This window comes from Durio zibethinus, chromosome 24 (genome assembly GCF_047325235.1).
Source record: "Durio zibethinus cultivar Kanyao isolate XHJ-2024 chromosome 24, ASM4732523v1, whole genome shotgun sequence".
Classification (NCBI taxonomy): Eukaryota; Viridiplantae; Streptophyta; class Magnoliopsida; order Malvales; family Malvaceae; genus Durio; species Durio zibethinus.
Window position 1 is genome coordinate 10,006,784 of NC_143185.1, and position 72,089 is coordinate 10,078,872.

Consider the following 72,089-nt stretch of genomic DNA (forward strand, 5'->3'; position numbering starts at 1 on the left):
TATAAGTTAAATAAGGTGATGGGGATCAAACGATAGGTAGAATGGGGTGATTGCTAATCTAAGCTTATGTACTAGCTAATCTATGCTTCATGCCAGCCAAATTGAGCTTAAATTTGGGTGCCAACTAAACTTAGCTTAAGACTTCTCAATGCTAGCTAAATTAGGTTTAAAATTTCATTGGATGCCAATTAAATTGGGCTTAAAATTTCATTAGATGCTAGCTAAACTGGGCTTAAATTTTTATCGATATTAGATAAATTAGGCTTAAATTTCATTAGGCACCAACTAAACTAGACTTAAAACTTCCTCATGAGTGCCAACTAAACTATGCTTAAAATTTTTTTATGAGTGCCAACTAAACTATGCTTAAAATTTTTTCATGAGTGCCAACTAAACTAGGTTAAATTTTCATTCTACCAGCTAAACCGAGCTTAAACTTTTCTTGGTGCTAGCTAAACTGGATTTAAATTTTCATAGGATGCCAGCTAAATTAGGTTTAAAATTGGGTTTCAAACCTAGGTGCCAAAAAAACTAGACTTTAGTTTTCATTGGGAAGTGGCAATTTATATTGGAAATGAAAGAGAAAAAAATTTTCTTTCCCAATGGATTAGATGATTCAACATTCGAAGGTTTCTGTTGATTCAAACAAACTTCACCACTTAAAGGGGATAAAAAGGTATACTTTTTCAGCTAATCTAGGTTTACATGCAACTAATCTTGGCTTACGTGCCAGCTAAATTGGGCTTATGTGCTAGCTAATCTAGGCTTGTGTGTCAACTAAACTGACCTTAAATTTGAATGCTAGTTAAATTTGGCTTAAATTTTTCTAAAGGCTAATTAGGCTAGGCTTAAATTCTAGTTGCCAACTAAACATGGCTTAAATTCTTTCTCGAATGCTAGAAAAAATACTAGACCTAAATTTTTATGAGTGTCAGTTAAATTGGGCTTAAATTTTCATAAGTGCCATATATTCTGGGCTTATAAACCTAGATGCTAGTTAAACTGTGCTTGAATTTTTCTCAGGAATTGGTGACCTTAATAAAAAACAAAAGAGGTGAAAAAAACTTTTTTCAAATGAATTGAATGGTTCAGCATACAGAGGTTCTATTCATTCCAAAAGACTTCTTCACCTAAAGAAGATAAAAGAAACATATACTTTTCCATGTAGGCTCATATATAAAAAATAAGTTTTTCGAAAAAAATGAATCCCTTGAAAACCAAACATGTTAAATAATTTCCTTAGCCTTTAAACTTGATATTTTGATATATGTCAATGTTAGTTATAAGCGATTGAAAGTTTGAAAGGTTGTTTGGGAATGAAAAAAAGCTAAGATTTTCAAAATCCACCCTTTTCAAACATTTAGGACTTTGTTATTTCAGATATTTCAAAAGGTCTAACTTATCTTTGTTTAGCATCCACCATATTTAGTATTAGGAGTGGCCTTTAAGGTTTGCTCTATATTGCCATTTGTAGAGTTTTTACCCTAGAGTCACATTAATATCCATAGTTGAAACCCATACATCTTTACATTTATTGTATGTTTGTATAATCATGTTTGGTTGATTTTGACTTTAAGGAATTACAAATTTTAAACTTCGCTACTTCAACTAAGTAAATTGATGCGTAATTCCCATTGATGCATAACTCCCTTCATTTAGGCATGCTAGCTTGCATGTTTTTTTAAGTGTCCATAATTGCACCAAACTCAGTCGCATTGCTATTTTTTTGGCCTAATTTCACAATTTCTCATCTTTTCCTGCAAATTGAGAATTTAAACACATTAGAGTTCAAAAATGTCTAGAATTAGGCTAAAAGTGATGTAAAGCATGAATTTGATCTATAGATGGCCTATAAAATGTTATAAAATATGATGTCATCACACCTCCACATTTAGCTTTTCATTTGTCCTCAAGTAAAATAATCTCAAATCAACATTGCTAAAGTTCAAGATACATTTACTCTAGGTCAAAGTTCTATAAGTTCTCAAATTGTACTATGAGATAATTCAAAGAAAATTACAAACATAGAGGAAACACAAAGCGCATTCAAGAATTAGATCCCTTTTTCTTACAATTTTCATTTGTTTGTGATTTATCTATTTTTAATCCATGCATGCAATAAAGTAATGAGTATGCAAACATGTCATCACATATTAATTTAAAAAACAAAAGCATGCTTCATACAATTTTTCTTTTCATACCTAATCCACTAATGTATACTTACATACTTAACTAAATATCAATAGGACATTTATTAGTTGTAATGTAAGGCTTGGGTTAAAGGTATGATGAAAGACATTTAGGCTTAAGAACCTTTTTCTCTTGCATTCTTAGGATCTTTTCTTACATTAGACTTTTGAGAGGTTTTTCAAGGATGATGCACCTTCTTAACTTGGCTCTTTCATTTTTCATTTCCTCCTTTGATTTTTTTTTTTAACATAGCTATTTTTTACCTTTGTTTTTGCAACTCCATTTTATTTTTTTCTTCCTTGCACCTCCCAAATATACATAGCTGTCTCAACTTTTGTCACTAGAATCCATAAACATATAGGTTTAAATGAAAAGGATGGACGAGCATAATCAAAAGTTAGACTTACATAGTGTTAATGATAAACAAAGAAAAGATGATATACACTCAAATAAGGTGACTAAGGATAAATCATGTATAGATCAAAATGAAAAGGATAAATCATGTATAGGTCGTAATGAAAGGCTTAAACTATTCAAGGATGGCTAAATCACTTCTTTAGTTAAGTACAGTTTAGGATTTTGCCTCGAAGGATGATTAGACAAATTCTAAAGTAAGTTCATGCTTTAAACCTTTATACAACTTATACTTACATAGCATTTCACCAGTATGCATGCATTTTAAAGATCTAGACTAAAATGCTCAAAATTATGAAATTAACAATCAAAAGAATGATGCTCAAGAACTCATTCTATGTTTTTTGTACATTCATGTTTTTTCAAGAATCATCCTTAAGTCAATCATGATCATATTATGAAACGTTGACTAAGAAAACATTATCATGACTTAAACCATATCAATTTGGTTTGAAAACAAGGATTTTCATAGAGAATCAAAAAAATTTGAGAATTTTTACACCAAGTTTCCCTCCCTACACTTGAATCACACATTGTCCCTAATATGTACACATAAAGCAACTAAGCAATTAAAGGACAAGAAAGATTCCCTGATCTTTGACTCCATGGCTAAATCTTTCAAGCTATTCTAGCTCCTTCAAGTGTTCTTTTATTCCTACAAGATAAAGATAAAGAAACAAAATCAAAACATACTTGTCCCAACAAATAAAAAAAATAAGAAATTGTAAAACTTGGGTTGCCTTCCAAGTAGTGCTTTCGTTGTAGTTTATAGTTAGACTATTGCAAGACTTCATTCATATTTTAGGTTTAGTTAGGTATATCACATCATCCACCTAATTCACAAGTCTTCCATAAAAAGGTTGCTTACCTTTTTAATCCATGATTTTCAATAGCTCCATCGGAGAAGGCTTATGTCATTGGGTACAGTCCACTCCATCTAAATTTGATTCTGTTGGGAAAGAGCTTTAGCCTTTAATTGAAAAGTAACACTTGTTGACCAAGCCTAAAGTGTTTTTTCAAAATTTTTCTCATGCCATCTCTTAGTTTTTTCCTAAACATCTTGGCATTCTCATAGGCTTGGAGTCTGAACTCATCTAATTCATTCAATTGAAGCATCATAACTTAACACTAATTCAATTAATAATTTAATGCCAAAAGAGAAACTTTAATGCAATAAACTACAATCACAACTTAACACTAATTCAGTTAATAATTTAAATGCTCAAATAGTCCAATAAAAAAAAAAGTAAACTAAAACAATCCACAAAACCAAATGTTGTAAATCTAAAATAGTCCTACAATAACATGTAAAAATTGTAAACCTAAACTATGTAGTAAACTAAAATAGTTTATGAAACTAGTACAAAAAATATATATATGATGTAATAAACATTAAACAGTCCTTAAATTTAATGTGAAAAAATAAAATTGTCTAAATTAAAGTGTAGAAAAATAAATAGTGTTTATAAACCTAGTGTAGTAACAAAAATTAAAATAGTTTACTAAAATAGTAGGCTAAATTAAGTGTAAAATTTGAAAAACTAAACCAAAAAAATATGCAGACATTTTCTAACTATGCAAAAAATTAATCTGGATGCAAAAAATCAAAACTGTCAAAATTGTAGATTAATTAAATAATGCAATAGCTAAATTAATGATGCAATAAATTAAATTAAAGTAGAATTACATAATTAACTTAATTAAGGATGTCAATTTTATCCATACTCAATGGAAAATTTGACTTTTTACCCAATTGGGAATAGGGATGGATATTATATTATGGGTATGTGATTAGGCCAATCTGCAAGTGCACAAGCTGTATAAGTAATAATAGTAACATTTCGGTCAAGATATCATCCCATAGAGATTAGGTAAAGAAATTTTAAGGCTAAGTATCTATTAGCCCCATACTCTTACTAAAGTTGGTTTTATTGTTAAATGAACATGAAAACTACTATTACAAAAATAAAATTGAATAAAGCATAAAAATATGAGCTAAGTAAAATATGAAATGAGCAAAAATAATAGGTAAAAATAAATGTTAAAAGTGTACACTACAATAGCTAAACTAAAAGAAATCATATTTGAAATGAGAATTAAGAACTAAAAATCACAAAACTCAATTGACAAACCTAAACCAAGAATAAGGTGCAACACATAAGCAAAAACTGTGAACAACTGATGAAATCAAATATATGAATGTAAGTTGTAAAAGAAAAACATCAATTAATGTATGAATTAAGGAATAAAAAAATTGACATACAAATTGATGAAGTCAAAGCAAGATGCAAAGCAAAAACAAAAATCGCACCTTAGATGTAATGCTGAATAAAAATAATTTTTAACAAAAAATTTTAACTTTGATTTATGTAAAAATGGATGAATATGAATGGAACATTAAAATAATAGTAAAAAACAACATGAAAACATGAATTGAAGATCCAAACTAAAGAAAAGTTTGCAAAATCTAACAAAGAGCAGTAGAAACCGAAACTGATTATATTTTCTAGAAACTGACTTCAAGCTTCTAATTTGGATTCAAGTGATACAAAATAAAATGAATAAGAGTTGGAAATACAGAGATTACTAAAGGAACTAGATGAAAAACTAATTGAAAAATAAAAATTAGACAAAAATTCAAGAAAACACAAGAATTTAAGCTAAAATAGAATTTAAATGTAATAGAAATTTTATTAGATCAAGAAGAGAAAAATGTAGATCTAGGATTTTATAATGAACATGAAGTTAAATTGATCTAAATCAAGATCAAACAATGAGTTCTATATGAGATTCAACTAAAAAATCATAGCAAAATGTAGAAAAACCAACTCATTGAATTAGCTACTCAAGATCTTCACAAAATAGAGAAAAACAGAGCAATAAATGAACAATTCTTCCATCAAACTCATGAATTAAATTACAACAAAATAAAAATAAGCAAAATAACAGGTAAATCTAAGATATCAAAGGTTGGAAGAATCAAATAATTCACCAAGAGGAGAGAAGAATCACGCTCAAGTTAAATCACATAAACTGGATTGCACCTCATTCAGATTGCAATCGTAACTTGCAAGAATTAACTAGAATGATTGGTAATGAATTTAAAACTGCAATTATACTGTGTTTTATCATAATGAACTTCAAAACTATAAAAAAAAAATTGGAGCAAAACAAGCAAGAAATCAAAGAGTTTGGAACAAAAAAACTAGGAAGAGGTTAGGTGCGTGAATTCAAATCCAAATTTGAGATCAGCAAGAGATAATAAAAATTTGAGTAGGAAATCAATGGAATTTGTGAAATTTATTGCTAAAATCTTAAAGAAAATTGAAAAAAACTATAGGAAAGTGAAAATTACAAGAAGAATCAATTACAAAAACTAGAGAAAAGTAAGAAAATGTAGGAAAATGAAATGAAAAAAAAGTAAAGAAAAAAATGTAAATCCTAATCTAAAATTTAAGCTAAAGTCTCTCAAAAGGGCTAGCTCTTATCCTATTTATAAGCAAGTGAATGGTTCCTCTAATCGTAAAAAATATCTCCAAACTAACTAAGAAAGAGGGGTCTTTTAAATCTTTCTTTTCTTTTTGCTGCATGGTTTCAAAGCCAGTGCAAGTTGTGTAGCACCTCAAGCTATTATTCCTCTTAAGTTTTGCCGCCCCAAAAAGTCCACTTTATGGCCAATAAGAGCTCTCCAAAATGCCAAGCTTGCATAGTTACAGCAAGCTTGCATCTTCTTTTTCATTTTTACCGTCACTTGCACGTTTCATAGTTTTCAATTTTCCTGCAATTCAAGCCATTTAATGAGCATTAAAATTTGCTAGAAAAATTCTAAAAATAAACTCAAGAAATTCATAAAAAAAAGAATCAAGAAACTCTATTAAAAAAGCAATGTAGCTTAATGACATTAATCATATGCTTTACAAGTCTTTTCCACCATAAATCCTCCAAAATATAACCAAATTGTCCAAAATTCCTCATTTTTTTCATTTTTACCTACATATGAGATAAATGTGCATTTAGGAGTATTTTTGCCAAGAGTAAGGAACTAGCCAAAATATAAACAAGATTGCACTAAAAATAGGCATGAAAATACTAAAATTTTAGTACAATCAAACCCCCAAACTTAAACTTTTGCTTGTCCTGAAGTAAAATAAGATTAAGCAAGAATCATCATATACTATCAATGCCTCATTAAACATGAATGCCTCATTGATTAATCATTGAATTTAACTAAAGCAAAATCATAAACAAGTGCTAATATACAAGAATCCACCAAGTTAAGATCATTCCTAACTATTTACAAGTAACCAACACCTCTCACACATCCTTGCTAGAAATCTAGTAGTGTTATGCAAAGCATGAAACTTCAATGTCAGAGATCAATAAAGTGTGCTCAAGCTCTATAAGTTTGCTTATCACATCTCTCTCCACTAATGTAAATAAACAGACTAAGTATCATTTAGAACTTTAATAAACTTGTAATGTAAAGAATTATTATGTTGGTAAATTTTATTTGTTAGCTAAAAAATAATTCAACTAGCAAAGTAATTATAATTAAACACATACAAAAACAACATATTAATAACTTAAAAATATTAATCATTGATATTAATTAATTTTTAAATAACAATACATAAAAAAATCATACACACCTTCCATTCCTTCTCAAATTTTCATAAAAAATTTTTAATTTAGAAAACAATCTCAACCTTTTCCAATCAACTATTCACTCTTCCCTTTCAATTTTTTTTATCTAAAAGTAAAAAATAAAATTAATAATTAACTTAAAGCATATGTGACATAATCATTTCACCCATCCATCCACCCACCAATTGTCCCACCTTTTTTCTTATTTTCCATCTCTGTTCTACTCTTCCAAACCTCTATTTTTTTTCCTTTACCATCCCACAATAGACCACCTCCATTTATCTCTCTACTCATGGCTCAACTCTCAAGAATTTGTTAACTCTCCACTCTTATCTTATCTCTCTCATGACTAGGGAGATAAGAAACTCTAGTGCATCACCACAACAAGCCAAAACTTAAATTTTGAAGAAAAAATGATAATGCTTATGCCAATACTTGCTATTTTATATTAGAGTTCAAAACTTTGATTAATTCATTCTTTTGGCTTGATTAAGACTTTAATTTGTTGAATTGGTTTAGACATAGGATTTTTCTCAGTTCTGGAATTTGGTAAGATTATATTGCTTGATATAATGCATTTTTTTTGTAAAAACAGAAACAATAGAAGGCAATAGCAGCTGTAACATTCCTCTAAACATGTTATTTTCCACAATCATGTTATTTTGCAGACACAATAGATAGCTAAGTATGTGAATGAAATTCACACCTCAATTACAGTGGATATTGATGATAGGATGAGCCAAAACCATAAAATAGTAACAGTTATGCCTCATAGCAATTGCTATTAAAATCTTTGAGTATAAAACTCTAATAATTTTATCCACTTTGCCAAACATGTGATGAAACAATGATACATTTGTTTACAAAATACAATGTGGTCAAAGCATGGTAAACACAAGTTAACCCTCTAACTAGATACATTGGGACCATATCTCTCCATTAGGGCTTTTGCTCAAATCTAATGCTACATTAAAAAACTAGATGAATTATAAGGTCCTATAGAAGATGATGTTCATCATTCTTTTGTGGAAAATATGGAATGCTAGGAATAAAATGTTGTTTGATGGAAAGATGAATAAATATAAAGGTAGTTCCTCAAGCTATTCAACGTGTATTGAGTGTCATGTAATAATTGAGTAAATAAAAAAGTCCATACCCCTATGTTCATAGGGTTTCAAGGGAAACCACCACCCTAGAACTAGTATAAACTTAACACTAATAGATGTTTAGATAAAAACCTATAAAAGATAAGAGCATGTGTAGTTTTACATGATGAAGAAGGAAATTGTGTTGTTAGATCATCCAAATACATCTTTAGGGCCACAAGTGTTGAGGCAAACCTATAGGCACTTAAAGATGGTCTCAAATTGGTAGTTGATGTTGGGACTAGAAGGATTAAAATTGAACTTGATGCTAAGACTATGATTAGCATGATTACCAATCCGAATCATATTAACCTTTGTCTTAACACTTTTGTTTATGATTGTGGGATGATGTTGAGGAATTTTTAGCAAACAAGGATGAAACATAATTTTCATGAATGAAACTATTGTGCGGATGCCTTTGCCAGATGATGGAGTGAAGAAAATAGCCAATCTAGTAGCAATGCAACTTACTTTATCTATTTTAAAACTTTTTTTGTACCTCCTATTTGTGTATCCCCTTTTCTATTAGTAGAGACAAATAAGTTTGTGATGTATCGTACTACATTTTAATTTTATGCAAGCTCTATTTCACCAAAAAGAATAATCATTAAACATACAGATTAAAAACACCTAGTATTACATAAGTTGTTAATTTATTGAAATTTAATAACTTTAAATTATCTTTTACTATTCCTTTTCTTTATTATTATATTTTTATAACTTTAATTATTTTCTTAATATGATTAAAAAGAATAAAGAAATTATTTTATTATTATAATTGAAATAAATTTCTATGTTAATACATCATAAATAAAGTTCTTTCCTTATTTTTTACTCTAACAATAAATGAAGAAAATAATATAGAGAAATTATTTCATCCACTAAAGTTTTTAGACTACACAAAAAGAGTTAGTAGGATAATAGATATTCTTTAGGGTATATTTAAAAAAGTAAAACAAAATTAATTAAAAAAAATAAGATATGTATCAATCTCTTAATCCCGTTTATCAAATTAAAAAATTACAATCTCAATATATCAAATACTAACTTAAAATTTAAATATATAAACAATAACGTTAAAAAAAATCCATAAACTAAAAAACTTTAACAATAATTCAATAAACTTAATTATAACACCTACTTTTAGAATTTTAAACTTTATTTCATCAATACTACTATAGATAAAAATGATCTCTTAAGGATCCAGACATTAACATGTGTTTCGTTTTTATTTCCCTTTTTTTAATAGTTCTATATTTGATCTTCTCTTATTTTCGGTGAGTTTTTTTTTTTTTTTTGGTTTTGGAAGTTTCTTTTCCACTTGACAAGTGTATTTTAAACCTGATTTTGAAACTTCTTTTCTACTTAAATTGTTACTAGCATTAAAGATGATTTCAAAGAAAGGAAGCTTGGCACAAAACACACAAACTTGGTTTGTGTTTTGATTATTCTCTTTTGCTTTCAATTTTCATTTATCTTATGTGTTTATGGGTAAATTATTTTGCTTCTTTTCATTGTTTAATTGAATGTGGGTTTTTTTCTTTTTTGGGTTTTCTTAGAAATATTTTGGTGTTAAAAACTTCATTTTGTTTAATGGGGTTGAATTATTGAATGGGGTTTAGGTTTTTTTATTTTTTTATCAATATTTTTCAATGTTATTTTTTTGTCTTTAATTTGTATAAAATGTTTGTTGCGAGGTTTACATGTTGCTTTATTTTTATTTGTCTAAAATATTTGTTACATGTTTTATGGATGATAGTCAAATCAGATTGTTTAAAATATTTGGAATTTTTTGTTTGATCAACGTTTTTTTGTGGATGTATTCTTGAATGTTGTTTGGGATTAAGTTGAAGGTTAGTGAGTGACTTATTTTTGTGATTGTTTTTGTGTATCTTTAAGTTGAGAGGAATTTTGTTTTGTTGCATGTCATGTAGTGTAATTTGTTTGAGTTTTCTTTTCTTTTTCTTTTTTTTTAATTGCATGGGGGTGAAGAAATGTTTCTAAAGGAACAGCTAGGGATCCAACAACATGCACCAACCATTTACCATTGTAGTTTTCTATTGGATGTTCTATTATTCTAAGTTTTTTATTGTGAAACGAGTCTAATGATATGTCGATTCACCTTTATTAAATACAAATGCAACCACTTCCTTATTCTTATGCTGTTAATTTAAAAATGTTAAAATAAAAAAAAAAAGAAACAATCATTTATTTCATGAGCAAAGGTTTCAGTCTAAAATAAATAAAGTTATGTGTGAAAGTAAGCATGAAAGTAGTATTGGTGAGGTTATCTTGTTTAAGATTGGGGTTTTGTTTGATTTGTTGATGAAGTTGATAGTGAATGAAAAGTTTGATTTTTTGTTTTATTTTGATGTTTTTGGTAATATTGTGATGTTTGTGTTGGTTATGTTTTTAATGGGATTGTATGTTAGTTTTGTTTATTTTCATCATTTTTGGTTATGCAGTGAATTTATTATTTAATTTTTTTGGTAGTTTTTAATTGAGATTTTGTTTTTTTGTAGATATAGTTGGAGGTATTAGGTTGTTTGAGTTTAAGGTAAATTTTAAGTTGGAATTTTGGTTTTTACATTGTTGTTATTTTTTTACATTTTTGTGTATTTTTTTCGATTGTGTTTGATTTTGTTTATTTAGTTTATTTGTTTCTTGAATTTTTTTTTGTTTATGTGTGTTAGTTGATTAGGAATGTAGTATGAAATGATGTTTTTTGGTTTTGGGTTTGAATGTTTATTGTTGTCTATGTATCGATTTGGTTTTATACTTAATTATTAGTTTTATTTATGGATTCTATTAGTAGAAGATGTTTTGTGTATATATTGGTTAAAGTTTGAATGTGTTAAGTTGTTCTTTTTAATCATAGATTCTGTTAGTAAAGGAAGAGATAAGAGAATTAGAATATTAAAAAGGTTGTGGTCTATAAGATTGAGAAGGTAGTAGATAAGAAGATCTTCAGCTTTTATTAGTAATTTAATAGAATCTATTGGTGATGAAAGAGAGCATTTTGGTATCAATTTTGGTAACATTAGTAGAGATGAAGATAATACATTCATTGGTGATGTTAAGAGAAAAAGATCTTTAATTTAAGCTTCTAATATGATGGGGTCTATTAGTAATGTGTCTGAATATGATCCTATTACTGTTAATGGTGAAAGTGGATATCAATCTCATGTATTATTGCATTCCACTATTGATGTTAACGAGATTTTCTTTTGTTGGATGTTATCAATGATATTTGTTTATGTTGTGTTCTTCTTTTGGTTACATGTTAGTTTGATTTGAGTGTCTACATTTTTTTTGTTTTTTTTCAGTTGATTTTGTGTTTGATTCATTATTAGTGTTTTAAGGTTTGCATGTTTTATTTTGATTTGAAATGGCAAGGTTATGGAAAGGTTTTGTTGGTATTTGCCCTTCAAATTGAATCATATTTTGGCTAAGACATTATCATATTTACAATACTTTAATATTTAATATCTTATAAAGGTCTTATTTCTTTATCATTTAGCTTGTATACATATATTTCAATATTGATTCTTACATAATAAAGTCCTCAAAATATAAATAAAGCTTTGTAAGGTAATTACAATGAGATTATAATTATGAGATCATCACTGCATAAAAGCTATAGGTTTTAAAATTGTTCTTAGTCGATGCTTTATTAATAAAAAGACATTGACAAAAGTTGTTGAAACTAGCATATGGTTATGTTCTTACTTATGAAGCAAGCAATTGATCTCATAAGTTGAACTTTGGGTAAACTTAAGGTAACATATGGGTGCTTGTTACAAGAATAAGTTCACTAAACATGATCTGATATGAGAATGTTATATAGTAGTTCACATAGTGTCTACAGCTACATTCTCATGTGATGATTGTATAAGTAAACCTTTCACTTAAGATTTCTTGTAATTTTATATGATAAATGTTATACATTGACTTTACTTATGGTTCTAACCAAGAATGCTCCTATCTGTTGGGTGTAACATGAGACATATGAAAATGCATGAAGTAATCAACATGAAATCCATCACCTTGTGTTATCAAGAGTGTGTCTTAACTAATCTTGATTGATTAACTTGAAAAATCTTTAGTCAAAGCAAAATAAGATTTTAAAATTATTCTAAAATTTGTTTGTGAGTTAATATCAAGGATAAGACTTATCATGGTTGAACAAGATTGAGTAGACGCTAAATCATACTCAATGTTTAAATCGAGATACTATATGATGAAAGGACATTAATTATACACAAAAACCATTCATGAATAGGTTATTAAGCCATATTGACTTTTCTTTAGCAATTGGGGGTTATAGCAATGAAGCTAGCATTGATCATAATTTATAAATATACAATTGGCTAATCAGAGAATTGGTGATGAAGGAAAAAAGTTTGTTTCATCTATAGCCAAATACTAAAACTTATATGCTTGTGTTTGTTGCCAACATGCTAAAGAACCTAATAGGTCACACATAATAAGACATTGTGAAAGATTAAAATTGGGACAAATTAAGTCTAATAGGGTGTAAATGGTTTTTCAAGAAGAAATCCGACATGGATGATAATGAACAAACATACAAGTCAAGTTAGTTGTAAAAGGTTATAATAAAAAATAAGGAATTGATTTTGATAAAAGTTTTTCACCAATAGCTATGTTAAAGTCTATTAAGATTTTGCTTGCTATTGTCGCATACCATTACTATGAGATATGCCAAATGGATGTCAAAACAACACTCCTTAATGAGAATTTGTAAGAGGATGTGTACATGACACAACCCAAAGGTTTTGAATCTAAAAAGAATGCCGACATGGTGTGTAAGCTTCAAAGATCTATCTATGTACTTAAGCAAGTATCAAGGAGTTGGAATATACATTTGGAAGAAGAAATTATTGAATTTGGATTTATAAAAAAGATAAATGAACCTTGTGTATACAATAAGACAAGTGAGAGTGTAATCATTTTCATAGTGTTGTACGTGGATGACATATTGCTTATAGGAAATGATATACCCATGCTACAATCTACCAAGATTTGGTTATCAAAGAAGTTCTCCATGAAGGATTTGGGAGAAGAACAGATGTGCTGAGTAGAAGGATCTATAGAGACAAATCAAAAGGTTGCTTGGTCTCTCACAATTCAAATACATAGACAAAGTGCTAAAAAGGTTTATCATGAAAGGATCCAAAAAGGGATTCTAGCCAATGTCGTATGACATAAATCTTTTCAAAAACATGTGTCCTAAGACATAAATTAAAAAGATAGCATGAATAAAGTTTCATATGCTTCGATAATTAGATATATTATGTATGCAATATTATGTACAAGGCCTAATATCTCATATGCTTTAAGTATAACAAGTAGATATCAAGCAAATCTAGGTGAATATCATTGGAAGGTCATGAAAACAATCCTTAAGTACTTGAGAAGAACTAAGGATATGTTTTTTGTCTATGGTGGAGCCAAACTCCTTGTTAAGGGCTATTGTGATGCAAGCTTTCAATCTGACAAGAATGATAGCAAGTTTCAATGTGGCTATGTTTTTACTCTAAATGGTGGAGTAGTGAGTTGGAAATGTTTCAAATAGAGTTCAATTATAAACTTTACAACTAAAGCTGAATACATCTCTACATCTGAGGCTACCAAAAAGGTCTTGCGGATTAAAAAGTTTGTAATTGAACTAAGTATTGTTCCTAGCATTATTGATCCGATAGCAATCTATTGTGAGAATAATGGAGCTCTTACTCAAGCCAAGGAACCAAGGTCTCATCAAAGAAAAAATATGTATTACAGTGATATCATCTCATTAAAGACTTTGTTTCTAAAGGTGATGTTAAAATTGAACGAGTACCCACTAAGGATAACATTCTTGATCCTCTTACTAAAGCTATGTCCTAGCAAAAACATGATAAGCATGTATAATCAAATATGGTATTAGATACATGAATTATTGGCTTTAGTGTAAGTGAGAGATTGTTGGTAATTGTCCTTTAAGCCAAATCATATTTTGACTGAGACATTGTCATATTTGTAGTGCTCTAATATTTGATATCTTATAAAGATCTTATTTATTTATCATTAAACTTGTATACATATATTTAAATGTTGATGCTTATATGATAAAGTTGTCAGAATATAAATAAAGCTTTGCCAGGGAATTACAATGAGATTGTAATTGTGAGTTCATTGCATAAAAAGCTATATGTTCCAAAATTGTTCCTAGTCGATACTTTATCAATAAGAGCACATTGACAAAATCTATTGAGACAAGCACATGGTTATGCTCTTGCTTATAAAGCAAGCAACTAATCTCATAAGTTAAAGTTTAGGTAAACTTGAGCTAACTTGTAGGTGCTTATTACAAAAACAAGTTCACTGAACATGACCAGATATGAGAATGTTATGTGGTAGTTCACATAGTATCTATAACTACATTCTCATGTGATGGTTGTATAAGTGATCCTTTGACTTGAGATTACTTATGATCTTATATGATGAATATTATATTTTGACTTTACTTTATTTATGGTTCTAACCAAGAATGCACCAATCAAGCATTGTTGTGTATAACACGAGGCATATAAAGATGCATGAAGTAATCAAGATGGAATTTATCATCTTATGTAATCAAAAGAGTATTTCAATTAGTCTTGATTGAATTAACTTAAGAAATCTTTGGCCAAAGCGAAATAAAACTTTAGAATTGATCTAAAACTTATTTTTGAGTTAATGTCAAGGATAAGACTTAACATGGTAAACAAGATTGAGTAAACACTAAAAACTAAACCATATTCAATGTTCAAACCGAGATACTTTGTGATGAAAGAATACTAATTATATACAAAGATATTCACGGATAGGTTGTCAAGCCATATTGACTTTTCTTTAACAATTAGGGGTCATGACAATAAAGCTAGCATTGATCATGATCTATAAACATAAGGTTGGTTAATTAGAGAATTGGTGATGAAGACAAAAAGTTTGTTTCATCTATAGCTGAATACTAAAGCTTATAATGCTTATATTTATTGCCAACATACTAAAGAACCTAATGTATCACACCAATAGGACAAGTGTGAAAGATTAAAATTGGGACAAATTAAGTTAGACTTAATTTGATTTTGGTACGACAAAAAATAAAGGAAATAAAAAACAAAAGAAAGAGTTTCCTTTATTTTGTAAATTCGACTAGCTTAGTGTCTATAGCTACATTCTCATGTGATGGTTATATAAGTGATCATTTGACTTGAGATTACTTATGATCTTATATTATGAATGTTATATTTTGACTTTACTTTATTTATGGTTCTAACCAAGAATGCACTAGTCAAGTGTTGTTGGGTATAACATGAGGCATATAAAAGTTCATGAAGTAATCAAGATGGGATTCATCTTCTTGTGTAATCAAAAGAGTATTTCAACTAGTATTGATTGAATTAACTTGAGAAATCTTTAGCCAAAGCGAAATAAGACTTTAGAATTGGTCTCAAACTTATTTGTGAGTTAATGTCAAGGATAAGACTTAACATGGTAAAGAAGATTGAGTAAACACTAAACCATATTCAATATTCAAACTGACATACTATGTGATGAAAGAATACTAATTATACACAAAGACAATTCACGGATAGGTTGTGAAGCCATATTGATTTTTCTTTAGCAATTAAGGGTCATGGCAATAAAGCTAGCATTGATCATACTCTATAAACATAAGGCTGGTTAATTGGAGAATTGGTGATGAAGACAAAAAGTTTGTTTCATCTATAACTGAATACTAAAGCTTATAATGCTTGTATTTATTGCCAACATGCTAAAGAACCTAATGGATCACACACAATAGGACAATTGTGAAAGATTAAAATTAGGACAAATTAAGTTGGACTTAATTTGATTATGATATGAAAAAAATAAAGGAAATAAAAAATAAAAGAAAGAGTTTCCTTTATTTTGTAAATTTGACTAGCATAGAGTTAATTGTGAAAATTTGTACTTCAAGCATTAAATCTAATGTGGCTGAATGCTTTCGCTATAAAGAAAAATCTCAAGCCACCCCTTCTTGTAACAAATGAGTAAAAGTAACTAACCAAGCATCTAAAGATCACTCAAGAAAATACAAAAGGTCTTACAAACACTTACTAGCTATAGTGTGGCTTTAAGTTCTACCAAATCTTAGATAAGGTTCTTTCATAAGAGTTAATGTGGATCACCATTAGAGGCCAAATACTTGGGTAATTTCTTGGCTTGGAATGTATTTGGAAGATCACCAAATTGAACCAAAGGATTTTTAGCATTCAAGATAATAACTTTAACCGAAACTATGCATGCTTGTATATATATATATATATATATATATATTGTTTTTATAATCTTATTGATTGATCTTAGTTTTAAGAAATTAAAATATTTAAGAATTATGCTGCTTTAACTCTAATAATGATACATAACTCCCTTCAAGTTTGCTATGCACAAGAATGGGAAAATGCTGTGAGGATATTTGATGAATTGGAAACTTTTGGATTGGAGAAGAATGTAGATTCAATGAACTTGTTGCTTGACACCCTTAGCAAAAAGAAAAACTTTGAAGAGTGATTGATGATATTTGTAAGTGCACAGAGTCAACACAAGTAATATAATGATACATAAAGTGTCATTCCCACGAGGATTGAAAAATAGAAAACTTAAGCACCAAAATTGTATGCCATTAAACCTATACTTAGAAAAATCAATTAAAAGATATGAAAACTAATCAAATAAAGACCTAAAAACATGCAATACTATGAATCAATGCCAAATTAAACTAAACAAGCTATAAATAACTAAAGACATGCATAACAGAAACCAAAATAACAATATAAGTAAAAACAGAAATCAATATAAAGCTAAATACCGAAATTGAAATTCAATTAACTCTAAATAGCATAAATCAAAAGTAATAATGCAAGAAAATAAGTAATACTAATCAAAAGAACCAAAACAGAAACTTATAAGAATCAAATATGCAATGCCAAATATAAACTCTAATGAACTAACATGCAAACCATGTAAACACAAACCTTAATTAACTATAAATCATGCAAGTAACTCTATTTTAATTAAATAACATGCAATTAAACTAAATTAAACTTAAACATAAATTAAATCAACTCAATATGCAAAACCCGAATAATATAAACCCTAATCAAGTGCAACTCATGCAAACCCTAACTAATAAGTACTAAACTAAATTGAAACAAAATAAATTAAATGAAGTATTGACTAATTATTACCCTAAAAATGAAATCAAAAACAATTGCAATAAAAACAATTGAACCCAAATTGTAATTATATCAATTTAACCCTAAATCATGCAAACCTTAAAAGCATGTGATAATTAAACTTAAATCTAGCCCTAACAATGTAAACTAAATGCTTAAAGATGACTTAAACATGTAATTGGATGAACTCAACATAACCAAACATGAATAGCATTAATTAAACAAGTCTTAAAGATAGAATTGCAAATTATAAAGTTTAAAATGCAAATCGATTGCAGCTAACACTTTTTAAACCAATTTGCATAAAAACTAAGTAAAACATAATAGAAAGAAAGCATTAAACCAAAATTCAATTGAAGTAAACTTAAAATAATGTGCATAAACTTAATTGAAAAATCATAAAACTAAAAGAACAAGAAACTTAAGAATCGAAAGTTTAAATGCTAAAGAAAACTAAAAACAAGAAAGCTATGGATTGGTTTGTCACCCCAACCCTTGTACACCCCTTTTCCTAACACTTAAATCATGTATTTATAGGCCTAAAATTCCCCTAGAGTCTTCGGATGAAAATGGGATTCCAAAAAAACTTCACATAGTTTTGATTAGACTTTGTCTTTTTAATCGCATAATGTTTTTTTAATAAAGACTATTGAAAAAAAAGCTTCTAGATTTTTATATTCCATAACTTATCATGCAACAACTCATATAATACATAAACTTACCAAAAATAGAATCTTTCCAAATCAAGAAAGTATATTTTCGGTCTTACTAAATTTAGCTTTTAAAAAGTTGCTTCAAATCATTCCATCTTTATCTTCATCTTCTCTTCCATACCTTCACTTGATTTCTTTAAAAAAAAATCAAAAATTAGCTTTATCCAAAAAGCTTCCTAAATCCTCATACAAAATGTATTTATAACCTATGCAAAATCCTACTCAAAGCAGAATTAGGAATACTTCACCACTAAGAAAAGAAATCCAACTCAAAATAGGAAAATAAAATAGAATTGCCATCTCATCATGCCATAACATTTTCCTTAAACAATAAGAAAACTCTTTAAATGTCATGTCATCCCATAGTAATCCCATGCATGTGCACCTACACAAGCTACCATGGACTTGGAATCATGTAAAAGTGCAAGTCTACCCTTATTTATTATCGAAATTCCAACTTGAGTTCTTTGCATGAATTTTCATCTTCTTTCTTTAAGATTCATCATCTTCAACTCCATAACACTTGCCAAAGCAAATCTTGAACATTTTTTCTATTCTTGAATTTCAAGATTTTCAAGAAAATCAAGAACTTCCAAGAACATCTCAACTATCCAAAATATAATTAAGAATCATCAAGAAACTTTAAGAATTTTTAAAAATTACCAAAAATCACTCTTTTCTTTAAGAAAACCTACAAAACAAAAAATTCAACCATTTAGGAGTAAAAAGAACTTTATTTTGCTAAGAACTATGCAAAAATCAACCATAAAAGCATTAGAAATAACTTTATAAAATAGAATTATCAAACCCCCAAACTTGAACTTTTACTTGTCCTCAAGCAAAAAGTAAGAAAAATAGAAAATAACGTGCTAGAGGTCATCACACACACTCACAATACTAGATTCTTATGAATCCTCAAAATTGCATGATAAGTATATCTAGAAAGAAAATCAAGAACATAGATCCCACACAAAAATCATCCAAGAATAACCTTACGTTCCAATCTCAAATTTGTATGTGTGTGTGAATAATCCATCTCAAATTAACACAAGTTATTCAATTAATTTTAAGCAAACATGAAATCAAAAATCTCTTCAAAGCATGAACAAATTTCATAAGTTCACTTTTTACATAACCTTTCCACTAATTTAGCCACAAACTTAACCACAGATCAATTGGCCTTTATTAAACTTATAATGTCAGGCTAGGGTTAAGGTATGATAAAAGAAAATTTACTCATAAAACCTAAACATGCATCACTAGGATTTACACTTTTACTGATAAAAGAGCTTCCAAGAAAATTGTAACCCCCCCAAACTTAAATTCTTCTTTCATTTCCAAACAAATGATAGGATCTACACTTCATTGATTTTTATGAAGAACTTTTGCCATTTTCACTTTTCTTTTTTTTCAATTCTATTTTTCTTTCTTTCTTTTGAAAAGCTACTTTTAGCTTTTTATTTTCTTTTTCTTTCACTTTGAAATAGAATTTGAACAAACATTTTCTTTTCAAACTCCAAACTCCACCCTTCCTTCCCAACGTAACATAACTCTCATAATTCTTTTAATTGATCTATATGCACATAGGGTATGGTAAAAAGATAAAGATAATAAATCAAAATGGTGGCCATTTATGTAGGTGAAAATAAAGAAAGGGTATATATAAGGCTAAAAAAGGGTGGCTAGGGATAAATATATATAAAGGTTAGCTTGAAAGACTTAAACGATTCAAAGATGGCCTAAATCATCTCCCTTATTAAGTGTGGTCTATTATTTCACCTTGAGGGATGCTCATGCAAATTCTAAAATAAGTACAATATTTCAAAGATCAAACCAACTCCATAACTACCTAACTTCAACTAAACATACGTACATCTCAAAAATCAAGATTAAGTGCTTAAGGATGAAAAAATATTGCAGTTAAAAAGAAACAAATTCAAGGATTCATCTTATGCTTTCAATATATTCATTCTTTTTTAAAAAGCTATACTTAAAGTCACTCAAAATTAGTATCATTGGATTATAAGAAAATAATAAAGGGAATGATATAATGATTCTAAACATATAAAATTAAGCTCAGAAACAAAAAAATTTGAAAAATTTTTGAAAAATTTGGCACAATTATTCTCTCCCCCAAAGCTTAAATAACACATTGTTCCCAATGGGTGCAAATAAAGCATAAAAGCATGAAAAAAAGAGAAATACTCCCTTAAAACTCCAATGGTCAAATGTAATAGCATGTAATCCACTTAGTCGAATGCATGGAATTCACCATTGTCATAGCACATATAGCTTTCTTGAACCTAATTCCTATGAAAACAAAATAAAGAAACCAAAGCATAATTAGTCCTAAAAGAGAACTAAAAGTAAACAAACTAAAAATATGCAACACTAAAAATTAAAAATCGGGTTGCCTCCTACACAGCACTAGTTATAGTCAAGCTTGACTAATACATACCAAAACTCTTTGATCATACTTACGTTCAGCCAAGACTAAAACATCTTCTTGTTGATCTAAAACTCCTCTGAAATACCTTTTCACTCTATGTCTAGTAACATTGAAAGATTTCCTCAACTTGCGATCCATGATTTCCATGGCTTCATATGGAAATACTTAAGTTACTTCAAAAGGGCCATCCCATCTTGATTTCAATTTACTAGGGAATAAGAAAAACAGAGAATTAAAAAGCAAAACTTGTTGCCCAGGCTCTAAATGCTTTTCCATAATCTTTTTGTCATGCCACCTCTTGGTTTTCTCCTTGAAAATCATGGCATTCTCATAAGCTTGAAGTTGAAACTCGTCTATCTCATTTAATTAAAGCAATCTTTTCTCACTACAACATTTGCATCCAAGTTCAAATTCCTGATTACCCAATATGCCTTATGCTTTAATTCCATAAGGAGATGACAAGATATATGATAAACTAACCGATATGGAGACATACCTACAAGAGTCTTAAATGCATTATGATTTGCCCACAATGAATCATCAAGTCGTAATGACCAATCTTTCCTTGAAGGGTTCATAGTTTTCTCTAAAATTCTTTTAATCTCCTTATTTGATACTTAAGCTTGGCCACTTATTTAAGGATGATATGAAATGGTTATCCTATGCTTCACCCTATACTTGGCTAGTTGAGCTTCAAACATCTTGTTGTAAATATGGGATCCTTTATTGCTAATAATTACTCTTGGTGTGCCAAATCTTGTAAAGATATTTTTCTTAAGGAATCTCAATACCATATTGGCATCATTAGAAGGGAAAGCAGCTATTTTTACCCATTTAGATACATTGTCTACTACCACTATGATGTACAAGTTTCCATATGAATAAATAAAAGGTTTTATAAAATCAATCCCTTATGCATAAAAAAATTTGACTTCCAAGATGTTAGTGAGAGGCATCTCATGTTTTCTTGAGAGATTACCAGTCTTTTGGCACTTATTACACTTTAAAACAAACTCATGAGCATCTTTAAATAAACTTGCCTAATAAAAATCTAATTGTAGCACTTTGGCTATAGCTCTTGCTCCATCATAATGTCCACCATATTCAAATGAGTGACAATGTTAAAAAATATCTTCAACTTCCTCTTTGGGAACACACCTTCTTAAAACATGATCATTACATTACTTAAACAAGAAAAGGGCCATCATATACATAATATTTAATATCACTAAGAAATTTTTTTCTTTGTTGAAAAGTAAAATCAGGAGGACAAACATTACCTACTCTATAATTGACAAAATCAGCATACCATGGCAATGTTTTAGAGAAGAAGGGTTACTTTTTAGGGAAAGATTCATAAATTAACTCACTTTTTAATGCTTCATTCTTTAATCTCGAAAGATTATTAGCCACTTGATTTTTAGTTCCCTTCTTATCTTAACTTCCAAATCAAATTCTTAAAGAAATAAAACTCATCTAATCAATCTTGGCTTAGCATTCTTCATTGCAATGAGGTAGTTTATAGCCGAATGATTAGCATAGACTACTACCTTAGTGCCAAGTAGATAAGATCAAAATTTCTCAAAAGCAAAAGCCACTGCCAATAACTCTTTTTCAATTATAGTATAAGTCAATTGTGCCTCATTTAAAGTCTTGCTAGCATAATAAATAGGATGGAAAATCTTATCTTTTTTTATCTTAAAACATCCCCCATTACATAGTCATTGGCATCACACGTCAACTCAAAACGTAAATTCCAATCAAGACATGCAATAATTGGGGCCAAAACCAATTTTTCTTTTAAAGTAAGAAAATCATTCATACAAGCATCATCAAACTTGAATTTCACATCTTTTTCTAGCAAAATGCATAGTGGCTTAGGGATTTTGAAAAAATCTTTAATGAATCCTTTATAGAAATCAACATGTCCAAGAAAACTCCTTATGCCTCTAAATAAATTTTGAGGTGGAAAATTCTCAGTCACCTCAATCTTAGCCTTATTCACCTATATTCTTTAGGAAGAAACCTTGTGACCTAACACCACACCTTTTTGTACCATAAAATGGAACCTTTCCTAATTAAGCACTAGATTGGCCTTTTCACATCTTTTGAACACCTTCGCAAGATGGGTTAAACATAAATAAAAAAAATCACCAAAAATAAAAAATTTATCCATAAATACCTCTAAGAAGTTTTCCACCATTTCAGAGAAAATAGCCTTCATACACCTTTGAAAAATTGGATAAGGGGCATGTGAATATAGTTTTTTCTTAGTCCTCAAGAATAATGGTGATTTGGTTATAACCAAAATAAATATCTAATAAGTAGTAGAACTCATGACTAGCCAATCTGCCAAGCATTTGATTAATAAAAAAAAAAATGGAAAGTGGTCATTTCTAATTGCTTTGTTAACTTCTTATAATCATACATACTTTCCACCCAGTGACTGTTTTTGTTGGAATGATCTCATCATTTTCATTAGTCACCATAATCATCTTACCTTTCTTTGGCATACATTGAATTAGGCTAACCCAAGAACTATAAAAAATTAAGTAAATAATTCCTGCACAACCATTTAATAATTTCTTTCTTAACAATCCTTTTCGCGATTATGATTATCCTCTAATAGAATCTTGTGCATGCATAAAGATGGGTTTATCCTTTCAGTATCAACTATTGACCAACCCATTACCTTCTTATGTTTTTTTAACACAGCTAACAATTTTCCTTCTTGCATATCATCTAAAGATGCTGAAATTATAATAGCCAAAATAAAAAAATCCCCTAAACAGGCATACCTAAAATGAGAAGACAATGGTTTAAGTTTTAAAGTGGAGGGCTCCTCAATGGATAACTTCAAACCATTAGATGATTTCATCGATTTCAAAACACCAAATTGCATGATTCCTCCTCAAGTACTTCTTTAACTGATTCCACATCACAACATGTTCTAATTCTTCTAAACAATCATCTTCAATCACGTATTTCACCACATTATCTAACTCATCAACCTTTAAGCAATCATCAACCTTAGTAGGGTACTTGATAGTGTTAAACATGTTAAAGGTCACTTCTTGATCTTTCACTCTCATAGATAGTTCTCTTTTTTGCATGTCAATGTGTGCTTTGCTAGTAGCTAAAAATGGTCTTCCCAAATGATTGGAACCTCTTTATGTTTCAAACAATCCAATATCATAAAATCAATTGGGAGGTTAAGTCTACCTACTTTCACAAACACATCTTCAATGATTCTTTTTAGATGCTTGAGTGACCTATCAACAAGTTGAATGGTAATAGAAGTAGGTTTTATGATTTCTCCAAGTCCAAGTCTCCTAAAAACAAACAAATGCATTAAATTAATAATGGCAGCCAAAACACAAAGAGCTTTATCAAAATTAAGGTTGCCAATAGTGCAAGAAATAGTAAAACTCCCTAGCTCTTTATGTTTAAGTGGTTAACTTCTCCACAAGATGGTGTAGCATTCCTCAATGAGTGCAATGCTATCACAATCCTTCAACCTTTTTTTCTTTGGGAGAATATCTTTCATGAACTTTGCATAGGTTGGTATCAGCAAATGGAATTCTGATTTAGAGACTTTTGAAGACTTTCCTAAACTTTTCAAACTGTTTATCTTTTTTTCGGCTCTGAAACCTTTGAGGGAAATGGATTGTTGACCAAAAAGCCTTAGGCTTTGGCTTAAGGAAAGCTTCTACTTGGTCTTGTTTAGCTAATGGTGTTTTGGCTTCCTCATAGTTATTCATGGCCATCTCTTCAATAAGATCATATGTTTCATTAATGGCATTACCCATTAAAGCCCCACTACCAGTAGCATTAATGGTAGTCTCGCTTGTCCTCTTAAACCATTATAAGAAATTTAAACTTGAAACCATATAGGTAAACCATGGTAATAGGCACTTTCTTAACAATTCCTTGTATCTCTCCCTAAGCATCAAAAAAAGATTCAACCTCTATTTGCTGAAAAGAAATGATGTCATTATACATTTTGGCTATCTTTGATGGAAGGAAAAAACAAGCTAAAAAATTTTAAACAAAGCCATCCCATGTTGTAATAGAACCAAGAGGTAAAGACACAAGCCAACTCTTTACTTTATTCTTAAAAGAAAACAAAAAAAGTCTTAGTCCAATGGCATCATCATTAACACTATTTTACTTAAATGTATCACAAATCTCAAGAAAATTAAAAAAATGCAAGTTAGGGTCATTATTAGCTAACTCACTAAACTGAATAAAATTTTGAATCATGTTGATAATAGATGGTTTCAATTCAAAATTATTAGCTTGAATGGCAAGCCTATTAATACTAGGTTGAAAACCATCTAGCTAAGGGATAGTATAATCCCTAAGTGTTCTTTGATTATCTTGTTGCTCAGCATTGATTAAGAAGATACTTACCTTTTACCCATTTATCTTTTTAATTATTTTCTCAATTTCTTTGTCTAAGGGTACTATATTGCCACTCATAATTCTTGGCATACAAAACAAGACTAACCAAAACAAATAAAAGTAAGAAAATAAAAATCTAAGCTACAAGTAAAGAGATTAGTATTTATGTTGTGATTTCCACTCAATCCCCAACAATCGCACCAAAAAATTGATTGATGATATCTGTAAGCACGAGTCAGCACAAGTGATATAATGATAAGTAAAGTATCGTTCCCACAAGGATTTAAAAATAAGAAACTCAAGCACCAAAATTTTATGCTTTTAAACCTATACTTAGAAACATCAATTAAAATTTATGAAAACTAATCAAATAAAAACCTAAAAACATGTAATACTATGAATCAATACCAAACTCAACTAAACAATCTATAAATAACTAAAAACATGCAAAACAGAAACTTATAACAACATAAGCAAAACCAGAAATCAATGTAAAGATAAATAGCCAAATTGAAATTCAATTAACTTTAAATAGCATATACCAAAAGTAATAATGCAAGAAAACAAGCAATACTAATCAAAAGAACCAAAACAAAAAATTATAAGAATCAAATATGCAATGCCAATATAAACCCCAATGAACTAACATGTAAACCATGTAAACACAAACCTTAATTAACTATTAATCATGCAAGTAACTTTATTTTAATTAAATAACATGCAATTTAACCAAATTAAACTTAAACATAAATTAAATCAACTCAATATGCAAAACTCAAATGATATAAACCCTAATCTAATGCAATTCATGCAAACTTTAATCAATAAAAACTAAACCAAATTAAAACAAGATTAATTAAAAAAGTATTAACTAATTAATTATTACCCTTAAAATGAAATAAAAAAATAATTGCAATAACAACAACCAAACCCAAATTGTAATTATATAAATTTTACCTTATATCATGTAAACCCCATAAGCATGTGATAATTAAACTTAAATCTAACCCTAACAATGTAAACCGAATGCTTAAAGATGACTTAAACATGTAATTGGATGAACTCAACAAAATCGAACTTGATCATCATGAATTAAACAAGACTTAAAGATAGAACTGCAAATTATAAAAATTAAAATTCAAACCAATTGCATCTAGCACTTTTTAAACCAATTTGTATAAAAACTAAGTAAAATAGAATAGAAAGAAAGCTTTAAACCAATATTCAATTAAAGTAAACTTAAAATAATGTGCATAAACTAAATTGAAACCACATAAAACTAAAGGAACAAAAAATTTAAGAACTAAAAGTTTAAATGCTAAAGAAACTAAAAACAAGAAAGCTATGGATTGGTCTATCACCCCCAACCCTTGTACACCATTTTCCTAAGACTTAAATCAAGTATTTATAGGCCTAAAAGTCCCCTTGAGTGTTCGGCTGAAAATGGGATTCCAAGAAGACTTCATATAGTTTTAGTTGGACTTGATTTCTTTAATCCCATAATGTTTTTTTCAATAAAGACTCTTAAAAAAAAGCTTTTAGATCTTTTTATACCATAATTTATCATGTAGCAACTTATGCCATTCATAAACTTACCTAAAATAGAATCTTGCCAAATCAAGAAAGTGTATTTTTGACTTCACTAAATTTAGCTTTCAAAAAGTTACTTCAAATCATTCCATCTTGATCTTTATCTTCTCTTCCATACCTTGACTTGATTTTTTGAAAAAAATCAAAAATTAACTTTATCCAAAATCCTTCCTACATGCTCATGCAAAGTGCATTTATAACCTATGCAAAATCCTACTTTAAGTAGAATTAGGAATACTTCACCATTAAGAGAAGAAATCCAACTTTAAATAGGAAAACAAAATAGAATTGCCACTTTATCATGCCACATCATTTTTCTACAACAATAAGAAAACTATTTAAATGCCATGTCATCTTATAGTAATCCTATGCATGTGCACCTACAAAAGTTACCATGGACTTACAACCATGTGAAAGTACAATTCTATCCTTATTCATTGCTAAAATTCCAATTTGAGTTCTTTACATGAATTTTCATCATCTTTCTTCAAGATTCATCATCTTCCTTCAAGATTCATCATCTTCCTTCAAGATTCATCATCTTCCTTCAAGATTTATCATCTTCAACTCTATAACACTTGCCAAAACCAATCTTGAACATTTTTTCCATTTTTGAATTTCAAGATTTTCAAGAAAATCAAGAACTTTTAAAAACATTTCAACTATCCAAAATATGATCAAGAATCATCCAAGAATCATCAAAAACTTCAAGAATCTTCAAGAATTACTAAGGATCATTCTTCTTTTAAAAAAACCTACAAAATAGAAAATTCAACCATTCAAAAGAAAAAAAAAACTTTATTTTGCTAGAAACTAAGTAAAAATCAACCATAAAAGTACTAGAAATAACTTTATAAGATAAAGTTATCAAAAAGGCCTGTGAAATTTTCTTGTTGCTCAAATCACACATTGCACCTGATGCTCACACATTTAATATTTTTATGGACAATTCAAAAAATAAGGAGACATGGTTGTCACCCTTCTGTCATTAACTACTCAACTATCCTCTGGTTCTAGTGTTGCCATTATAACTTTCCAAAAGTATATGAACTCCTTGATGAAATGGTGGTCTAAGCTTATCTTCCTGATGTTATTACTTACACCACTATCATATGGCCACTATCAAAGGCAGAGAAGTTTTAAGAAAGCTTTGCAAATTACTTTGTGAATAAAAACTGTTGAATGTAAACCTGATACACTTTCTTACAACTGCTTGATCCAGAGATTGGGCGAGCGAGCCAAGTGAAAGATGCTACTGAAATTTTTGAGGTAGAGATGCCAAATAATGGTGTTGCCCTTAATACATTGATATATTATTGCATGATTATTATGCTTTGCCATCACGCTTAACAATAGAGGCCATAACTCTCCTTCTGGATATGGAGAATTTTAAATTTTGCAAGCCCAAAGTTCAGACATATTATCCATTACTGAAGTCATGCTTTAAAACTAGGAAAATAGGTAGTTTGTTTAACAAATTATTGAATGATATGGTTAATAAACATCAACCTAGTCTTGATAATTCAACCTACTTATTATTGATTCATGAACTTTGTAGAGCAAACAGAAGTGAATAGGCTTATAACTTGTTTAAAGAAATGACTAGGAAAGATATAACACCAAAATGTTGGACATGCCATTTATTTTTAAATGATGTCAAAGAGAAGAATATGTATGATGCAACTGAGAAAATTGAAGGTTTCATGAAGAAATTATGAACTTGGCTAGGTGAGCATTTCATTGAAAGATTTTTTTTTTAGTTTTTTTTTTTTTTTTGGTATTTTTGAGTAAATGTTGTTTTTTAGAATTTTTTGAGTTTTGAGGGAAAAGTTAAAAATTAGGAATTTTGGGAGTAAATGAGATGCCTTTAGGTAATTTTCTTATTTCATTTTGAAGTGGCATTAGTTTTGTGCTTTTCTACTATAATTTTAATGGAGAAATATTGTTATTGCATTTTTGGTTGGATATATCTTTCATGTAAAATAAAAAAATGACAACAAATTATTCTCTTGGTTGTTAATTTTAGTTTATTTACTCTATACGTTAGAGTTTCCATGATGGAATAGGAGATAGTGAAGTAGTAGTTGCTAACTCATTAGCAATGATGGATCATACATCAACAGCTTACAATTCAACTGGTTCTAGTGTTTACCCCTCTGAGGCCACAAAGATTCTATTGTTTTTGGTGTACCAACAAATGAAGCATATGTTGCACCTAGTAGTAACCTTAATTATGCTAGCTAAGAGGGTCAATTCAGTGCAATGTATGACAATAAGCCAGTTGGTGGATCAATCGATAATAGTGCTACTATAGCTAGAAACACAACAATAGATGCATCTAAAGTTACCAGTTATAATTTTTTTTTAAATGGCAATGTTGTCAATGAAACAGGGAACGCCATAACAATTGAGAAATGAAAATGTTTTTGATAATATCGGTCAAGCTTTTTCTACACTAGAGTTTGTGGATGGTTTCGATATGTTTTTCTCTAGATTGTTTGTAACATGCATCTGTTATGAACAGGGAACTTTTTCTTGATTTCAATTTGTGTTGAAGGTTGCATTATGTAATATGATTTGCAAACTTGCTCAACAATAAGAATTGAGAAGAAGAATTTTGGTTACAAAATAAAGTTTAGCTGCCTGCATTATTCTAAACTAAATAAAACTCTTTTTTTCTTTTTTAGGCTGTGTTCATATTATGTAAAAAAAAAAAAGCAAAGTGGGCTTATCAAGTGATTTTATAAAAGCATTTTCATTGTTCTACTATTTTACACCAATAACTAACCACCCTAAAGATATGCCATAATAGTTAAAAGCTTTGATAGTTAAGCATAAATAGCCTTTATCCACTGGTAATTTGCCTTGAAGCTTTTTTCCTGATCAAAATGATAAAGGTGGTAGTTCTTTAGACCTCTACACCTTAGTTTTATAAGTATCATTTTCCTTATTCAACATTATTGTTATTATTGGTAATTAAATTTAGAAAATGTGAAACTTATTTGCGTTTTTTGTTTTGATTTTTGACTTACAGTGCCATTTATGTCTAGTGAAAAGGATCTGTTGTAGAGTATTGTGAGAGCTAATTCTTTGAATTTTAATGCTTAGACTACATTGATTGAGGAGACAAAAAAGGTTACAAAGGTATGTGAGCATGAACATATGTTGGAAAAGGATAAGTAAACTCTATGGGCTTTTACCTATTGGAAAATTTTTCAAAAAATTGATCTCATTGATCTGTTTGGACATCTTATCTTCGTTGGTTACATTAGAGGTTGTAATAATTTTTTTTTCTTACAAGAGCTTTTATATTGAACTATAGGGATAACCTAGGTATCAAAATCTTCTCTTATATTTCAACTTCTGTTTGATTCTTTCCTTTGCTCTATTATATTTTCTTTGCCTATTTGCACCTGTTTATAGAATGCTTTACAAGGATTTTATTTAGGTCAACAAAGGTTTTATCAAATACTATCTATAAACTAATAATGACTTTGGATTGCTAATAGGAAGGTGACAAGGTCACCTTGAATGTGTACGACTTGAGCCAAGGATTAGCTCGATAATTGAAGATGGAACAGTTTACCTAAACACTCTCTTTTTTGTACTTAACTCAATTACTTTCATTGGGTTTTTTGAGCTTCCATTGACCATCAATGAGTTTCCATTTCAATAGAATACAAAAAATTATTATAACAAATGTTGTGAAGTTGGGTTTCACGCATTAGCTTAATAATTAAACTTTAGTGATAACTTTAAATTTTTTTTGTCTTTTAAATTTATTAAAGTCTTTTTTAAGAAAACAAAGCAAAACAACAAAAAATTTGTTCAATGGAAGATAAATTACATAAGACCATTCAATTCAAATGGAAAATTATCATCATCTGCTTGTAATCTAAAATCAAAAGAAAAATTAAAAAAAAAAACTTAAATTTTATAACACTCGAGATGTTACAAAAGTTACACAAAATCAAACCAAAAACATATATTATACAAGCAAATAACCTCAAACGAAACAAATATTTTTTATAATGTAACATAATTCTACTTTAAAAAATTATTTAATACACTGACAATGAAATTTTTTAACTCCACAACGAAATTAAGATGGTGACACATGTCTTATTTTTTTAAAATAAATTTTTTATTTTTTAAATATACATTAAAAAAATATGTATAATCATCTTAATCCTGTTTATAAAGTTAAAAATTTTCAATGTCAATGTACTTCATAATTTTTCTTCTACGTTAACAAAAAATTATTAATAACTTTTTATCATAAACAAATTACTAATTTTTATGCAATGTAACGTAATTATATAGTAACAAATGATTTTTAATTCACTTATTTTTTATTTTTATATAATTTAATTATAATATTTTTAGATATGATATATTTGCATTGCACAAGTACAGGAAAAATATAACTTTAAATAGTTTATTTAAATCAATTTATTTGAATAATCCATTCAAATATAATTTAATTTGATTTTAAAAATTCATAAATTAAATTTGAATGTTGACTCACATTTGAATAATTTAAAAATCAAATCTATATAATTAAAAATTAAAATTATCTAAAATCAAAATGATTTAATCTTAAATTAATTTAAATTCAAATTAGTTGGAATTGCAAATAATTTCAACTCAAATTTATTTTAACTCAAAATGATTTTTATTCGAAATAATTGGAATCCCTCTTAACTTAAAACGACTCCATCCAAAATAACTTAATCCAAACTTGCTCAGCCACAGTCAATTGTCACCCCTAAGCAACCAGTCATCAATTTTCCACCCCCCCACGGAGGAAAGAAAAACTTAACCATAGTTATTAGTTGGTTAGACATTGTAATCAGCTGTGGTGTAAGTTAGGGTTTGTGGAGCACTATAAATAAGTGTAGTGACCGATTCGATGAGGCGATCTAAGCAGCCGCTGCCAAACATTATCTTCTCAGTTCTAAACACCTGATAGATATTGTAATCAGGATCCCGCTCCTTGGCTGTTTATAATCTTCTTTCTTAGTATGTGCTTTTTTCAAAATGACTTCACTCTTTAATCTGAAGTACCATTGTTTATCTGAACTTGCTTCTGTGATTTGGAAATGATTTGGCATCTGCTCTCGATGATTGAACTTCATCTACAAGTTTCAGCCTTGTCTGAATGTCGATGATGGAAACTAATTTTGTTCTGAGAGGGCAATTTTCTTTATGCATCTTTTACGTTTTTAATCCAGCGTTTCGTATCGCTTTCAGCGATGTTGTAGTGGGAAAAAAAATCTATTGTTAAAATCAAATACAAAATAACCATTAAATATATTCACTATATAGTATATTTTTTAAAATAAATTTGATATTTTCAAATTTCTTAACAATTAATAGAAATATTCTTATATCAAAAGAAGAATGTTTTTAAAATGTCAATAATAATATATTTACTAATATTTAGAAGAAGTGATGAACAACATAATACATAATTATTTATGAAATTATTTATTTAATTAATTTAGTATAAAAATAATAACTTTTGTTCATTTGTTAAATTGCACTTGAACAAGTGATTCAATCCTGTGTATGTATTTTTTGTTTAACAACTAGAATGTTACCTCTGCTTCACGATTTTTTAATTTTTATGAAAAATAAATTAAAAATTTTATCTGTTTTAGTTTTTAATTTTTTTTAGATTAAAAAAAGGGTATGAAAATCTTATATTTTGAGTTTTTTATATGGTTGTTGTTAATTATTTTGTAATTTATAAAAAAATCTCAAATATAATATTTTTAGTATTTTAATTTTATATTTTTTGTTTTTAAAAGACATTTTTAAAAATATTTAAATTTTAGATATGATAAATTTTAAAGAATTTTTATTATTTTTGGGAGATTTTTTAGTTGATTTTCATGTAAGTTATTTTTTCAATTGATTATTTTTAGTTGCAAAACTTTTTATCTTAATAAGTGATTAAATTTTAATAAGTTGGTTCGTTTTAAGAATTTGGAGGTTAATTTTTTTCTTTGATAAATTAGATATATTTTTATGAATTTTTTTATTATTTAAGTTTTTTTTTTTTACAAAAAGCATTTGAGGGTATTATAATTATCAACAACACATCATCATTTCTTTACTCAACTCCTATTATGTTTTTTTTTTAATTATAATTATAATTAAGCAAATAATTTTTTTGAAAACTTTTTTGTTTAAAAAATTTTTACATGGTAAATAAAGAGTTTTTAACATACTAACTGTAAAAAAATATTTTTAAAAAATTAAAAACAATAAAAAAAAATAACACATAGCAAGTTGCCACATATCAATATATCCTTTAGGGATAGTTTTTAGGTATAGGATATAGATTTGATTTCAAAATCTTTTTATGTTCAAATAAAAAATGTAATTATTTTTTATCTTATTACTTATTTATACATTCATTCAAATATTCTAATGAATAAATAATTTGAGAACCTTTAAATAAAAATGATAAATAACCAAGAAAATGAAAAAAATTAGAATGGAAAAGTTAACAAGAGCAAATAATTTGAGAATTTTTAAGTAAAAAAATTGAAAATAAATTAATAAAATAGAAGAAAAGGGAAATAGATAAGCTTGAAACTTGTTTCAAAATAAGAAACAAAAAGGCTAAAATATGATGCGGGAACTACAATTACAAGGAGCAATTTTCACCAAATCCATGTGACCCATAAGAGTCCAATGCCATTGGAGGCTTCAACCACACCACATTGTAGCTTTTGTGCCATCAAAAGGAATTGTCGTTATAGTAGAATGCAAGCAAAATAAACAAGAAAAGAATCAAACTTTGCTTTAATAATGTTTTAATTAGAAAGCTAAGCATACTAAAGATATAAAATATAAACAACAAACAAAGCATAAAAGTTTAAAGACAACGATGTTAGATAGCCATTGTAGTTGGACTCTAAAAAAAATAAAAATAAGAGTTAATAAGTAAGGGAAATGGAGAAATAAATATCCAATTACCATAAATTCCATACAAAGGAAACATAAGAACTAACACTACAAGATAAAAGGAAAAGCAATGGTGAGATTGATTGCAGTATATAAAGAAGAAATGCAATGAAACTCACCAATTAGCAAGTTTGAGAGTTGGTAGCTATAGTAAAAGTGTCACGGTCCATACCAACTTATGAGATATTATTTGCTTTGACCTCATTGGGTCTCACAATTTTGTTCAAGTTGGACCAACTTGTAAGATATTATTCGTTTTAACCTTATTAGGTCTCACGATTTTGTTCAAATTAAAGTTGGAGTGAACACTTATATCCTAACACCAACTCTAGTACATAGCTAATGTGGGATTCATTGCTCTTTTTTAAGACCATGACATCTTTTCCTACTTTAATAAGGCCTCACCATTATCGATAGCACATTATTAGTACCCCGGAGCTGGCTTTGATACCAAACATCACTGTTCACACCAACTTGTGAGTTATTATCCATTTTGACCTAGCTAGACCTCACAATTTTATTCCATTAAAGACGTCTTACAAATTAAAAGTGGTATGAACACTTATATCTCAATAGCAACTCTAGTACACAATCGATATGAAATTCATGACTCTTTTTTAGGACTATGACAAAATGATTGTGAATTGGAAAGGTTACGTTGGATTTGGATTAGGTTAACTTTATTTGGAACATTTCGAGTCTTAAAAAAATTAGATTAATTTTGGATTAGGTCATTTTCTAATCATTTTGAATTCAATTTATTAATTTTTAAAATCAAATTAGATTAAATTTAAACAAATTATTTGATCAAATTTATGACATATTTTATTTTGTCAAAATATGAAAAGTTAAAAACTAAAATTTAAAAAATAAATATAAATATTACAGCTTGCATACTTTAAATAAGTTAATTTTTATATAAATAAAAAATGTGATTTTACTAAACTTGACAAATTTAAACATGATATCATGATATGACACCAAAACAGCTTAAGAAAAAATATGTGTTTTAGAAAAATGTGTTCCATATTTTTTTGTATCGACAAAAATTTTAACATATATAAAACACAAAAAATATGTTTATATTGTGTCATACAAATAAACGTATAAGACATATGAAATATGTTTGTCATGTTTGATACATTTAATAGTTTTATATTTATTTTCATTTAATATAAATATATAAAGTCTATTTTAAACTTTTAGTTATAATACATAATTACATATTTAATATAATCATATAAAATTTATTTTAAATATTTAATAATGATAAGAATTTAATATGTAATTATTTTTATATTAATAATATTACTACAATATAAATAATAATTTTAGTATAATTGTAACTCATTATTTTATAGCTTATTATTTTAGATTTTAGTATAATTAAGCCCATTATATAATTAATTCTAAATTATATAATTAAAAATTAATAATATAATTATGACATAAACATAACATATATACATAATTCAATAACTTATTTTATATATTTTATTCTAAATCATATGATAGTTGATACTCGTGTATAATTATAAGAGATTATACAATTTAATTTTAAATGATACATTGATATGTGTACACATGACAATTATAAATAATTTGTTTTAAATCATATTATAAATTATGAGAAATTTTACAAGTAACGTAACATATATGTTAATTTGATATTTTCAATAATTTAATAAGTTTTTATTTGTATTATATTTATTATTTTTACTTATGCTATATTTATTATTTTTATTAAATTAATGTTTTTTAAATAAAATTACACTTAATTGAGCCTTGGATTCTTTCATAATAATTTTTAGGCCATTTCAATTTCATGTCTAATTCAGTTCGAGCCATATCAATTTCAAACCAATTCGAGTTTGGGTTGATTTGGGTTTGGGTTGATTTTGGTTCAAGTTGTTTTCAATTTTGAGTTAGGTAGGTTTAAGTTTTTGACTTTTTATGGATAGTTAGGTTGGATTGGATTTTAGTTCGAGTGAATTTGATGAATTTTTTTAGGTTCAAGCTAAAATTAATAGGTCTACCAAAGACTTATAAAATAAACAACTAAAGATTAATGTGAACTCGTTGGCCTTCATGTTTCATATTCTTTGCCACTGAGCACTTTTATTAAATGTATTAATGGTATCTATAAACTATATATAAAAAGTATCCTTAAAAGTCTTAGAGGTAAACAACTATCTTTTATAATGAAATGACTATATTAACCTTGACTAACATCTTTTCTAAAATGATCAAATCCAACCCAGCTTACATTATACTATAATGAATCTCTTTCTTTATAATTAAACATTCATAGAGCAGAAACAGCTAAAATGCTAGACATAGTAAACTTATTCAATTCCAAAAGCAAGCTCATTTCCTTCATTTTGTAAAGCTTTAAAGCTTCTTTAGGCTTATCGAAACGAACAAAACCAAAAATCATTGTAGTCTAAAAAATTATAAACGAACAAAACCAGAAATCATTGTAGTCTAAAAAATTATCTCTTTCAAGCACTTCATCAAACAACTTCTTTGCTTCTTCAAGCATTCCCATTTTCGCATACCCATAGTTTAAAATATTCCAAGAACACAATTCTTTTTCAATCATTTCATTAAATACTTTTTAGGCATCTGACAAACTTTCACATTTTGCATACATATCTAAAAGACGGATTCAAATAACTATCTTAGGTAAAAATCCAAAAACTTTTATGTGTTGGTGGATGGTTTTGCCATCGGTAAGAGCTCTGTTTTGGCAGCAAAGTTGGATGAGAATTGAGTATAAAAAAGCTAGAGGTTTTTCAATTTGATTGAGGATTTGAATTGCTCTTTTTAAGCTTTTTTGGTTGCATAAATTGTGTTATTGGTTTAAAAGATTGTCTTTATCATTTGGTTTGAAAAACGTTATTTTGCTAGAAATGTACTTAGGATTGGGTTTGAGAAGAAAATGAAGAGATTATTGCTCTATTTTGGTGAAACAAAGATAAAGAATGGAAAATTGAGAAAATTGAGAAAATTTTGCTATATTATGCAATTTTAGCTATAGTGATTTACTATTTTAATTAATAAAATATGATTATATTAATATCAATACATATATTAAAATAAATAAAAAAAATAAAATTTATTTAAATAAATAATATTATTTAATATAATTAATTTAAAATTATATTTAAACAATCAATTTAATATAAATATTTATAAAAATAAAATTTTTCGACAAACCGATAGGCATCAACTAGTTCTCAATAAAATATAGGTCGAGTTGGTTTGACTTGTATTAAATGCAAGGTATAAGTTATAATTTAATGCAAGCCTATATATATTTTGGTCATATTTCCTTTATTAATAACTTTCAAAGATCATTATTTAAATTTTGGAACATTAATAATAAAGAAAATACAATATTATTCATACCTTAGAAGTTACAAATGATTTAAAACTTAAATATAAGTAAAGAAAATACAAGTATAAACAAGGATTTTTTTGAAAACTTTTAGGAAGGTTGTTGATGAAATTTCCTTTTTTATTAACTTTCACAAATCCATTATATAAAATTTAGAACTTTATTAATAAAGAAAATACAACCTTATTCATACCTTATACAAAATTGATAAATGATAATGCTTGGTTTAATATTACAGCATTGTCAAAATGCATTGCATATTTACCACAACTTACAAGTAGAATATGCATTTTTAGTCTTTATCATTTTTTTTGTTTTCATTTTAAGTTAAGATACTAGAATGATATATCTAAATTTGTGTATGTGTAACTATTCCTAAGAAGGTTAGAGAAAGGACTACATGAGCTTCTTTCCCTTTCTCTATCTAATGGAATCAAAGTCATTCCTTTAAATTATGGTGCAGATACAACATAGTTTGAGACAAATTTTATCAACAATGTAAGTAACTTTTATTACATCAATGAATATGTTTGGTGTATAAAAATATGTAAAGACTTTAAGTTCTACATGGTATATAAAAAGTTATTATTAGAGTTCATTAGCACTAAAAATTTATTTGTAATTTCTTTTTCACTTTCTTAGTCTTAGCTCCATTTGCCTCATCCTTTTTAAAAATATTAGAGATTTCCAATCCTAAACTACCACTCATCCGCATCCTATAGGATAAAAGCCTATACCTTTCTTTTGAAACCCACACTTTGAGTTTGCTCACTATAGCTACTTGATCTTTTTTTTCTTTTCCTTTTCTTTTAATTAATAATATGAGCGTTGAAGAAAAAGTTTGAATGGACGTGGTTTCCCAATCCAAGCATATGTGTTATGTTCATTGCATTTTCTATAACACTGTTTTTGAGGTAATTTAATTTAGTAGTGGCAATAACATTATTATGGTTTTAAAAATCATATTTACATTTTTTTTAATGATGATGATAATGAGATGTTCATTTTAGATTTCTATTTATGTTTAGCTTATTTTTCTCTCATTCATTTTTTGATTTTTTGAATTGTTTGATAGGTTGGGATCTTAAGCAAAAGGTTATTAGATAAGATGATAATGAAATGCAGTCATTGCAATAACTTTTTATTTCTTAGCACCAGACCTCCATTAGAAGGTCAATGCCTCGATCTTTAAATCATTCTCAATTTTTGGTATGTTTCCATTTTTAAACAAGAAAAACAAAAAGATCAATCTTAGAAAGGTTGAAAGCAATACAATTTTCAGTTTATACATAGTGTAATTACTAATTAGTAGCGATATGATTAGTAATAAAATGAAGTTGGTTCATGTTAAGGTTTAGGCATAATTTCTATAGTGATTTTAGGAAAGGTTAATCTTCATCGCTATTATTGTCAGCATCTAATGAGCCATTATCCCTTAAAAGCACCATTTGTTGTAAAATGTATATAAACCTTAATTTATTACTCTAATCCTATTTACAATGCATATTATTATTTGTAAAATATTCACTCCATAAGCATTCTTTTTTTTATTATGGGAAATTGTTTAGCTCCTAAAAGGAATCACAAGCCTTATTAGTTTACAATCAATTTAAAAAGTAAAGGAATATTGTTATGCTTTAAAATTGAATGCTTTCTCTTTCTCTAATAAAAAAGTTAGTATATATTGATACATCCTCTTTAACATTTAAAGGAAAAAGATTTTATGATTAAAGCAGCAAATCTTGAGATATGATATTGAGAAGTTTTCATGCAGCAACTAAAAATATAAGATATAATGTTTCATTTACTTTGAATTACTAAAAATTATATTATGTTTTCTCTTTTCTTTTAAGAAAACCCCCACTCTAAGGAATAATTTTTAATCACAATTTTATTTTCATACATAACAAATTTTATTGAATGACTAAAAAAGAATTTTGGGCAATAGGTAATTCAAGAATAATATACGATGGGTTGAAAGTGGTTTTTAAAGCTTGGAACTTTTGCAATCAAGTTCGCTAAAAAGCTTCCTTTGCATAGAGTCCAAGAGTTGTCCAAGAGCTTAGCTAAAAAAGATAAAAAGTTAAGCAAGTTAAGGACTTCTAAACTTTTCATGTTTATTAAATCTTTTTTTTTTTATATCTCAAATCTCTAATGAAATAGAACTATTTTTTTTATATTGTTAGTCAAATATTATTAGAACGAGTGTTATAAGATACAAGTTATTTGATTAGCCCATGAGTTTTGTTTTTACTCTTTGGAACTAACATGAGAATATATATATATATATGTATGTATTTGCATGTCATAGTTGTTTAGCCTTCTTCACTTTATTTAATTCATCTCTAATACAACATGATAACAAAGACTAATAACATATTTGAAGTAGACAAATCATAAGGATTAAATCTAGAAGCAAATAACAACCTATATGATAAAAGGATTGAATTAGATTGACTAAATTTCTTCAAACATGTTATTTAGTATAATACGATTTTTCACGTACAATTATTTTCTAAACACTTGGATTGCTATGGAAGTATTAGGACATTTAGTAATTTCCCTTACCAATGGTTGAATAATAGGTCAAATTACTTATTTTAATTATTAAGTTGCAATAAAATTTAAAGTTTAATTTACACTATGTAAAAAGTGAGATTCAACACTTTTTTTTTTCTATTTTCAATTTCAATATATAATTGCAAATTATCCAGACATAGATAAAAAAATTGAATTTTGTAATAATAATTTATAATTCATTATTATTTTATAAATAACATCTTCTGTTTTGATCATGTGTGGTTAATTATTATAATATTACTACATAATACCAATTTCATTTATAATTGAATTTTTTGAAACATGTCTTGAATTATATTGGGATTTTGTGCATGTTTAAAGCATATGGAAGCTCATAAATTATCCATAATGGCACTTGAGACTAATTTGATTGGATTTGTGGTGATATATTTTACTACCCTTTAAATAGATATATTTGACATAAATTACTTTTTTTATTAGCCTTTAATCTGGTATGGTAGCACAGACATTAGGAATGACAAAATTAAATATGAAATATTGATAGATATACTTTTGACTTCTAGACAAAAGAATATTCTTTTAGATATCTAGATGTCTTTGGAGAGTAATCCTAAGTATGAAACATCAATTAAGGGTTTTGTAAAGGAATACGTGAGAATTGGAGCAAAAAAAAGTGCTATCCTCTCAGTCTACCCAAGTTTCCATAATGAAAAACACAAAATTTTTGGACCTTCATAGATGAAAAATGTGAATGCAAAACTATCAAAGAAATTTTTAAAATATATCCTTATTTTTAGACAAGTCATTTGAAATGATTAGGAACATGTTTTATTAATAATTAGTATATATATATTATTATGAACATGTTTATGGATTTGAATTATGTTGTTTGTAAGACTTGCTTGTTGATATCAATATATATATATATATATATGTTATTGATTATATGTTGGTAATGTTATGGTTAGTAGAAGTTCTAAGATAATTGATTTGTTCTATCTTAGAATGATTGATTTTGCACAACGAAATAAATTAATGATAATCAAACACATTTAAAAACAAAATTTGATTGGGAACATAATGACTTTTTGGTTTCATTTTTATGTGAATGGTTGACACTATTTTATTTGTGATATTATGACAAAATTAGAAATATGCAATGCTAGACATTAATTAGTGCATATGTCTCTCGAATGTAGAATTATACTTTAAAATAGCTTATGTTTCTAAGAACATTATTGTTGAGTTAAACAAGGGTGAAAAGCTAACGGGGACAATTATAAAATCTAAAGTATGAAAATTCTATATGTACTTAAAGAACAAAAGGCTCTTGATGTTTTAAACAATGTCTTTGATGAGTCTAAAGAAAGGTATACGTCCCAAAACAGGAGGAACCGAGAGGCTTATAAGGCTTGGAAGAAGAAAAACTCCACTGCACTCATTACATTGCTTAATAGTATGAAATATGATATTACGCATAAGTTTCGATCTTATGGAATAGCTAAAGAGATGTTTTGAAATAGCTTCTGTTTCTAAGAACATTATTGTTGAGTTAAACAAGGGTGAAAAGCTAACAGGGACAATTATAAAATTTGAAGTATGAAAATTTTATATGTACTTAAAGAACAAAAGGCTCTTAATGTTTTAAACAATGTCTTTGATGAGTCTAAAGAAAGGTATACGTCCCAAAACAGAAGGGACCGAGAGGCTTATAAGGCTTGGAAAAAGAAAAACTCCACCGCACTCATTACATTGCTTAATAGTATGAAATATGATATTACGCGCAAGTTTCGATCTTATGGAATAGCCAAAGAGATGTAGAGTGCCTTGAAAGCAAAGTTTGGTGTAACTTCGATTACAAATTGAAATAGCTCACTATCAAGTTTGACACATACAAAAAGTGGCATAATCATAATATGAAGCAGCATGTATGAGAGATATAAAAAATAATAAACAAACTAAAAAAGGTTGGCCACACTATGATAGATGAACAATAGGTTCAAGCTATTATCCATTCTTTGCCATATAGCTGAAAGCATATGAAAATGCACTTTAACCACAACTAGAATATAAAGACTCTTGATAATATTCTCCATCATCTTCAATTGGAAAAAGATCATATGGAAACATCAAAGCTTAGTGCTTATGCATATATGGTATTATCTAGTTTAAAAGAAGCTTCAAGCACAACCCACATGGTGGGAACAAGAAGAAAACTTTTGAGAGGCTAAAAAATGGTTAAACTGGTAAAAGATAAGGTCCTAAAGCTCATCATAAGAATAACAAGCTGAGAGTTAAGTGCTTTAACTATGGTAAAAAAAGTCACTTTGGTCATGAATGTAATGAGCTAAACAAGGCACAAACTTTAAAGCATTTTTATGTTATGTTTAAAGTACTGTATTTGTTTCTAGTACTGTTATGATGATTGAATCACATCTTTTATGGATTGTAAACTCAGGGGCCATAGACCATATAGCATAAAACAAGAATGTTTTTATGGATTTTCATTGAATTCCACATGGAATAAAATGGATCTATGTAGGAAACAATTCATAGATTGATGTAAGGGGAATTGACACCTACAAGCTATGATGCATAGTGGAAAAACTCTTATCTTACATGATGTACTTTTTGCTCTTGATATTTGACATAATTTGATTTTTGCCATTGTTCTTCTTAGTTTAGATTTGTTTTAAATTTCAACAGTACTGGTTTAAGTTTGTATTTGGATACAACTTATTATAGACCTAGGTATTTATCATATGGTTTTATTATGTTAGATATTGTTCCATACAATAATCTAAGTTTTTCCCTTATGATTATTTTTTATGCAAATATTGATCTAATTATTTCACATGCTAAACTTGGCCATATAGATCAACAAAGAATGAATAGGTTGGCAAAAGAAAGATTACAAAGCCTTATTGAAAAAGTTAATTTACCATTATGTGAAAGTTGTCTAGTAGGAAAAATGATAAAAAAATCATTTGGTAAAAAAACTAGAGCTGAAGTTCCATTGTAGTTAATACATTCTGACATTTATGGCCTAATGAATGTTAGGCATGGAAAAGAGGTCAGTATTTCATCACATTCATCAATGATTTTACATGTTTCAGGTTCATCTATTTGATTTCTCACAAGTTTGAAGCATTAGATTGCTTTAGAAAGCATGTGATCTTGGTAGAGAATCAATTAGATAAATACGTTAAGGTATTAAGAATGGATCATGGACACGAGTATTTGTCTAATAAGTTCAAACAATTATGTGATAAAAAGGGTATTGATAGGCAACCATTCCTAGGTCCACAATAAAATGATATTATAGAGAGAAAAAATAAGACTTTTCTAGAAATGATGAGGTCTATAATGGCCCAAGCAAATTTATCAATCACCTTCTGAGGTGATATGTTGGTAACAATAGCATATATACTCAATAGATTATGGACTAGAAGAAAACTTGATTTTAGTAATTTGAGACCTCGGGGTTGTGTTACCTATGTTCATGAAATTGCTCATCCATATGGCAAGCTAGGCCCTTGAGGCAAAAAGAGTATATTTCTAAGATATTCTAAGCATTTAAAGGGATACGTGTTTATAGGTGAACAATTAAGTGGGAATGTAATTGAATTTGAATATTAGGATGTTACTTTTTTGGAAAGTGAATTTTTAAAAAAAAAGTGAGATAAATCATGAAATGTCCTTTATAAAATTGAAAAAGTAAATGATTAGTTAGTTCCAAATCAATTAATACATGTTCTTAATCAAGAACCAATAGTATCTCATATAAGTGGGAGCATGACTAAAGATGATGGATTTGATGAATTAGTTTCCCAAGAATCACAAGTCAAGTTAAGTAATCACAAAAATATTCTTCGATGTCTTTTTGATATAGACAAGGAAGCGTTTTTTATTATCCCACAAGATGAAAAACAAGCTAAGAAATTTTAAAAAAGCTTTTTCATCTTTTACAAGAAAAAAAAAGTGGATAAAAACAATGGAAAAGGAGATAAAGTCTATGAGATCAAATCATGTTTGGGAATTGGTTGATATTTCTAAATGACGCAAAATGATTGAGAATAAATGGGTTTTCAAGATCAAGCTTAAGTTAAATGGGATAATTGAAAGATATAAAGCCCATATGGTAATGAAGGGGTATACTCAATAAGAGGAAATTGATTATAAAGAAACTTTATCTCTTATTGTGAGATTTACTTCGATATGCTTAATTCTAGCCATTGTAGCCAATTTAGAAATGGAGTTATATCAAATGGATGTGAAAACTACCTTTCTAAATGAAAGACTGAAAGAGAAAATCTATATAGAACAACCTATAGGTTTCATTGGTAAAAGTCAAGAGCACAAAGTGTGTAAGCTGTTAAAATTAATTTATGGCCTTAAACAATCTTTTCAGACAGTAGTATATTAGATTTCATCAAATGATAATTTCATATGATCTTGTCATGATTGATGAAAACTACTATGTATGTTAAAAAAGACAAAGGTAAATTTGAGATCTTATCACTTTATGTAAATGACATACTATTGATTGGCAATGATAAGGAGTATATTACTAAGGTGAAAACCTAATTGTCTTCAAATTTTGAAATAAAGGACATAGGCAAAGTAGCTTACATACTTAGTGTAAAAGTTATAAAAAATCATTTTAAAAAGTTGTTAGCTCTTTCATAAGAGTAGTACATTAAGAAAGTTCTAGAATGATTCAATATACAAGACTATAAGTCGATCTATACTCCTATGAAATGAATAAATGATAATAGTTCCTTACTCTAGTGCTATTGGAAGCCTTATGTATGCTATGATTTACATAAGGTTGCACATCTACTATGCCATGGGCATGGTAAGCAAATATTAATCCAATCCAAGTCAATCCCATTGGAAAACTATTAAAAGGATATTGAGATATATAAAAGGTATTATGGATTATTCATTATACTATCAAGAAAGTGATCTGTATTTGGTCGACTATACAGAAGTCGATTGGGAAGAAGATTTAGATAAAAGAAAATCTACCTCTAACTACATTTTCTTGTGGAATAATGGGCTATTTTGTGGAGCAGTAAGAAACAAACTTGTATAGCACTATCCATAATAGAAGCTATATTAGTAGCATTTTAGCTGCAACATAAAAGGCTGTTTAGCTTAAGAGATTCTTGAATCATTTGGGATTTGAAAAAGATTAATCTAACATAGTGTTGATGAATTACGTTAGTCAAGCTACAATTGCATTCATAAAGGATCTCAAATATCATTATAGGACCAAACATATAAAAAATAAGTGTAATTACATGAAAGATATGATTACACAAAAAAAAGTCAACATGCAGTATTTTTCTACGCAAAAGATGATTGCAGATCCATTTACTAAGCCCATATCTAAAGATGTGTTTAATAACTACATAAGATCTCTTGGATTGCATAGATGTTGAAGCACATGTATTAATTGAATAGTTCTATATGAACAATGTATAATATTTTTCCATTTGATTTGACTTATATTGAATACAATTAATGTCATTAAAGTTTAGTACTTCGTTTTGATATGCCTACACATATGTATATGTATATGTATATGTATATGTATATGTACGTATACGATATGATTTGAAAAGCATGTCAAACAAATGATTAACCTTCTCAAATAGGCAATCACCTCAATAGTTTGGCACCATAGAGTTGAGATTAATTTTAAACTATAAATCAAAAGTTCAAGCTTAAAATGAAATCACCTTGATAAGAAACCAAGATGAGATCACTCGATATTGAGATTTGTGATCGAAAGTAAAAAGACCCACAATTCAATTTGTTTGTCTTAATATGCCTATTGGAAGTCATGTTGATTATATGAAATCAAGTAAAATTATGGACTCAAGTTAGATATTGAGAGTATCTAAACTATCACTTATACAGTATTGATATATAAATGATGAAATAAATATGCTTCCCTAAAAAATAGAGTAATACCGTAACATGTGTTTCATACCACATGTACATTGTTTGACCAATAAGGGTAATAGAAGAATAGATATCTACTTCTTATTGTGTGAGACTCTTGAGATCAAAGATTTCATATTTAGTACACTAAAAAATTTTCAAGGATTTTCAACTATTTTTTAAAGTTTTGCTCCATGTTAGCTATCTTGGATTGTTAACAATGGTCATGAATGATTCGATCTAATGGGATATTCTAGATAGCAGTTGAATTAAAATGAAGAGATTTTAGAAGAAGGGAAAATCATTTTGGTGTCATATTTGGTTCTATTCACAGGTCGATTGATTATGTTTGAAATGTCAAATATAATTATGAATACATAAGTACATCATATAATATGATAAAAGAAAGATCGTGAGAAACTTGAAATGTGACTGAATGGGTTTAGGGTGCTGCATACTTAATTTACTTATACTTAAGAGTTACTATACATCCTAATAGTTATATAAGTAACTATACATATCATATCCCTATCTTGATTAATACAACGATGAAGCAAAAAAGAAGTGTGAACCATTGTACAAGCAAACATATTTGTTTAGAGGCAGTATGGTTGAAAGACCCAAAAAATAAAGGAATAGTCAAGGAAGCATGGAAGACAGAGAAGAACCCATGGCTTAGGGAAAAACTAGCAAAGTTGAAGCAAATGTTAGCAGCTTAGGATAAACAAAAGTTCAAAGGAACATATGCAGGAATAGATAATCTAAACCAAAAATTGAAGGTCGCCAGTTTACAAAGGTAGATGATGAGAGAATGGCATATGAGCTAGAGATTAAAAGAAAACTAAATGAGAAGCTTGAATAAGAACTCTTTTAGAGCTAACGTGTAAGGGTGAATTGGCTAAAATATAGAGATAGAAACACTAAGTTTTTTTACTCACAAGGCACCCAAAAGAGAAGGACAAACAAAATAAAGGGCTTGGAGGATGATAAAGGCATATGGCGTGAAGGGGGATATGATGTGGAAAAAATGGTTTTAGGATACTTCATTGATCTTTTCAAATCCAATAGGCCTAAAAATATGCATGAGATTTTGAAGGCTATTTCTTCACGGGTAATAGAAAAAATGACTGCAAAACTTTATGAGGCTTTTTTCTCTATGAGATATAAAAACTATTGCAGAACAAGTTCATCCAACAAAAGCCCCAACCCCTGATAGGACACCAACCTTGTTCTACCACAAATACTAGTACATAGTAGGTCAGAATGTCATAAACTTCTATCTTTTTGTTCTTAACAAGCGAATAGTCTAAAAGTTATTAATGATACTTATATTGTTTTGGTCCCCAAACAACCCAAACCCATAAAAATGTCATAGTTCAAGTCTACCAGTCTTTGTAATGTCTTGTACAAAATTATTGCAAAATCTCTTTCTAATAGACTGAAATAGATTCTTCCTCATTGTGTTAGTGAGAGTCAAAGCACATTCATTCTAAGTAGGCTTATATCAAATAACGTTTTGGTTGCTTATGAACTTTTACATGTATTGAGATAAAATGGAAAGGGTAAAATAGGTTGGGTAGCTTTAAAACTTGATATGAGCAAGGCCTATGATAGAATAGAATGAGAGTTTATCAAAGTCATCATAAAAAAAATAGGGTTTAGAGAGAGATGGATCTCAACCATAATGCATTGTGTAAAAACTATTTCATACATAGTGATGATCAATAGGGATATTATAGAGACTATCATCTTAGAATGAGGTTTAAGACAAGGAGATCCCCTTTCACCTTATCTATTCTTAATTTGCACAAAAGCTCTCTTGGTACTTCTATCAAAATACAAAGAGAATGGCTTGTTACAAGGGTTTCGTGCCAGTATAAGAGGACCAAAGATAACCTACCTCTTTTTTTACCAATGATAGCTTACTTTTCATTAAAGTGGACAAAATGAAGGCAAACAAGTGAGAAGGCTACTTAAGGTATACGAGAAAGGGTCAGGACAAAAGATTAATTACAATAAGTTAGGTTTGATCTTTGGCAAAAACACATGCATTGAGAGGCAAGAAATAATCAAAAAATTGTATTGGATACAATCCACTAACAGCCTAGAGAAATATCTAGGGCTGTCAATGTTTATAGAAAGGGGGGAAAAAGCATTTAGAGGAGTGTTTGACAGGATGCAGCAAAAAATTCAAAATTGGAGTCATAGATGGATCTCTGTGGGTGGAAATGAGATTTTTGTGAGATCTATATTGCAATTTATATCCTTTTATGCTTTGTCATGTTTCATTTTCCCTAAAGGCTTATGCCAAGAACTTAATAAAATTATGGCAACATATTGGTGGAGCCAGAAGAAAGGGCATAGAAACATCCATTGGATGGCTTGGACAAAGCTTTGTAAAACGAAAAAGGATGGTCAAATGGAGTTTCAAGAAATAAAAGCTTTCAACCTGGCTCTCCTAGCAAAACAAGGGTGGAGAATGCTAGTGGACTAATCATCTCTAGTCTACAAGGTTTTTAAGGCTAAATACTTCATCTATTCTTCCTTTCTTGAAGCAAGTGTAAGAAAAAGCTCATTTTATACATGGAAAATTATTTGCAACGGTAAGGAAATACTGAAGCTTAGTCTTCATTGAAGAGTGGGAAATGGATAGAATATTAGGATATGGCATGATCCATGGATCCCAGGGGTTGAAACATTCACACCAATTTCAGTAGTAGGTGGCAACCAAGACGATGGAATGGTTAAAGACCTTATTGATAATGAAGCATGTAGATGGGATAGTGGTAAGTTGTTACAACGATTTTCAATTGATATAGTGAAGAACATTATGGCAATCATTAAGTAGAGTTGAGGATCACGATGCCCTTGTTTGGAATCATAATAAGGATGGGGTGTATAGTGTAAAAAGTGGATACCGTATTCAGAAAGCACATGACCAATAGGCACAGGTGATTCAGACAAAGAACATGGGTGGAATAAAGGAATGGGAAAGAAAGTTATGGGGAAGAATATGGCAAGTGGATCTACCAAGCAAATTAAAGGTTTTCGGCCAGAGGATGTGAAACAAAATCCTCTTTGTTTATAAAAATTTACAATGGAGGAAAATAATGGCACAAGCAAGATGTCAGAGATGTAATGCAGGGGAGGAAATGGTGCTACATGCCACTGTTGAATGCCCAAAAGCAGCAACAGTTTGGAAAGAATTAGGATTGGATAACCATGATGGGAGATTCTAAGAATAGAGGGTTGGTCAATGGCTAAGAAGAATTATGAGTTTGAGAAAGATATGATCAGGGATTTAAATAGCGGTCATGGTCACATTTTTTGTCGTGTTACGTTTATCACATTTTCAAATATAACGGAGATCATTGTGGTCATTAGGTCATGAATTTTTTGTAATTTTTCACAATTTATTATAAAATGTAATGTTTATAATTATAATTATAATTATAAAAACTTTTATTTAATGTTTTTTAAAATAGTTTATGACACTATGTTTTTTATTTTCAAAAAAAAATATTTAGAATTTTATTTAGATTATAATAAAGCATTTAAATTTGGTTTAGCAACAAAAAATTTTACTTGAGCCAAGTTTATATTCAAAATTAATTCTAGATAAATCAGAATATTAACCAAACATAATACGTTAACTACCAAACATCCATATTTAATAAAATTACAAACTTAAAAATATAATAATTTCAAATTCCATCAACTATAATTATAAATTAATAAGAATTAATCTAATAACAAAAAAAAATGACAACAATATAAATACCAAAATAACAAAAAAATTATTAAATTTCAAATACAAAATTATAAATTAATAAATAACAAAATCAAATCATAATATTTAATTTTAATTATTTTTCATCTAACTTATACAAAAAATTTATTAAAATTTTTCATAAAAATCCATATATATAATTTCAAAAATTAAAAATTTTCAAACTTATATTTTAATAAAATTATTACAAAATTAAATAAATAAAAACCCACCCACCCGCCCTAACCTACCCCACCCCTCTTAGGACCCATGCATCCCCCTTAATAGTAGATAACCCCCTTCTCCAAAATTTCCCCCAAGTTTTGATAAAAAGGTAGAAACCCTCATCCTTCTTCGTGTCTTCTTCTTATCCCTTTTTTTCTCTCTGCATCTATCACTCTTTTTTATGTACCATCATCAATGTCATTGCTTACAAAGTATCTTGATCTCATCTGTTTTAGATTATCACAAATATCAATATTATTTTACAAAAATTTTACAAAAAAAAAATGGTAATTTAATTATTTTCTTAATTTATTTGATTTTGATTATTAATTCAAGATTTGTGGTTGATTTGAATTTAAGTAATTTATGGATTGAGTTAGGGTTATTATCGATTAAAGTTTTTTTGTTTAATTTGAACCAATGACTAAGAAAATGGGGATAGTGACAATAACGGTCCATTATTGCCACTATTTCCTATTACACCATTTTCTAATGACCGTTACACATTATTTTGAGTGTGATTCAATTTCTCGATCGTATTTTTCTCGATAACAGTGGCGAATGGTGGCGTTATCGTAATTTCGTGATCGCTATTCTGTTATACAACCTCTATTTGAAACCCTAGATATGATGGAGCATCTTTGGTGATATGGCCAAGTAGGAACAATCATGTTAAGAACAAAGAAGATAGAAGCAGCCAAGTTACAGCTTTTTTTGCCATTCAATACATGGAAGAGTATAAGAGAGCATAAGAACACGTCAAGAATCCAACAACAAAAAACACGAGTAAGTGGCAAGCACCACAAGAAGACAAGGTTAAGATAAACTGTGATGCGACTCTAGATGATGACAGGGGCCTATGGGGGATAGGCATAATCGCTCGTGATTCAGAGGGTGGAATTAGGGGAGCAAGGTGCAAATAGATCCTAGGAATAATAGACCCCATATTAATTGAAACACTAGTAATGGTGGAAGTAGTAAAGATGGCATTAGAGATAGGCTTTCACCAAATTGAGCTGAAAGGTGACAAAAGGGAGATAATACTTCAATTAAGGTTGATGGACAAAAACCTATCCTATATTAGAAATCTTATGAAGGAGATTAAAGTAGACTATAACATTTCATGTCATAGGAATGTATGCATGTCAATAGGGAAGGAAATAGGGTGGCCCACCATATGGCAAAGAGGGCCTTGGGGGGAGAAGGCATGAGTACTTGGCTTTAAAATTTTTCATTTGAACTAGTTGTTTTATATGAACAAGATATAGCTAAAAATTAGTAATGAATTTCAATTTATTTTCAAAAAAAAAAAAAAACCTATGTGATTATGAGCTGCTATATGTACTTGATAATAGTATAACTAAGCTCTAGAAATATACTGATCGTATGATTTATTTTCTTATATGAATCCGATGTAAAGAATAGAGAAAACATTTTCAAGATCATTAGAGTTTATCACCCATTCTATGCGAGTAAGAGATATAAGAATAACTGCCCATAATGGGCTTAACTCAATGAAACCAATTGCCTTGGCAATTTATTTTCTTAAAGAAAAACTGCCTTAAATAGATTTTCTTTTTAACAAGTAAAAAATACCTCTTACTTTTTGTTGCTTAAAGAACAAAAATTGGACCATTAACATATAATCAAGAATATAAAGAGAAAGTCTTTCAAGAAAAAAAAAAGAAGGAAAATGAGAGAGAGAGAGTCAAGTAGGTATTTGAACAACTATCAATGAAAAATTTTTACATTCAATTTGAAAGGACTTATGTTGTGAAATCGAATAATTTTCGTATTGTAATCTTATTTAACGATCAGTAATTCGAGTTCTTTTTCATTTTCATTTTCACTTTCACTTAACAAATAAATATATATATGTGTATATATGTGATTTTGTTCGTATATGTCTTTCATGAATTTTTCTTTTAATTAAAAATTAATTGATATTCTATTAGTATAATTTTTTTAACTTTACAAGTGAAATTAATATAATAACACATATCCATTTTGAATTAATTTTTTATTTTTTTAAATATACCTTAAAGAACATTAATTATCCTTTCAACTTCATTTGTAAAATTAAAAAATTATATTGACAATATATTTAATAATTTCTCTTATATTATTTAGATTTGCAACTCAACGTTAAGAAATTATTAGCTACAATTATTTTTATTTAACTTTTGTATTATTTATACTTTAATAATAATTACTTTTATTAAAAAAATAAAAAAAAGTGTGCTCCATTATCATTAAATTATCATAAACATTGTTTTTCACCGATAAAAAAATTGTACCGGCATCAAAGTGCGAGCCAATTTTCTACTATGCCATAAAAAGGAGCTCTGAGTTATGCAATGCTCTAACCCTACGTAAGGCACATGTGGTAGTTTTATTTTTATATTATTAATTTTATATAAATATTTATAAATTAATGAAAATAATATTATAAATTTATTAAAAAATATTTATATAAATTTTTACGCACGGTAAGTGTCCTTACCGCCTTTTTCTAAACGTTTCAAAATAAAAAAGATAATATATTTAGAATATTAAGAAATTTATTTTAAAAGATAATATATCAATACATTTGATATTTTTAAAATTTAAAAAATAATAAAATAATAAAAATATTTAAAAATTAATATATCTAAATTAAAATTTACTTATAATAATTTAAAAATTATAAATATTCACCTAAAAAAACTTTTTGAATAATTTTTTATATGTAAAAAATATAAATTATTCACATTCAGATCACAGATTTTATTAAATATTTATGCATTGTGTAATTTAATACATATAATTTTTTAAGTTTATGGATTTTTTTAGTTTTTTAAAATTATTGCTTATCTATTTATTTATTTTTTATTATATTGTTAGAATTAAAAAAAAAGAAAGAAAGAGACATTTAATTTTTTTAAACAGATAAAATAATAATAATAAAAAGAAATTGAAATGCTACCGGTGCGCCAGTTAAGGCGCCCCATAAGAAAGGACATATTCGCCACAAAATGCTGTCGTTTCAACTTTGTGTAAGAAAGGCGCAAAGTGGCTGAGTTGTTAGTAGCCGACTAGCCCCTCCAACACTTGCTGCAACACTGCATTGAATAAAGAAGGTGGCGGTTTAGGGTTTAGTAGAGGAAAAAGCAAGAGAAGAAGAAGGGAGGTATGGTGAAACTCACGGCCGACTTGATTTGGAAGAGCCCTCACTTCTTCAATGCCCTCAAGGAGCGAGAATTGGATCTTCGAGGTGCTGCTTATCTTTCTTCTGCCAACCCTTATAATAATCTCCAAACCCCCTTCCTTTTAGAGTTGATTATCTTTTATTTTTTTTTCCTTGTTCAGGTAACAAAATTGCTGTAATCGAGAACCTGGGTGCTACCGAGGTGCGTATTACTTTTGTTCTTCTGTTCACCCCGAGTCAAGAAAAATGGTTATGGCCGTCTTTATCTCAATGGCTCAATTGACAGGACCAATTCGATACCATAGATTTGTCTGACAATGAGATTGTCAAGCTGGACAACTTCCCTTACCTTAACCGCTTGGGTTCCTTACTCATAAACAACAACCGAATTACCCGTATCCATCCCAATCTTGGGGGTAAGCTTTGAACAACACTTGGATTTGCCTTCTTCTAATGTTGCATGTCTCTATTCTCTGATGCTCCTCACATTTACTTGTCCTGCAGAGTTCTTGCCCAAATTACACACTTTGGTTCTCACAAACAACAGGCTCGTGAACTTGGTGGAGATTGATCCTCTTTCATCTCTTCCTAAGCTGCAGTTCCTTAGCCTATTGGACAATAATATTACAAAAAAACCTAATTATAGGCTATATGTGATTCACAAACTAAAATCACTTCGTGTTCTGGATTTCAAGAAAGTCAAGGCTAAGGTGATTGAATATGCTAAACTTTTATTTTATCCTTTAAACAAATTTGCTGCTGCTTATTTTGTGTATGATTATGTGAAATTGCTGTGGTTAATCCAGAAACTTCTAGCCACAGACCTGTTTTCATTTGTCTGACAGTATTTGCCTAATTGAACCTTTAGCTTTATAAGCATGAAATTCCTTTGCAACAATTGTTTTGTCCTCCCATGGTTTAATTTGAATGAAACAAATTATATTGTGCAGTAGAACTGTAGGTTCATAAAGTGCAGTTCTCTGGTTTTAGTGATTGAGAGTTAACCTAATTAATGGAATAATAATAGTGGATGGTAGAATGGTTTTTTAAAATTTCTTCTTATTGAGTGCTGGCCTCGACTCCATCATAGGGTTATTGACTATTAGAAAAAGATGTCTTGAAATCTACTTTTTGTTCAAAATCACAATTCCATCTTTTTGCCTAATGCTTTGGTATTGCTCATGTTTTACTTATTTCACAAAGAAACACCATGCTCTATGATTGATTGATTGATTTGATGTAGCTTAAGCTTTTTTTTTTTTTTTCATCTTTGGGTGGGTGGGGGAGAAAGGGGGTGGGGAGGGGCTAAATGTTCTAATTCTCCATGATTTTGAATTCCTCATGCATCTATCATATGAATTAATTTATCATAATTTTGCTTCATGGGTCACAGGAGAGATTGGAAGCTGAAAATCTCTTTGCATCTAAAGAAGTTGAAGAGGAAATGAAGAAAGAATCTGCAAAGACAATAACACCAAAAGTGGTTCCAAATGTTTCAGAAGTTGCAGAGGAAGAACAGATGCCAAAGCTAGTTGCCCCTACACCTGAGCAAATTATAGCTATCAAGGTATCAACTTTTTTCTGATAATACTAGTTTGAAACAGTGATAATATTATTGACGGTGTTTTAATTTTCATAATGATTTCTTTTTAGATGGTTTTGCATATGCAACTTAGAAAGGCTGTAGAGAACATTTCAGGAAATGAGTATGAAATGGAAAAAAAGAAAAATTGATAGGAATCCAGGGAAAAATGGGAGAAACGTACCTTTTGACTACTTCAATTGCTCTCACAAATTCTTGCTTGGATACCATTTACAGAGATATAAGGGAAACATAAAGAGAGCATAAGAATTAACTCTGACTGACAAGAATCTTGACCAACTTTGTTATACTGTGTGATAACTATTTAGACTCTCATTTGAGGTTTGGCCAAACAGATAAAAGGGCTCTCATTTGAGTGAAATATAACTTTTATAGTTATAATGCTCTGAAGTAATGTGTTCTCTTTTTTTTTTTTTTTGTTTTAGATGAGAGTAGAATATCCTTTCACTGAAATCTGAGAGCACAAGTGCTTCCAAATTTTCTTAGCATGCATGGACTGATAATTTGATCTTAGGATATGACTGAGGAAGTGCTTAGAAATATTAGAAAGGGATATAAAGACTATAGTTATGGGTTTTGGGTTTCTAAAGACTAAAGAAAGACTCTAGAATTATTATTTTCGCATCCATTAGAATATGGTGTCTCATTGTTTAATGAAACTTGGGACCAAGCAAGGGAAGTTGCAATAGAGCAGTGAGAACATACTTTGATGCAAAGTTATCAAATATGCTTTCCTCCCTCGATTTTCTGAACTGGATCGTAGAATCACAAAGGCAGATCCTTCACGATTCAACTCTCGAAACCAAACAATCTATTGGTTAGGAGAAGTAAAGGATTGAAGTTGAAAGAGGAGACAAGGAAATTGAATACTTTTCTCAACTGCCAAAGTCTCAAATGCCTCTGAAAGATAGGGAGAAAGAGGAATTGTAGATGACAACTATGTTTAGTTTTAACTTTTCTTTATTTGTTATATGCCTATTGTGTAGGCTATGCAAGTGAAAATTTGTAGTTGTGAAGCCCTGATTCTTTTTTTTTAAGTAGTGAAGCCCTAATTCTTAATTCTACAAAAAAGATCCTAATCTGCAAACAAACTTTTATTTAAAAGTATTTTAAATTTTTTAGAAATACCCATTAGTTTTGAAGTTTAAAATTAATTTAAATTAATTATGTCAATAATTTTTTATAATATTTATCTCATTAATTTTAGTTACACTTAATTAAATAAAAATTCAATTTAAACAAGGAAAAAAATTTAGCAAGCCAATGACTACTACCTCCATGTACCACATTCCTGTTTAGTAGCGATTTATGTTCCCATTTCCATTCCTTGAACCAAATCGGTCTGTGTTCCACGTAGCTTTCTGATGTCAAGATTTGGGGATTAAAAATGATCCTTGGGGAAAACCATTTTTTAATTTCTTCCTGTAAAAGATTCTATGGTGGATTCAAGTCTTGATGATATGAATTATAAAACATGAATGATGCTTGAATCTTTTGTATAATTATTTAACTTTCAGTTACTTGTTTAGTGGTAGAATTAGAGATTGATATTTAGGATGATTCGTGTCATCAATAACAATTTGCAAATATTAAAGGAATTTTAAGCGGGCTTGGTGATGACGATAAAGGTCATAAAACTAATATAGTAGAACTAAAACTCCCTTAAATCTCATGGAAGAACCTGTTAGGCAGTTCATTTAAGGGCTGTCGATCATACTTGTAAAAAGGTCATAAAACTAAGAAAAAGGTAGTATTAAACTGCCCCTCAATATCATAGAAGAACCTGTTAGGCAGTTCCTTGAGAGTTGTCAATCACAGTTGTAGTTGCCAACCAGAATTGAAGTTTGATGATATAAATTATCAAGTTATTAGGGGTGCTTTTGGTTTGAGAGATCTTGGAAGATTACTGATGACCTCAAACCTCGCTGGAGGTCATCTTCCCTTGTTTGGTTTGATGAGTAATCTCAAAAGTTCAGTATCCTTGTTTTCTCTTAGTCCCAGTATAGCCTGTTTTATTGGTGATCTCCTTACCTCCCTAAGGGGGTGAGAATCTAAAGGTACCAGCTTGGTAAAGTTAGACCAAGTTGGATTAATGGTTTTCAAGACAGAAATACCCCTAGTTATGCCAAGAAAATGAATGATAAAAAACCTAACCTGACTCTTGAAATCCCAGTTTAGATGATTACTTTATAAAGAGTGGTGTCAGTTTATCATTTAGTATGGATTAGGAAATGATGAATTAAATTGAATCATGTTAGAGAAATATGCTGGAAATAATTTAGGTTAATACCAGGCAAGGGCATGCTAGAAAGTAAGTATTGGAAGTTTTCCTAGCATGACCAAATGTAATTTTGTGTGTTTACAAAAAATTAGATGCCTTAATTCTTTGTTTAGGAGCTACAAAGGGGGGAGGAAGCAAAGTAAAAGGCGGGATTTAAAAAGAGGAGAAAGGGAAGGGTAAGGAATCCCTCCTGTGATTGCTTAAAAAAGAAGTGGGAAGGGAGAGGGAGGGGCATGCTAATAACCTTGTTTGGATAATGTGTGGAAAGGAAATTATAACTTATCATTTGTTTTACAATTATATCCTTTATAGGCTAAAATGACATTGACATAAGGATGATTTTGTCTATATGATTTAAAGTATTTAACGAGGAATACTTCTCCAATCCAAAGGATTTTAAAGAAATGAAGGTGTTGGAGGTGGCATGTACCCCCTTCAAATCCCTTCCTTTCATTTGGAATGTTCTCCAAACATGGGAGAGGGTCCACTACCCCTTTCTTTCCTTTTCCTTCCCTCCCTTGCCTTCTAACCAAACATCGTCAGGTTATCTTCCCTATTTCAAAGCAATTCAGGGAAAGCTTTTAAGTTTCAATTTGACATGAATTCCATAATGTATGTAAGTTTCTATGCTTGCCTCGCTTCATTGTTATTGCTTAAGGCTACTAATTGCTTTATTCCTCAATTTAATAATTTTTATTACATGTTTGAGTTTGATATATACTAGCATGAGATTTGAAAGGGTTTTAAAAAGTTACAATTTAATTACACAAGGTGGTTGACAAAGTCTATAATTACTTGACTTTCTTTATGGAGGATGGTGATGGTGACTTCTGACAGATGCATGAATATGCAAAAATTTCCACTGGTTATGAACTATGTGAACATGTCAATTAATGTGTTCTTTCTTTTTCTTTTAATTTCCACAATATCATTGTTATATTTGTGTTCCTAGTCAAAAAGCATGGACCCACAAAATATCGAACAACAATATGCTTGATTAGTTTTTGTGAAAGAGAACAGTTCAAGGATATGCATTCCCCTGTGATAGTCAATGTAAAATCTTACATCTATTGTAAAATTGTGACTACTTGCACCCACCCTCTTATGCACACACATCTCAACTGCATTTGTGAGAAGGAAATCATACATGTATGATAAGAATGTGCCTAATTGGGTAGTACTTTTGAGGAGATTTGGGTACTGGGGTCTGGAATCTGAACACTATAATTGTCCAGAAAAGGTATTGATGTCTAGTTCCTGTTGCTAAATTATTTTACTTGTGTACTGCTCTTCAATTTGCCTAAAGCTTGTATATTTGTGATTTATTTGTGTCTAAACCACTTAAATGTTCATTTAATTTCATCATGTTTGTAAATGATTTCTGCATATTTGTAAAGCATGCGTAAGACTAAATTCTTATCTTGTTTATATTTATTTGACATACAGGCGGCCATTGTGAATTCTCAGACTTTGGAAGAGGTTGCAAGACTTGAAAAGGTGCTTGCTTAATTTCATGAGTGCCTTTTAAAGATATTGTCATTTAGATTTCTTTCTTAATTTTAACATTCCATTCTGGATGGTTCTTTGCATGAGCAGGCACTAAAGACAGGTCAGCTTCCTGTGGATTTGATAATTCCAGGTGATGATAAAGGTGCCAATGTTGTTAAAGGGAAAGATGAGGAAACTGTTTCTGATATTCAAAATGAGTCCAATGTTGAAACAGATAATATGGATAAAGAAAAGAATGAAGAACCTGCACCCATGGAACAGGTATGTAGATAGTTGTTATGCTGATCCTGAATTGAGTCTTTGTGCTCATATTATTTTGTTTCTTCTCCTTGTTCATGCTGTTCTTCCAAGAGGCTGAAGAAGGTTCCCTCCCATGTCCTTTGCACTTAGCTAAGATAGATATGAATGGCAAATGCTAGCCCCCCTTAGTGATATAGCGTTAATGTCTTATCTTGCACTTGAAAATGGGCATATAAAGGAAAAAAATGTCTGATTAAGAAAAATAGACCTCGTTATTTTATGTACTTCATAAGCATTGGATTGAAGTATAGCAACATGTAGTCAAAAGTAAAGGGAACATGGAGGCACCGTAAGTACTAAATGAAGACTGGTTTTAAATATTTTAGAAATGAAATGTCCATTTCTATACTTAGCTCAATGAGGCATTAATGCCAGGCTAGATGGAATATGCACATTTCTTGATAATAAAGATCATAATACAAACATATTTGATGTTATTGATATTAAAGTGGATTATACTTGCTAGATTGCCTAATATCATGAGCAAAACCATTATTTTTTGGACATAAACAACAAACATTCTTGTATCTTGTGCAAGTTTCTGAAAACAGTGGAGCAAAGGCATCACATAGATAGATTAGAAAGACCAAAATGGCTTCGTATATGAATCAAGGCTGCCTTTTGGAGTATCATTTATGTAAATTTTACATAAAAGAGTTGTCATTTAATAAAATGTTTGCCTCAAGTACTGTTTTCCTTGAGTAAAGCTCTTGCCAACACATCAAAAGCCATTACTTTGCTTACGTGACATTGAAGGGTTTTAGGGCCTCCCTAAGCATCTATGCAATTGCCTAATTCACTGACTGACGAATTTGGTCAGTAAGTGGCTGCTAATTTTAAGAGCCATTGCTTCACTCCAAGAGATAGATTGGTTAACATCTATATTGAAAGGACTAAATAGGTTCTTGACAAGGTTGAGCTTGTTTATTGAAGGAATTCTCAAGCTCAGGTTTAATAGTTTAGATGCTAGAATTTGCCTCCATTACACTTTATTGTCTATTTATGATAATTTTAGTTATAAAATGATAAATTCAAATACAAAAGATTTAGGATTAAATATAAAAATAGTCATGTACCATATACTTTTTGTCAATTTAATACTTAAAAAAATAAAATTCGCAATTAGGTTCCAAAACTTTCATTTCATCAATATCTAATAAATTCATGACATGTGTCAACTATCTATTTAAGTAAATTTTATGTGATATTTCAAATAAATTTTAATTTCATTTAGAGCAAACAAAGTTCAACCATCTTAATGGTTCTCAGCGAAAACAAAATTTAGAACTAACCAATTAAAATTCAATTTTGATGAGATTTATGTTTAATTTAGAAACACATAAAAATTCTAGATTGGCAATTTAGATAAACAACAAAATTTGATGCGGTTTTTTGTTCCAAAATTGTTTTACCAAAGTTGTAGCATAAGAATTAATGTGTGCACAGTAATAATATAAACTAAAAACTGAATCTAGCTTCTGGATCTTGATTAAAGCTTACAAATTTTCCGGTAAACGGATATGAGAAATTTTTTGGCTTCACCTTGGTATCATAGCCATGTGGAATCAAATTTATACTTATTATTATTATTCTTTTAAATTGTTTTGGCATATTGGAACATATCCTACATGTATCATGATGTCTTGAGTGTGTATCTGGCTGATATGGATACAACACGAATATGTTGGGTACAGTGATGTTCATGCTTTATAGATATCTGTTTTAATACCTTCAAACCCCATACTTCAATGCTATTAAGTTTATTTACAAAGATATGTTCAATATAATAAATTTAAGATGTGTTTGATATACAAATATTATGGATAGGATAAGATAATATAAATTATAAATAAGAGATTAAATGACATCATTTTATCTTATGTTTGGTTTGTGTAAGGATTAAGAATATGATAGGATGATTTTTATCTTCTATCATGTTTGTTATATGTAAGATTAAGAGTACTATAAAATATTTTTTTATTAATAAAAAATTACTCTTTTTTAAAGTAATAATACTTTAAATTTATATTTTTTATATAAATATAATTCAAACTTTTTTAACTAAAAAATACATATTTTAAGACGAGTTAAATTTATATTTTTATAAAACAATCAATCATTTATAAATAAAATTTAAAAACTATTTTTTAAAAACTATTTTTTATCGAAAATATTTTTTTCACTATTTTTTCCTTTCATTTTCTTTTATTTTTAATTTTTTTTCATTTTATAGTTTAAATTTAAAATAATTTATTTGGTTGAAATCTAAAATTATTTTTTAAAAAATAGTTTTCCAAAACAAATTGTTGAGGTTTTTCGAAAAACAAAATAAAAAATATAATTGATTTGTTTTCTTTCCTTTATTTTTTCACCTTTTTCTTTTATTCCCCCTCTTAGTATGAGGGAAAAAAAGGAAAAATAGATTAAAAAAAAAAAAAAGAGAGAAGAGAAAAGAGAGAGAAGAAAAGAAAGAAAAATGAAAAAAAAATTTTAAATTTAATAATTCAAAATTTATTAATTAAAAATTTTTACTTTAGAATAGTTTTATTATTAGTAGTTAATTTTATTTTTAAAGGAAATTAATTCTTAAAAATTTAAAATAATGTCAAAACAATATCTTTTATTTATTTGAAAGAAAGAAGTGAAAAAAGGAGAACAGAAAAATAAATAAAGAAAATAAGGGAAAAAAGAAAAAAAAAATAAAGAGGGAAAAATAAAATAGGGAAAAGGAAAAGAAGGGAAGATGAAAAAAAAAAAAAAAGGGTTAACCAATTAAATAAGGACTCGTCTTTTTATTCAAATGTTTAAGTTATATTTTACATGTAAATTTTAGAAGTAAAATAGGGAATTTATTTTTTGACTAAAGTAAAATAGATCATTTATAAATATCTATCATCTAATCTTATAGGATTAGAAATTATTCTCCCATTTTAGAGAGGATTAAGTCATCCTATATTAAGTGGATGGCTAAGACTTTTTACAATCCAATCCTTTCTTACGTGTTCGTCAAATATAAAATAGGATAATAATATTTTATTCATAATTTTATGTATCAAATATGTGTCTTGTTTATTTCATGTTATACCGGATTCTATGCCTGTGCACATGTTTTTGATGTGTATATATGTTAAGATATCCACTTTGGCTGAATTCAAGTGGGAAGTGTGGGATGAGATTTGGGTAGAGATATTTGGTTTGAACCATAATGCTCCCAGTTATATATAAATAAAAAGAAAAAGAAAAAACTGCTAACTTATAAATGATTTATTAACTTATAGCTTAAAAGATCTAAAGCACCCTTGAGATCTAGGTTGACTTATTTAGTTAACAATCTTAAAAATAAAGGGCAAGCTAGCCTTTCATTTTTAAGCTTAACGATTGAGCTCAAATATAGTTGTCTTTTGAGCAAATTTCTTGAATTTTTCATCTGAGCATGTAGTTCAGTTTTATGATTCATGGCTTGTAGTGGCTCAAATTCTTAGCTTCCATAGATTTGTTCTACTCCTACCTGCATTGTGTTGGGGACAGACCATTCTTTTAATGACACTGTAATGAAGATTTTTAAGTTTTCTTAAATGCGTTAAGTTACGTATCTAGTCTTGGATGATTTCATGTGTTCTATCGTGAGATAAGTCTGGTTTGTCTGAAAGGAATTTAATAGTTTCTTTATGCTTCTAATAGTTATCATGCAGGGATAGAGGTGTAGATACATGTATATTTTCTTTATTGTTTAATATATGGTTGTCAATTATATATTTATTCATTAGTTTATCTGATAGGCTAATAATGCTGTAAGTGGTCTGTACTCTTTTTGTGGCTTTTTTTTTTTTTTTTTACAGGAATAGCGTTGGTAGATTCTCAAGGGGCTTTTACATCACTTGGTGCGTTCATCTTGGAATGGTTGGGTTTGCAAGTTGTATTGAGAATTCACATGGAACTCTGACTCTCTCTGTCTCTCTCTCTCTCTCTGTCTCTCATGTACAACCATGAAAACTGTCGTTTAACCTAATTGCTTCTGGTACTGAGATGCTTTACCTTTCTAAAGGTGCAAAAGAGATGTTTTCTGCAAATGTATGTTTGGATATTGAGTTTCGACGATTTTGACATACTGGTGGATTTATCTGCTCCAGGTAACTTAGGATGAAGCTTGAGTATTGATCTTTTTATTTATTTATTTATTATTATTTTTCTATGTTTGCATGTTATTTGTGAAATTTTAGACTTTGTGAAAAGTTGAACTGAGCTTAAAGACCGGTTTAACTTGCCCAACTCATCTGAAAACGGATTCGATTTCACAAAATCACTCTAATACTCATGCCCAAATATGATGAAACTCCAATATCAGTCGACTACACATGAATCTCTCTCTCTCTCTCTCTCTCTCTCTCTCTCTATATATATATATATATATATGTATATGCTTTTCTCATTTTGAATTTTATTATTAAAAATGACATATATATATGTATATGCTTTTCTCATTTTGAATTTTATTATTAAAAATGACAAATATGATATAGAAAACATTTGAATTTAACATAATTTGGATTAATAAAAAAATTTATAATAATCAAAACTTGTATTTGAGCATAATATTTAATGGTAAATGGTTAGTGTATGTGTCATTTTTAAAGATGCTTAAGATCAAGAAGAAAAAGATCAAACCCAAGTGTTTAAGACATTACAACACCAAATACTTATGAGGTTAAGTTTTTAAGTATATAAAGTAAAAGTTATCATATTAAATTAAAAATCAATATCTCAAGTAACTCTGAGCAATATTGTTACAAAAATTTCTAGTTTCCAAACGTCAAATAATGTGATCGAAACATACTAAATATCCGAACTAATATATCTTTTAAAATTGATATCAAAATTTTCACAAATAAAGTTGTTCAATATTAGAGGCTGATTCTAATCTTGCTAAAACAAGTTCTCATCAAATCATGTATGATGAAATCATCACAGAATTGATCTTTTCAAACTTTTTCTATAACTCACTATAATAGGTTCAGGAAACAAAGAAAAGATGTGTACGAATGAGATATCCAACAAAAAAAAGATGAAAAAAGATCGAATAGAAGAATTTCTGAATATTTAGTGATATTAAATGTGTCGATTCCAATGGTAGTCAAAAGATGTACATATCAAAATACGAAAAAAAAAAAAAAAAAAATAGGTGTAATAACGGAACAAGTAATTGACATCATTTCAATTGGAATAAATATGCTTTAAAACATTTAAATCAAAATTATCAATCATTATGATTAGAAAATAATGAGTGATATACTCTTGCATTCACAAACATATTTTCTCTATAAAGTAATCTTTTTAGATAATAAAACTAAACAAATTTTAACAAATTTATAAATTTCCTTAGTTTCTTATAACATACCACTATCATACTTAATCTTAGAAACATAGGTCAGAACTAAAATAAAAATCACAATTAAATCTTGGTGATAATAGATTAGAAATAATTCTAATATAACAAAACTTGCTCAAAGCCAAGTTTTATGTGTTCATCTCAAAGTATATTAAGCATTAACATAGTCAATAAATATTAATATATAAATACATCCTAAACCCAAAGATTTAGGATATAACAATGCTATATACTTACTAAATCAATCCCATAAGCAAGTAAAACTATATATATCATACTGAATAAAAATCAAGAACTTCAAAAGTCTCGAAAATAGTATTTTATAAATCCTCGAGTCCTCAAAATTAAAGGTTACAAATATTCTTGATGATAAAAAAAAATAGTTTTTTTAAATAAATTATATCAATAAAATTTTAAATCTATTTAATAAAATTATCCTGTGTAAAAGTAAGCTTTCAACTTATCATGTTAAGAGAATTGTTCTCTTCCATTTCAAATCTTGATCTTATTTATATTGTAATTTAATTTGTCAATAACCTTACAAATATTTGGATTTATGCATATTTAATTAAAAAAAGATTTTTAAATTAAATTTGCGATTATAAAATACTCAATTTTAATTGTCAAATGAATAAAAAAAATGATCAAAGAAATTGTTGAATTAATATGAATTAAGTTTTTATCAATATATATATTTATTTACAAAATATGTTTTTATTACTCAATTACATTTGTTAATAAAAGCATAAGTCTAAAAAATAAATTTTATTAATGTATTACGCACAGTTCTTTTTGTTGAACGTGCCACGTGGCATTTTCTCCTTTCTTTCCTTTTTTTTTTTTGTTTTTGTGAGTTTTTTTTTTCTATTTAAATTTTAGAATTTTTTACCAAATTTTCTACAAAAATTTTTTACAGATTTTTTTAAAAAAATTCTACAAAAGTTTTTTAAAGATTTAAAATTTTTAAGATATAATTTATTAATTTATTTTCTTTTTTTTTCATTTTTTTAAAATTCATCCATTAAATAAAATTTGCTCTATACAAAATTTAATCGGAGTGCTATGTGCGCACCCCAAAATTTTTTGTTTTTTTATTTTTATTTATTTTTAACTTTTTAAATTTTTTTATTTTTAAAAAAATTTTTAATACTTAATAAATATTTTTTATTTAAATTTTTTAACTACGGGATACATTTTATTCTAATATTTCTTTTTTTTTTTGCTTTTTAAAAAAATATTTCTTTTCAAACTTTTTTATAAATATTTATTAAAAAATTTTAAATTTCTTTTTGTATGAAACCTACTTAATACTGAGAATATGCCACATGTGTTCCTTTTTTTTTCCTTTTTTTTATTATTTGTATTTTTTAAAATTTAATAAATATTTTAAAGAATATTACATAAAGTATGAATAATTTTGAATGGCATCCCCATTTATTTTTCTAATTTTTTAATTTGTAATGGATAATTTTGCAATAAAATGTGCCATTTGATAAAGATATCAAAATAATTCATATTTGATAGGTTTTGATCTATTCTGATTAGGAGACAACTTTGTTCAAATTGAGATCAAGTTTTTTTAAAGAAGCGAACTCAGGACAAAAGCATATTTAGGTTTCTTTGTCCCTACCCATTTTAGGGAATATATAAAAGTATATATTTTATTATTAATTTTATTATTTGTTATATTAATAAAGTTATTGTTTGATATATTAATTTAAGAAATTAATATTTTAAATTCAATAGGATATCAATATGGCACCCTCTATGAGTTTTTATTTTTTTTTATTTTTTATCTTTTCATTTTTTTCATTTTTTTGTTTTTGTCTATTTAATTGGATAAATTTTGTAAGAAAGAAAAAGCAATTGAAATATCCACATCACCTCTATTTGGCTTTTTTGACCTTTCGCTTTTTTAATTTTTTAATTAGATAAATTTTATGATAAAAAACAATAAAAAAATGACAAAATAAAAAAAAAATTAACCCATAACAACACACAAATAATTATATTAGTATTCATAAAAGCAACTAATGTAACAAAGCACAAGAGGCGTTCTAGTTATATATTAGATTAAGGGACATATTATTTTGTTTATAAAGGTATCAAATTGAAAATAATAATAATAGTAAGGGATAATGTCTTACATAACCCCTAAACTATTACATTTTGTTGGATTTGGTACTTAAACTAAAAAAGTTACTAAATAGGCACCTAAATTCTGATATCATGTATAAATTTAGTTCAAGAGTTAACTTTGTTAGCCAAGTTGTTGACTTGGCTATTTTGACCAATAAAAAACTACCATCTGGACATAAAATGACATGTTAACTTAAGTTGTTGTTTACATGTCATGCTTATATTGCCATATATTGACAAGTCTAAAAATTTTTTTTTAAATTTTTAAATTTTTTAAATTTTTTTCATTTTTGCTTTTCTCTTTTCCTCTCTCTTTTTTCTCGAATGTAAAACCCTAGAATTTGAAAACTGAACAACATAACCACAAGATTGTCCTATTTTTCAAAAATCAATCACTAGTTACCGTTGTCATTGTCGTCGTCACCACCACCAGGTTGCCATTGGCCACCATCGGTTGACCTTCATTGATACCCAAATTTCACCATGAGCTTTCACTTGGCCTTTTCATCTTGGATCTGGACTCGAATTTTCACAAATTGGCCTCTAATGTCCCAGATCTAAAGCTAAAGTCGCAACCTTTCAAACTCTTTCCCTTTATTTCTTAAACAGGTTTTTAAATAATGCTTCTAGAACCCAAGATTAAAATTCGAAAACCACAACTTTCACTGTTTGTTTTGGCATTGGATTTGCCACTAACACAAAGTCTTTCCTAAGAACAAAACTCAAATCCCATAATCTTAACTTGAAATTTTAATGTCGAAACCTTAATCTCTTTCCCTTTTTTTGTGCTTTTGGTTTTCTGTGATTGTGGGTGTGATTGTGGTTTTTTTTTATATGTTTGAGTATGGTGTGCTAGATTTCTTGATTGTATGCAAAATTTGGGTTTGAAGTTACCAAAATGTTGTGAATGTTCTTGGGTTGATGAGATTTTTGGGTTTTAACTACTGAGTTACTCGAGTTTTCTTTGTGTCTGCTCATGACTCTCTATTTTTTCTTGTGGTTGATTTCGGTTTGGAGCTGCTGATTTGACTTATGATTTTTGCTTATGATTTTGCTTGAATGCTTTTGGTTGTCGTGTTAAGGCTTACTTTGGGTTGATTTGACTTTTAAGTTTGGGTTTTACTTCTTGTGTTGTTGAGACTGTCGATTTTGCTAGGTTTCTTCTATTGTTTGGTGTTAAGGCTTCTTTGTTTCCTGCTTGATTGAAAATTTTTTACTTATATTTTTGAATTCTTTTACTGGGAAATTGAGCCTTTGATTTTGAAGAAAGATATGGCAGAGAAGATTTTTTAGAATTTTCAAAAAATTTTATAATATTTTTATAATTTTTTTGAATGCTAATGTGACATTAATGATGTTATGTGGATTAGATTTTTTGACATATATCAAAATCTTATTAGATGTTTATGCCACATCAATGTTTAGGATTAAAGATATAAACGATTGAAGCAAATTAATACACAAAAATGTAATTTAAGTATCTGATTAAATTTTTTTTTTGTTTAGATACCACATTAAAAAAATGCATAAGTTCAAAAGTCATATAAGACACTATCTCTAATAATAATAATAATAATAATAATAATAATAATAAAGGAAACATAGTTATGTGTTGCTATTTAGAAAGGCAAATGATTTGGTACAAATCCATGAAATTTTAATGTTGAAATTTTAATCTCTTTCTCTTTTTTTGTGTGCTTTTGGTTTTTTGTGATTGTGGTTGTTTTTTTATAGGTTTGAGTATGGTGCGCTGGACTTCTTGGTTATGTGCAAAATTTGGGTTTGAAGATACCAAAATGTTTGTAAATGTTCTTAGGTTGATGAGATTTTTGGGTTTTGACTACTGAGTTACTCGAGTTTTCTTTGTCTCTGCTCGTGACTCTCTATTTTTGCTTGTGGTTGATTTTGGTTTGAAACTGTTGATTTGATTTATGATTTTTGCTTGAATGCTTTCAGTTGTCTGTGTTAAGGCTTGCTTTGGGTTGATTTGACTTTTGAATTTGGGTTTTACTTCTTGTGTTGTTGAGATTGTAGATTTTGCTAAGTTTCTTCTATTGTATGGTGTTAAGGCTTTTTTGTTTCTTACTTGATTAAAAAATTTTGACTTATATTTTTGAATTCTTTGATTGGAAAATTGAGCCTTTGATTTTGGAGAAAGATATGACAAAAGATTTTTTAGAAATTTCAAAATTTTTTAGAAATTTTTTTAAAACTTTTTTTGAATACTAATATGACATTAATGATATAATGTTGATTAAATTTTTTGACATATATCAAAATCTTATTAGATGTTTATGCTACATCAATGTTTAGGATTAAAGATGTAAACAATTGAAGCAAATTAATACACAAAAATGTAATTTAAGTATCTTATTAGAAATTTTTTTTTGTTTAGATCCCACACTAAAAAAATGCATCAGGCCATATAAGACATTATCTCTAATAATAATAATAATAAAAGAAACATATGCTAGTTATGTGTTGCTATTTGGAAAGGCAAATGATTTGGTACAAATCCATGAAATATTCTTTTCTAATGCATCTTACGAAAAAAGATCTTTCTAAAGCCGTTTTTCAATTAACCTTAACCGATATTTTATGTGGATATCGTTAACTAGACAAACCTAATTTTAAAACTTTCAAAAAGTCATTTCCAGAGGCTGCTTTTTGCCGTGAGCAACATCACGTCTACGTCGAATTCGGGGTGCCACAGCTCAGGGTGCAATCTATAACAGGAACAACGACAGTTGAAAATATTTTTCTCAATACTTGCCAAAAAGCTACTCTGTAAACTCTCACCAATTGCCAATTAAAAATTTGATTCGATGGAAAGATAAGGTTTTCCACATAGCATACTACATCAACATGGAAGTACAAGCAAGTTCTCAAACACGTAAGAAGTAGACACATTTGGAAGGTCAATCTCCATGCTCTCTATGGCATCTGTTCTTCATGATAAAGATACAAGCCAAGACCAAATCGAGCACATGCCCTGCAGAAAGCTATTTCTTCTGCTGCAGAAACAGGGTCTACGATGTTAATGTCGCTGGATGATACTGTTCCAGTAGACTCGCGATGTGCCTGTATAAGAGTAAATGCACATGTTTAAGAATAAATCAGAAACAGAAAAAAGATTACATCTTGTTTAGCATTCCATTATTCCTCATGCAATGATTGTCAATAATTTTCACAATCTCAATAATATAATCAAGTAGTCATGAGCAGTGGTGTTTCATCAGTTGAATATCCAATTTCTCAAAAAGGAATAAATCAGTTCTCCATATTTGATTCTTTAAAAAAAAAAAAAACTTGAAATTAATGGTCTCATAGAATTGCAAACTCCATATAGACTTCCACTTGAAGCAAAAGGAAAAGCAGTCATAATCCACTTCTAACCTCACATGGATCCTCCCCAGAGAGTTTATACTTTAAAAGAGACCCATTAAAACAACTCTGTTCATATATAAATTGTCACAAACCTAAGAACCCTTAAGAGAAAGAGCACGTAAAAGGACTATAACAGAGAACCAAGTCTGGAGCACGTATAGAGTTTTAAGGCTTACAGATTTTCTATGATTGACTTCCATCTCAGATTAACCAAAACCTAAAATATGCATTACATGCACATGCATGCAATTCAGCTTGATGGGGATGGCAGCCTTCTCATAGGTGATGCTTTTATTAGGAGCTGGTAGGGAATCTCTATATTGTGCCCTACCAACAAAAATGAGTGTGGCAAATTGGTGCCTTTACCCACAAGATGGCACAAACATCCAGGAATGTTCATATATAAAGTTTGAAATCAAAACAGCCATAACAAGTTGAATGAAAGTCCAGAAGTTATCTAACATGGTTACATTCATTTTTTCCTAAGTTTTCCATATATTTTACGTGTTATACCTCTATATTTATATTCATTGGACAAATGTCGGCCACATGTACTTCAAGAAAAATGAAGTTTCACAGCAACCTAGGTAATGACTACAATGAATTGAAATAGAGTTCATTGAGTTCTGGACAGCAACAAAGTGAAATACGATTCTGAAAGGGCTAGCAAAACCTCAAAATTTGGTACTTGTTGCTAAAATTTGAGAGCAAGACATCAACTAATAAAATTTTTGGAGGTGATTATGTTGGATTTGTTGGAGTATGCCCTAGAGACAAATCGGATTTGTCCAAAATACTCATGTTATTTTGTAGATTTTAAATCCAATAAAAGACCTTGATTTATCCATAAGCTTTCAACTATATTATTATATATGCTTAATGATAAAGTACTTGTAATAAATACGGTTTGCAAGGAAATTACATAAAAGTTGTAATTATGAAATCATCATCGCATCAAAGTTATATTTATTAAATGTTCCCTAAAATATTCCTCATTAATGCTTTGCTAAGAAATGATATTAATAAAAGTTGTTGAAACTAAAATATAGTTATGCTCTTGCTTGTGAAGTAACCAACCGATCTCATAGGCTGAAGTGTTGATAAGCTTGAGCTAACATATATGTGCTTGTTACAAGAACAAATTCACTAAACATTAACTGATATGAGAATTCCATTAGATTTATCACTTAGTATCTATGACAATATTCTCATGTGTTAGTTGTATAAGTGATCCTCATAATTGAGATTAATAATGATCAATGATCTTATAAGATAAATGTGTTACTTTGATTTTACCATACTTATGGTCCTAACCATAGATGCTCCAATTATGTATTGTTGGGTATAACTTGAGACTTATGAATATGCATTTAGTAATCAATAAATGACTCATTGTCTTGAGTGATTAAAGAAATATCTCATCTAGTCTTGATAAAAATTAACTTAAGAAATCCTTGGCCTAGGTGGAATGAAGTTGCCAAATAGTTCTTAAACTTATTCAAAAAGTTAATGTCTTAAACCTGCGAACTAATATGATTAGACAATTTAAGTGGACACTAATTCATGCTCAATATTAAATTGAGATATTAAGTGATAAAGAATAATAATTATACCGAGAAACTAAGCACGGATAGGTTAGTCAAATCTCATTGATTTTTCTTTAAGAAATGGGAGTCATGAGTTATTGATAGATGACAATCATAATCTACAAATATAAGATTGGCTACTTGGAGTATTAATTATGAACCAAAATAGTTTGATCAACCTAATCCAATACTCAAAAGGATTACAATTTTTATTTATTGATAACATGTTAAAGAACCTAATGGGTCACACATATAGAGCATGGCTTGTGAAAATTTAAATTGGATTATAATTAAGTGAAACTTAATTAGAAGTTGGGAACTTCAAGTACTTAATTAAGGAAATTAAAAGTCAAAGTGGAATAGTCAAAGGCACTAATTCTATTTGGAATAGTCCTAATGCTAAATCCTCCTATACTTAAAGACACTATCGTCGGCTCTCTCTACATATAACTGTGAGGATATAACACATCCAATTTCCTAGCTCATGTATTGGGAAACCCGAGGGAATTAAAGAGAAAGGGGCTGCCACATACACTTCTAGCAATGTGTTTCAACCTACGGGTTCTTCCCAACTTTGGTGAAGGTTGTTTCACTCCAAGTTTGTTTGGATTTCATTAGAGGCTAGACGCTTGAATAGCTGAAGATTTATGACAATCTAGCTTTGTGATCTTGGAGGATTGCTTCTTGAATCAATGGAAAAAACTTTGTAAACAAAATTTTGCACCTTACTCGAATGCATACATGTATATCATGATATCAATGCTTGACCTTATGTTTAGAATTAAAAATTTTTTAAATTATGTTAGCATACAAGTGTTCAAATCCCAACAAAATTTAATGATAAATCGACAGGTTTTTGATGCAGGTTTGAGTTCTCTTCATTTTTAACCCTGAGAGGATGGTAGACTTACTAGTAAATGTATGGTAAAGGATTCTCCTAGTTCAAAACACTTCTCCACAATTTATGACTAGAGTTTTTGAACAATCCCCGCTTACCAAATGCTATATGGGCCTCCATGAGGTCAATTAGAAAC

The 72,089-nt window shown here is 28.6% G+C and overlaps 2 protein-coding genes and 2 pseudogenes across 2 annotated transcripts in view; 3 read left to right on the forward strand and 1 right to left on the reverse strand.

Moving 5' to 3' along the window:
• Positions 1–13,662: 13,662 nt before the first annotated feature.
• Positions 13,663–14,340, forward strand: LOC149511913 (secreted RxLR effector protein 161-like; annotated as a pseudogene).
• A 2,495-nt stretch (positions 14,341–16,835) lies between these two features.
• Positions 16,836–28,962, forward strand: LOC111316363 (pentatricopeptide repeat-containing protein At3g04130, mitochondrial pseudogene; annotated as a pseudogene).
• A 23,721-nt stretch (positions 28,963–52,683) lies between these two features.
• U2A' (U2 small nuclear ribonucleoprotein A) lies at positions 52,684–62,749 on the forward strand. Its single transcript, XM_022919054.2, has 8 exons — positions 52,684–52,930; positions 53,026–53,066; positions 53,151–53,280; positions 53,369–53,574; positions 54,258–54,431; positions 58,195–58,245; positions 58,345–58,518; positions 62,397–62,749. The coding sequence occupies exons 1-8, from the start codon at positions 52,849–52,851 to the stop codon at positions 62,400–62,402; spliced, it is 864 nt and encodes a 287-aa protein (XP_022774789.2). The 5' UTR covers positions 52,684–52,848; the 3' UTR covers positions 62,403–62,749.
• Positions 62,750–68,863: 6,114 nt separating this feature from the next.
• The window catches only part of LOC111316861 (DNA repair RAD52-like protein 2, chloroplastic), a 7,073-nt gene continuing 3,847 nt past the window's right edge, over positions 68,864–72,089 (reverse strand). The window contains exon 4 of the mRNA XM_022919055.2: positions 68,864–69,163. Coding sequence (XP_022774790.1) covers positions 69,017–69,163 — 147 coding nt within the window. The 3' untranslated portion in view covers positions 68,864–69,016. The remainder of the gene's footprint in view (positions 69,164–72,089) is intronic.

What these genes read in the sequence shown, in the direction of transcription:
- U2A' (XM_022919054.2), top strand. Translation starts at nt 52,849, where the DNA reads ATGGTGAAACTCACGGCCGACTTGATTTGGAAGAGCCCTCACTTCTTC. An exon ending in GCGAGAATTGGATCTTCGAG is followed by an intron (nt 52,931 to 53,025) that starts GTGCTGCTTATC and finishes TTCCTTGTTCAG; the next exon opens with GTAACAAAATTGCTGTAATC. An exon ending in TCAAGAAAGTCAAGGCTAAG is followed by an intron (nt 53,575 to 54,257) that starts GTGATTGAATAT and finishes CATGGGTCACAG; the next exon opens with GAGAGATTGGAAGCTGAAAA.